The sequence below is a fragment of the Cyprinus carpio genome, unplaced genomic scaffold (genome assembly GCF_018340385.1).
Source record: "Cyprinus carpio isolate SPL01 unplaced genomic scaffold, ASM1834038v1 S000006530, whole genome shotgun sequence".
Taxonomy (NCBI): Eukaryota; Metazoa; Chordata; class Actinopteri; order Cypriniformes; family Cyprinidae; genus Cyprinus; species Cyprinus carpio.
Window position 1 is genome coordinate 124,624 of NW_024879195.1, and position 72,089 is coordinate 196,712.

The window sequence follows — 72,089 nt, forward strand, 5'->3', positions numbered from 1 at the left end:
TGTTATACTGTAAGCATATTGTACGATAACATGTCAGAAATCCTATGCACTGCCCTAAAAACAAAATAAATGTGAATTGTGTGTTACATCAGTCAGAATTAAAAAAAAAAAAAAAAAAACATCTCAGTTCCAGTGTTGCCAGAGTTAACTTGTTTTTCAGAATATATGCAAATGTTATGATTTAGTAGGGAGGGTCAATGTTACTTAAACTTTTAAAAGACTTTAAAAGTCTCAGTCAGTGTTTGTGTCGAGCTGCAGTGAAGCTAAATATTTTACTCAATAGTTCACAGTTTCGGGGTGATGATGGAAGTGTTACTGCATTTAGTTCCACTGTTGATCATTTCATGTAAGAAACTCTTATTTTCAACACATTAGTAATATGATCTACATTCTTCTAAATCATCTAACATGATTTGTTTCATGTTTTTCAGCTGTTAGTGGTCAGTCTTTGACCTCCTCAGATTCTGTGGTGAAAAAAAGCCTGGAGAATCAGTGACTCTGTCCTGCACTGTGTCTGGATTCTCAGTGAGCAGCTACTGGATGCACTGGATCCATCAGAAACCAGGGAAAGCACTGGAGTGGATTGGATATATAGACACGGCTCAAGTGCATATTATGCTCAGTCTCTACAGGGACAGTTCTCCATCACCAAAGACACCAGCAAAAACATGCTGTATTTAGAGGTGAAAAGCCTGAAGACTGAAGACACAGCTGTTTATTACTGTGCACGAGAGTCACTGTTACACAAAAGACTGCAGGACTGAACAAAAACTATTCATGCATCAGGTCACGATAGCAATTCTACATTTACATTTATGCATTTAGCAGACGCTTTTATTCAAAGCAACTTACTCATTCAGAACTTATTCATAATTATGCTAAAATTATAAAGAATTGGCAGTTTATTACTAACCACATTATTAACATGTGAGACACAAGCAATTTTCTGTTTTACTGTTAACATGGCCATTAAAATAAATAAATATACAAATTATCACAAATGCATAAAATAACGTGACAGTAATAATATAATAATAATTCTTTGTACTAAATATAAGATAAGCGTGATAAGGCCATGCTTGGGGTTTTATTTTTATTTTTGGACTGACTTTCTTTGTACTAATGTAAAATCAGCTGGGGGATGGACAATGCAAATTAATTGTACCTTCTGTCTTATAAACTCTCCATATTTAACTTCTCAGTAATTTGTCAGTGAGATTTTTGAACAAAATCTGCTGCAAAAATGGTCCTCAGAATTACGTTTAATAAGCATAATAGTATTTATGAGCGGTAAGTATGATTTAGAAATCATTTTTTTATATTACTTTATTACTGACTGCTAGAGAGGAGTGACAATGTTTTCCCTAAAGCTCTTTGTGCTGTTGGTAGCTGTACAGTAAGTGTTAGTTATTTATTTTTTAAAGATTTACAATGCAACACCCCAATACTAATACATATTTTGATTATTTAGATATATAAATAAATATTTTTTTTTTTTTTTTATATTATTATTTATTTCATTATTTTGTCTCTTTGTTTAGGTGTTTACTCTCAGGTTGTGCTCACACAGTCTGAACAGTCAGTAGTTGTGTCTCCAGGTGCTTCCTACAAACTGACCTGTGCCTGCAGTGGGTTTACTGTTAGTAGCTATAGGATGCACTGGATCCGTCAGGCACCTGGAAAAGGACTGGAATGGATCTTATACTATTATACAGAGTCTGAGAAAGGCTCAGCTCAGTCAGTGCAGGGCAGATTCATGGCATCCACAGACAGCTCTAATCTCTATCTGCATATGAGTCAGTTAAAGACTGAAGACACAGTGTATTACTGTGCAACATATACACTTTGTTTGTTTTCATACAGCCACCCTTACAAAAACCCAGGAGGGGGAGAAATTGAGATAATGGATGTTTTTAATAAAATGTATTTTATGTTGATTTGTTTTTGAAGTGGTTTATTCATTTACACATTTATTTTCAAATTACTCTAATGCATTTTTTTGCTCTTTCTTATCTTTAAACGTGTTTTAAGTTATAAAGTCAGGTTAAAAGGAGCAACATATCAGCTTTTGTCTTACTGATTGAATTCTAATGAGATGAGCACTAATAATATCTATAAGACACATTCGAAGCAGTTCATTTCATATTAAAGACAGAATTCACCCCAAAATGACCATAAAGCAAACCACTGTCTCTTTCCAAACCTGTATGTTGTCCTTTCTTAGAAAACAAAAGAAGAAGTACACAAGTCATAATGACATTAATATTACATTTAATGCAATTTATTTAATACTTTTGGGGTATGACAGAAAAAGACCACTTTCATTTTCTTTAAAAGACCAGCCACAATATTCACATTTTCTGTAGGCAAAAAAAAAAAAAACTCTCATTCAGGTTTGAAATGAGTAAATGATGACATAATGTGTATTTCTCGGAGATCCATCCTTCAGTATTTACCCTGTACACACACACACACATTATTAATACTCACATGCAAATTCTCCAGTATTTATATATCCATCACCCACACTTGCTGTGTATATTCTCTTGTGTTGTTACGAAGCTGAGAAGAACCACTCATCAAATCATGTTTTATCTGTTTGTGCTTCTATTGATGTCTGTCACACCTTGTGAGTACAAATCTTTAAGTTTTTTTTTTCTTTTTCTTCTTTTAGCAGTATTTAACATCATTAGAAACCACAAAAAAAAAAAAACTTTTTTTTTCTTTTTTTTCTTTTTCTTTTTTATTTGGTGTTTTATTTGCAGATGTGTACAGCAGCGTGGAACACATCCAGCCAAGCTCCCTTTTGGTAAAACCTGGAGAATCTTTTACCATTTCCTGTAAAATATCTGGATATGCTCTCAGTGATTCCTCTAAGGCACCTTCCTGGATTAGACTCACTCAGGGGAAGATCCTTGAGTTCATTGGCATGATCCACGCTGGAGGTGGAATAGACTACAAGGATTCATTAAAAAATAAGTTCATCATCTCTAGAGAAACATCTACAAGCACAGTATACCTTAAGGGACAAAAATTTGCAAACTGAGGACACGGCTGTGTATTATTGTGTTCGGTACACAGGCACTATGATGAATAGCAGTTTTTAATGCCTGTGCAAAAACCACATGCACAAAAACTTTGGTCTAATTTTAACATGCATGACTTAGTTTGGATCTTGAATGCCATAATAAGACCTAAATCAATATACAACAGAGTCTGTAGGCTACATTTATTGTTGAAAACAAAATGTGGCAATAATTAAAAGTTCATTAAAATGTTAAATTAAATTAGTTAAATATAAATTATATTAAAAATATACTTAATATGGTTTATTCATTTACCAAATAGGAAAATGAATAAAGGCATGGCAAGTTTGTAAATATATATAGCACCTTTCATACACAATGGTACATAAAAGGAATTAAAATAATCATAAAAAAATAGTCACAACAATAAAACAAGGAAAATAAAAACATTTAAATTAATCTAAAATTGATTTAAAATGAATTAAAACAGTTAAGAATAGAAAAAGATTATACATAAATCTTTAAACAAATTCATTGAGTAAATGAATAAATAGGTAAATGAATAAGAATGTAAAGATAAAACAATAAAATAAAAACATGACAAAAAATTCATTTATAAATTATTAGTTAATGATGAACTAATCATTTACAAACATGACTATACATTCATAAATGGATGATAATAAGTCATAAGTTAACATTTTAGTAATGTTTTATTAATTCAGTTATAAGTCACTTATAAGTTATTAGTTAATGATGAATGAATCATTTACAAAACATGCCGTACTGTATGTCATAAATGATTAATGAGTGGTATGCTAACGATTTACAAAATGTGTTTTAGTAAATTTATCTTAAAAAAACTTCAAATCATGAAATAAATTAAACTGATCATTAGTTTGGTTTAAAAGTTATTAGTTGATACATTAATTATCACTTATAAATTCATTGAAGTTATTTATGTCAAAATTGTTTTTTTGTATAATTATCTCAATAAACAATTGTTAATCATGAACAAATGATGAACAAAACCATTAGTAAATGAAATCAGTATATGATTTTTATTGGTGAATTGGTTAGCTGCTCTATGTTCCATAAGCACAAACATGCAGGTATGCTTTAAAGCACTGTTTTTAAGAAGAGTAATTATTTATGTTGTTTGAAGTGGATAAAAATTTATAAATGCCTTAGTCAGTGATTTTCCCAGTGGCTTGTGTTAAAATCCTTTCACTCATTCCAAGCACCAGACTTATACGTCTGTGTGGAGTGTGTGGATCTAGTGATGAAGTGACCCTCTCAACCGCTTTTACCTTACCCACTGAAGCGCACATCAGGTGCACAAAGACTCCATGTGTGTCAGAAAAGACAGCTGTCTATACCCCTCACCACAGTCAGTACTTAGTACACATTACAAAGTGTTCAACACCTGTTATAGATGATGTGGAAACGCATGAATAAATCATTTACAAAGCTTTCTGCATCCCCTAATCTAAAGTGAAAACTATTCAGCACTTGTAAATGTATATATATATATATATATATACATTGTGTTCATTCATTACACACAGACTGATATATTTCAAACGTTTATTTCTTTTAATTTTTACGATTATAACTGACAACTAAGGAAAATCCCAAATTCAGCATCTGAACAGTATCTATATTCAACATAAAAAGGGAAAAGACAAAAAAAAAAAAAAAAAAAAAAAAAAAACATAGCTTACCTAATGCAGAAAAGCCGCTTCTTTTTCCGAATTTGCGTAGATGCCAGGTGCCGCCTGCAGGATTTCTTCCGAGGGTATACGCACATATAATAAATGTAGGGTGTACAATTTTTTTTTTTTTTTTTTTTTTTTTTTTTTTTTTATGGGGACCAAATGATCAGCGAGAGTAGAATGAATGTGTCACACATTTTAAACTCAACAAAATGGTAAAATACACATATCAAGAGCATGCTCACAGAATGCCCCCCCCCCCCCCAAAAAAAAAAAAAAAAAAAAACCCTTATAGCCTACTACTGTTTCAGCTATTAAAAATAGTTCAGTTTTTTTTATGTAATGGAAAAGTGATTATATATATTTTTTTTTTTTTTTTTTTTTTTTTTTTTTTTTGGATATAAAGTTAATTTAGAAAAACGTTTTGGGTAGCGCATTTTTGTTCATTAAATATAGTGTTAGGGTTTAGCCATCTCAAATCATCACGACTTGCCTAAAATAAAATCTATATATAAAACAGTTCAAGCATATATCTCAATGTTTGTTTAAATGTTTAACCTATTGTATATAAATGTCCGCTGTAGAACCGCACGCATAGCCAATCAATCAAAGGTAGGAGTATTACATCATTCTAAACTGTAAAGGGTCTAGTGTTATGCACTCACAACGACAAAAAAAAAAAAAAAATATCGTTGTGCTTTTATAAAAAAGAAAACAAACGATTTCTGCCATCTCGGTCTTCAAGCGATTCACAATGATGAACCTTTACTACTTTAAAATGAAATACTTCAAATCGAAAATAGAAACTCCTTCATCCGTGCATTTCTCTCTAAAGACAACATCCAATGAGGACATGGCGAGTCATTTTTTTTTTTTTTTTTTTTTTTTGTCTAAAATATAAAAATAAGGAGAAGCCTAAAACAGACTATTATAATTAGCGTTTTATTTCATAATTATGGGGGGTACAATTAAAAAATAAAAACAAATTATAATAGCTGCTTATATTTTCTGATTTTTATTCTGAATACCTTAAAAATTTTAAAGGATTTGCTGCAACGCACTTGTGTTAATTATTTATTAGCCTTTAAAAAAGCTTTTTTAAATTACTTTATTGCATTCCAGACGGTTTTAAAGTACTTTTCACTATAAATTTTACGGGTAGCTTGAATGTAAAACATTGACATGAATTTGTTGCATTCCCATTTGTAAAACAGCCTACAAATTAATTGTTGTAGACTAACCTGAATCTCATGAAAGTGCTTATAGCACGATTTTCTGCTTCTATTTGGTGTAATATTTATATGCAGAAATTGACTTCAGCATGCAAAAGACTGATAGATGACCTCTGGTGTCTTTCTATCACTATCTCTTCTCTCTAGATAGTTTTTCAGTCAAATCATTCTCTATGTGCAGTAAAGAAAGATCTGAGAATCTGTCCCGTGCCACTGAAGATTAGAGCCAGATTCTCCTCATAACTGAGAAACTTTCTGATGTAGCAGAACCATGGGCAGCTCGAGTACAAACTGCAGTAGTCTGAAAAAGTCTGGATATTTGTCCTTCTGTATAGCCTATACTTCATCTTTAAATTTCTCAAGAGTAAGTATTGTTTATTTGTTGGTCCATTCTCATACACATTCTATATCTCTTACCAAAGTAATTTTATTAGCAAGACTAATAAAAACATTAAAAAACTATACTATCACTGAAGCAACATACATATATAGGAGACCAAAGGGAGTGTCTACAAAAAAAGAGACCGAGAGAGAGAGAGACATATTTACTGGGATGTGTGACCCTCAGGAAACACCTGCGTTTCGTTATTGCCTCTCAACACAATAAGTGAATGTTTAGTTTCATAAGACTTATTTACATTCTGTAACTACAAAGCATATAGAAAACCGTTGCCACTAAAATACATTTCTGTTAAAGCTAATAACATGTTCATTCAAACATAAATAGAAGACAATACAATCAAGAAATTGCTATATTCTTATGTCTTCTCAGCAATTCAATTCAATTCAAGTTTATTTGTATAGCGCTTTTTACGATACAAATCATTGCAAAGCAACTTTACAGAAAATTAAGTTTCTAAAATATTAAGTAGTAGCTTGTACTCAGTGGTGATTGTCAGTTTATGTGTTTATACGGCAGAAATGTTCAGAAAAATCAATAAAAGACGTAAACAAAAACAGACGATTAACACTATTAACAGCAATTATGCAATCAAACTATTATAGCATATAGCAAAATGTGGTAGTTTCTGTAGTGTTGTCTCTGGGGTTAGCATCATCTGAGGTCCTCTGAGGGGTTGGCATCATCTCTTCTCAGGTGTTCTGGATCCAGACTGGAGCTTGTTGTAAATCCTAGTTACCACGGGATGTAATCCTGTGGCAAAACAGAGAAAACAAATAGAGACATAATTAGCGTAGCTGCCTGTTGTCCAGCCAAGTAAAATTAATTAGTTTAACCCAAGCTGAAAGAATAATAATGCACATTTGATCAGATATAACTGCAGTCCAAAATTATGAGATGCATTATTTGAATGCTTGGCCAAAGAGGTGTGTTTTTTTAATCTAGATTCAAACAGAGAAAGTATGTCTGAACCCCGACCACATTATCAGGAAGGCTATTCCAGAGTTTGGGAGCCAAATGCGAAAAAAAAGCTCTACCCTCCTTTAGTGGGACTTTGCTATCCTAGGTACTATCAAAAGTTCCAGCGTTTTGTGACCTTAGGGAGCGTGATTGGTGGTGTAGCGTGGTAGAAGACTCTAGTTAGGTACGCAGGAGCTAAGCGATTTTAGGGCCTTATAAGTAAGTATAACACATCTATGTGTTGATGTTCATGTTCACAGCAAAAAAATTAATCAGCAAGGAGTCATTCATACGCTGCTGCTGGGCTGTTTGTTGTGTGTGTTACTGCATGTTTCTGTTTTTCTTTTATTGATTCCTGAATGTGTGCTGTCCATTTTTTCATTAACTCATCCTTTGTGGTGTGAAAACCTGTGTGAACTACTACTTTCATTGCCCTTTTATTAACTGCAGCCACAAAGCCATACAAAAGTAGGGCTGGTAGTTATATATGATTACATACACAAGGTTAGATTAAATATTTAAATTAGATATTGAAACACAAGGTTTATTCCACAAACTGACCTATTTGTGTGGTTGGTTTTCCACTGAGGGAACCAACAAAGGTCTACCTAATGATGAAAAAAAAAAAAACTGAAATGATAGGTGATAAATGATAGATGTTAAAAAAATATATAAATTATAACTCAATGTGATTAATTTAAGCGATATCTAATAAGCAAGCTGTTGTTTGGGATAATTATTTGCTGCACAATGACGTGCTGATATTCAGACCAACAGCACTTTTTGCAAGTGTGAACAACAGTTCAGTAAACACACGGTTAGGTTACTTACACTTCAGAGGCCAGTTACTTTGTCTGTTTTTGTACAGCCAACCAAAGTAGGTGCGTTGAAATCCCTGTGTCCCCCCCCCCCCCTCTGAGCAACACACACATGGAGATTTGTTTCTGAATGAATCAGTGTTTTCAGCCTTGAACATTTTACTCTTTGATTTGATTCAAATAGATGGTTGTGTCTTTCGGCCCTCAGTGAATTGAACGAATCAATCAAAGAATTGTTTTCCCAATCTAATGAACATAACAATGAAAATCCCCCATCAGTTAAATGAGAAAAGAATTTGTTGTTTGTCGTGCAATAATTCTTGTTGTGTCTGTATGTAAATTTAATCTTCCCTTTGTAACAAAACTGGAATCTGAGGGTCAGTAGGAAAAATAAAATTAATTCACTTTCAGCTAACCAATCAATGGAATCTTCTCATCACTCCGACTTCTGCTGCAGCAGCTGCTTCCTGTGACTTCACTGAGGCTTTATTTAAACTAGAAAGCAATGAAACGGATAACAGAAGTTTTGAACATCACTAATAATAACACCTTCTCATTGTTATTTTCAGTGTGTTTTCTGTGGTGAGCTCACTCACCTCCATCTATATTTGTGAACAGGTCTGAGAAAAAAAGCAGCAAGAACAAAGTTCTCGCTGCAGTATTTCCAGAAAATCAAGCTATGGCATTCACTGAGTCCATCAACCCACTGAAAAGCACTGGAATGTCTTGGAGATCTTTGCTATTGATGGGTGGCACTAACATTAAAGACTCAGTAAAAACCAATAATAAATAAATAAATAAATAAAACACTACTAAATTTATCAAGAGCAGTTTTCACCCAGGTACACAACCGATAACAGTGTCTCTATAGGGAAATTATTTTCAGACTGAAAATTATTGTTAGATCATGTGCAAGAGAGAGGCACGCTGACCACACAAGCCACAGCTCTGTACAAAAACCGACCACATGAGTATATACTACGACAACTTCACATATCCATTCCATTAATCCATACCCAAAAAATGCTTTGACTATAATCTGAGTATATGATATATCGAATATATATAGATATTATTATATACTCACTTATATATATATATATAAATACCTATATAAGAAAATACAACATTCCTTTAATTAAGGGAGGCCCATATGTTTTTTTATAACTACATCCATTTTTTTCTGCCATAGGTTAGAAAAACAGAAATGACAGATTGGAGGCGGATTTCATGGCATAAACTGATATTGAATAATTCCCATCTAGTTGCATGTGTGCCATCAGCCGTGTGCACCTGACTATTGTTCTATAGCTTTAAGAGCATAAATCATCAATGACAACATCCGATCAATATACAACTCCTGTTTATTATTCAGTTTCTGTATGGCTGTAACTCATTCTTAAATAATATTAATGATGATATCATTGTATACAAATTAGCAAGCTCACTTTTGGGTTTACGTCTTTATAGGCTTTTACATTTTGGCTGACTTCTCAGCTTATTGTATTTCTCTCATTTTCCACAGAGATGCATCTTCACTGTCAGACTGCTTCACTCAGTCTGAAAGATGTGGTAAAAAAGACCAGGTGAATCTTTTCGGCTGATCTGTACCTGCTACGGCCCTGGATTTACATTTGGTGGTACCCTGCCAGCTGCAGTGAGACAGGCATCTGGGTAAGACTGGGAAATGGTTTCCAACTATCAGCACATCCAATGGCACCATACTCTTCCCAGTCAGTTCAGAAATTGCCCCAGAAGTACTGGCTTCACTTCCAAGAGGTGGCGCTATGTCAGCAGTCTTAGTCTTCAATTTTCGGAAGCCATCGCTCACCTGTGAATGAATGTTTTTTTTTTTTGACCAGAGAAACAGCACAGTCCGAGATTTAGAAATTATACCAAAAAAAAAAAAAACCAAAAAAACAGCCTTAGAGTATGCTTCACTCGCAAAAAAACATTATATTCTTGTGTGTTTGCATGCTTGTAAAAATAAGGGAAATTTGAACAGAATGACCAGTGCTTTCTTTTCCACTCTTAATACCAACTGAGGTGCCCTTTAGGCAAGGCACTTACTTCCCAACTGTCTCCTAGGTGCTGCTGCTGCAAGAGGTTCCACTACCCACCGCTGGGTGTGTGTGGTTCACTACCCTCTGCATCGTGTGTGCACATTGGATGAAATAAATACAAAGCACAAATTCTGCTATACCATACTTGCTACACATCACCTCACTTACTTACCTTTAATATGTGTCCCAGTATATTGGTTACATTTAAGTCATTCAATTTTAGGAAGGTAAAAACATGTGAGAGCAATATACCAAGGGAAGCGCCTGGTGAATCTGTGAACTGCTCATGTGTCAGATTTCTGTGATAACACATGTTTCAACCTTTCATTCTTAACAAAAGTAGATAGGATTTCCAAAGAAAGAAACACAACAGTATATATTTAATGTAGGTTTTAATACATTCTGTTTTAGTTATACTAAGCAAAAAACTTTCATTTTTTGTATCCATTTTAATTTAGGGATATGTGTTTCATTTTGTATAGTTGTATCATGTTGACATTGAAACCGTGCTGTTCACCATTAAAAAGTACTGAGATGGCAAATCTTCTTCCTTATATAAACAGGTGCATCACCTACAACACATCGCAGCCTTCAATCGTGAGCGCGTTAAGTCCTGCAGTGGAGAGAGTCCACAGGTCAAACCGCAAAGTTCAGAGAGCACAGATAACTCACTGTAACTTTATACTTTAGAATTGCTTAGTTGGATGTTTATCTTGTTTTATTTACCGGGCTGTATTTAGTAGTTGGATCTTATAACTGCGTACTCCTTTAAAATAATATCAGTCCACAATAATTTTCAGAGGTTTTTGACAAGTATTCAATCTGGTTGGCTCTCACTCAGTTCATTTCATGACAATGTATTTTGGTTTAATGTAGTTTACCTAGGTTTATATTGTATTGAGTGAAATCAGCCTGGCTTTTGTCACACTACTCTGTGTTGGCAGCAGGACGACTTTATGGTGACATGTCTGAGCTAAGTATTCTTTGACGCACACATCTTTTATGTGTTCTCAAGACCTTTAAAAGGCTCAAGACAGTGCCGAACCATGGTTCTTCAGCGTCTCTGGACTCTAAGTCTCTACCTTCTCCTGCTCGTTCGCTATAAATCTGACGTGCTGTCCATGTGGAGAGTCTAGTATGGCCGGTTGCGGCAAATTTCATTCGGTCAAAAAGCGTAAATAAATCTTCAGGAACCAAAACACTAGTTTGTCGAGGCCTCGATCTGTTCGTATCGATTGCTTTTTGACATAGACAGGAGAAAAACCAGTACATGGCTTCTGACAAATTAAAGTAGCAGTTATTCCTATTAGCTTGTTTATTAAACTTCTTGTGTAACAGTAAAATCCAGCGTTTTTCCCAATATCCCATTCCACTGTGATTACACATCTGTGGCCGCGTAGGAAGCAACAGTATTTCTTGCCTTAAATGTGCATTTTAATACATTAAATACCGGACATATTACACTATAATTTGTTTGTTTAATATGTTTCATAAAAATTAGTTGTGCTCATAGCTGTTTTCATTACCAAGTAGTGTCTGTTGTTGTGACAATTTTGATATATGGATTTATTTAAGCACATTTTTCTTTTTTTTTTAATCTTTCACTCATATAATTTTGAGTTGCATAAACATCAAATTAGAAAACCTACATTACACAATAGATATATAAAGAGGTTTATTTTAATTTATTATTTTACAAATTGCTATTGCAGTGTTTACACAAACACAAAATATTATTGATTAGAAATAATATAATAATTGAAAATTAAGCTACAAAATAAAAAACATGCATGCATCTTGAACTCCCAACAATAAGATCTCTAAATAAGACCTTCATATCAAAACATCAAAATGTCAGGGTCCTGCCCTGACAATCATTAACGTATGCGGGCACATGGCTTTGTCCTTTGTTTGTTGGCCATGTGCTCCTCTTGTCTAGTCCTCATTTACTTGCTCTAGTGCCTTTTATATTGCGCTCCTTACCCTTATTTCTCTGCTGGTTTGTTGTGTGTATCTTTTGTGTGTGAGCATTGCTTCGTTGGGCCTATACCATGATGGTAGATGAAACAAAATTCAGAGTTACAGGATTAGTTTTTGATTTGGACAATTTCGAAAACCTAATCACTCCAATCTGAGCTTTGTTGGTACCGTGGATGCTGGTCATCAACTTTCTGTCAAAACTCAGAGACTTTGATTCTGTGGAGCAAATGCACATGAATGTGTGTGACATCACTGGCGGAACAGCCCATCACGAGCCTTGGTTAAAGGTTTTCTAAAGGTTAAGAGATTGAAGAATATGATCATTTTTTAAATGCCTTTACAGTGAAAAATAAAAAAATCAAATACTTGTGAAACTTGTGAAAAAGTGAACTTGTTATATACAGCGATAGGAGACTCAACCATGTAAGAGAGTCAGACTTTGCAATTACAAGGGTTGTGAGTTCGAGTCTCGGGGCCGGCAGGAATTGTAGGTGGGGGGAGTGCAATGTACAGCGCTCTCTTCCACCCTTCAATACCACGAACTGAGGTGCCCTTGAGCAAGGCATCAACCCCCAACTGCTCCCCGGGCACCGCAGCATAAAAGGGCTGCCCACTGCTCTGGGTGTTGTTCACTGCTGTGTGGGTGTGTAACTTTGGATGGGTTAAAAGCAGAGCACGAATTCGAAAGTATGAGTCCCTCATACTGGACTTTATGTCAACAGTCACTTGCAATTTTAATTCTTCTGAAAGCATTTATTTAGTGATTATACAGCTTATGTATATTACAAACGATCTGTATATATTATCATTCATATTAAAATAAATTATTACTAAAAATTAAAACTAAAAGTGCTTGTGTGTAATGGATTAATAATAATATAAATCATATAATTATATAAATCACATAAAATAACTCTGTAAATATCAATAAAGTCAGAATTTTTTTTTTACTAGTGACCTTTAATTTGGAGCAAGATAAACTGGGGGAGTGACTTTTTTTGTGTCAGACATGTGTCACTTTGCTCACATCTGATTGCTCCAATTTCAGTTTGAGATCTCTAACTCAGAACATAACCTGCCTCGGACCAGGTTAGCCATGGAGTGTAAGTTACTATGGCAATGAACACAGCTAAAAGTCAAGCCACTTTCATGGTACCTAAAATCCAGGATTGCGTAAACTAAACTGAAACCTACCTGGCAAGTTGTGCTACATCCGCTTCATTGTACAGGCCCCTGGTCTTCGGAGTCTTGCCTGTGATGGCTTGTTTAATAGCTTTACTGTGCCTTCTAACCCTACTTCTGATCTGTGTTATATTTAAGTTGGTCTTGCAGATTAGTCTTGTGTTAAGTCTTTTGATTTTGCTAGTTTTCACCTCTTTACTCTATCAGTTTAGCTTTTGTTCTAGGTTTCCCACGCCTTATTTTTTTGGGTTTCTGGATTTTGCCTTGTCTGTAATCTAAAGCTATTATTTTTTATTTTCTTCAGATAAATTAGATCTTTTATTTTTTGTCTAGTCATAGATCTTTTTATTTTGGTTTCACTTCTTTCTGTTGCCTCTTGTTGTCTTCTTGTGTCTTGTGTGTTAGTCTTTGTCACATCCCGTTCCTCCCTGGCCACCGTTCTAAGAAGTGTGAGCAGTTCGACTGGTGCAGCTTCCAGTTGCAGCTCTTACTATCAAGCTTCTGGTTCTTCAAGTTGCTACTGGATCTCCTGTGTTGTCATTGTCTGGTGCTGCTCCATCTCCTCCACTCTACAGCCTGACTTTGCCCAGGGCTGATCTCAGCTGTCGTCTTGTTCTCCTATTGACTGCCCTGTCCTACTGTTAAGATTATCCTCAATCACCACCATCATGATTGTGCCTTGTCTTGTCAATAAAGATCAATCCCGTAATCGTTCTGAATCTGGGTCTTTCTCTAGTAAACTGCTGTGACAAAATCATGACGTCAAAGTTTTATCTGTATATTAAGAATATATTTATTGGACATCTATCATATTTATGTGACATCTGCAGAAAGAAAATGATGTCCTCTCATTTATTTATTTATTTATTTTTTTAATTTGTGTGTACAACTGATGTTTGTCCCTTTCTTTAGAAAGCACATTGCTTCAGGAAACGAAATTAAATAAAGATTAAAGGCACTAAGTACTGAAGTATATAGTACAACAAAATGTCTAAATGCAAAATTCTCTCTTTGCCTCCATGTACTAAAGTGAAGTGTGTCTGGGCACGGAAAGGTAGAAATTCATATTTTTAATCATGATCTTCTCATCTTTCTTCTACTAAACTGCTGTGGCAGCAGCGGCATCTTGTGAAGCTTCACTGATGCTTTTTTTTAACTCTAAACACATTGAAAATAACTTCATAACTGTTAACAAAAAGTTTAAGGCACTAAGCTTATAACAAATTCTTTCATTGCAATTTTTCAGTGGTGTTTTCTCTGTGTTGAGCTCACTCAACCTTCATCTAATGGTTTGTGAACCTCAAGAATCATCATTCTCCATCTCCTGCCAGGATGTCTTTTCAGAATCAAACCTATTTGCTATGCACTAAATGAAGTGGATCACGTCAACCTACTGGGAAAAGCAATGGAATGGCTCGGATATCTTTGTAGTGATGGTAGCACTGAAACTACAGACTCAGTAAAAAACAAGATCAGTTTCACTCAGGACACATCCAAAAACACAGTGTTTCTACAGGGGAAGAATTTTAGACTGAGGACTGCAGTAATTAACTGTCAGCAAATGACAAACAGTGACTAACAAACCACCGCTCTGTACAAAAAAAACACATTAAACAAATGAACATCAGCTTAACTGTTTTTATTCAACTCAAAATATATGACTATACCCAACAAAAGTTATTTTTTGTGGTCAAGATCAGGTATAAATAATTAGTTAAGGTAACAACTGCACATATTCACTCATTACAGGGTATTATACAATTCCACTTATAAACCAGTATCTTATCTGTGTGAGTGCAGTGCAGTGAGATTGTGAGTACAGTAATTTTTTTTTTTTTTGTTTTTAGTCTTTTTATTATTTTTGAGCATTATTTAAACAGTTTTCCACTGAAACATGATGCAAACCATTAGAACCACAAAATGACCAGACTTTCAAGACTTATTTTATAAATCAAGTATACAAAATCAAAAATTTTGCATTACCATTAATAATTACTATAAGAACTAATATCAGAAGTTTACATCAATGAAAAAATCTCCACCTTTAACAGGAGTACACAGACAGAATAAAAGCTCTTTGTGTTTTAAAAGAGCCACAGCACAGTGAAAATACAAGCAGCATCATGTACTTTACATCAGCACTGCTAAAAACAGAATGCAGTGATGTGGAAGTTTCAAATTTCAATATTTTTATTCAGAATACAACGTATATGACATATCAAATGTTTAAACTGAAAAATGGTATCATTTTAAAGGGAAAAAATTGTCATGACACGCACACAAATAGGTAATAGATTCAATTGCAGTGTTTTATTGGGGTAATCAGAATCATCAGGAAATCAGCCAGGCAAGGTCAAAATCAGGTAAGCAGTCCATAGAAACATAAAACTAGGGCAAGGAAACACGAACTGGCAATTCAACTGGACTCGTAACAATGACAGAACAACCAGGGTATTTGCAGACAGGTGCAAACAATGTAGTGGGGACAGCTGAATACAATGAACAGTGATGAATACAGACAAGACTAGTGGGAAATGTAGCGTTCCTAAGGTGGGGTGATGATATGGGGAAGTGAGACCTCTAGCGGACACCCAGGGATACACAAACCAGACACTGTGACATTACCCCCCCTCTAAGGAGCAGCTTCCAGATGCTCCTCAAAAAAAACCAAAACAACAAAACCCAAAACAATAAGACCAGGAGGGAGGTGGACTGGTGGAGGTAGAACAGGGGGAGGGATGGAGGGCCAGGCCCGTGTAGGGGAACAGGAACAGGCAGCGATGGCTCCACCGGCAGCCAAGGTGGATCAGTCAGTTTCAGGGGCCAGGGTGGACCCGGGAAGTTCAGAGGGGACCACGAGGGACCAGGCAGTTCAGGTGGCCACGGAGGATCCGTCAGTTCTGGTTGTGCCGATGGCCAGGGAGGAACCCGCCACTTGAGCGACACCAGAGCGGAACCTGCCCTTCCGGAGGCCCTGCGAAGACATGAAGGTGTTCTGGAAGGCCTGTGGAGACGTGAAGGCGCTCTGGAAGGCCTGTGGAGACGTTGAGCTACCTGCCTCGGCCTGCCACCTCTGGAACGGCCTCGGGCACCACGGCTTCGGGCACCGCCTCGGCCTCCGGAACCTCAGGGAACGCCTCGGCAGGGCACCAGCCCTCGGCCTCTGGAACGGCCTGGCCTCCGGAACAGCATCGGGCACCACCTCGGCCTCCGAACTGGCTCCGGGCATCGAGCCTGCCTCGGCTCGGAACCTTTCTCGGGGACACCCCACAGCGGGCTGCTTTCCGGGAACCTTCCTCCGGGATGGCAGCGGGCTGCTCGGGGAACCTCCTCCTCCTGGCCTTGAGGGAACGGTAGGCAGCCCATCTCCTCCTCCTCCGCCCTCTATGTATGGCGGAGTCGGTGGGACCTTGTCTGGGGACACAGGTATAGATTCAGCCATCTTGTGCAATGGTGCTGGGCTGGCGGCCATCTTGTGCTGTGGTGCTGTGCTGGCGGCCATCTTGTGCAGTGGCTCTGGGCTGGCGGCCATCTTGTACTGTGGCTGGCTGGCTCAGCAGATGTGGCTCAGCACGACGGAACAGTCTCTGGATCAGCAGACGTGACGTGAACACTCTTGGGAATCTCTAGGATTTTGGACAGCATAGAAAAAAATCAATCCAAAAATGTTTCAGCGGCCGTCTTGTCCGAAGACAACGGCTCGGCAGACGTGACGTGAACTGTCTCTGGATCGACAGACGTGTGCTTCCTCCCCCCACTACGTCAGTTCATGATGTAGAGACGGGCGCTCCGATCCGTCCCTCATGAGCCCAGGGTCAAGGGGGGGCCATGGTGGAGAGCGATGCCGACCTCCTCGACCACTCACTCCTCTGCGGGCTCCGGGTCCACGAAAAAGCGACGTGGGTTCCCTCAAACCCAATCACTCTCTCACGGCTCAGTGGGTGGGGGAATCAAAAAAACATGCAGCTGGATCTAGGTGCCGTGGCGGAGTCCTTTCTGTCACGCATGCGCGCACACAAATAGGTAGATCCAATTGCAGTGTTGTTTTTATTGGGATAATCCAAAACCTCAGTAATCAGCCAGGCAAAAGGTCAAAATCCAGGTAAGCAGTCCAAAAACAAGAAACATAGAACACTCGGCCAGGAAACCACGGAGGAGCAGCAGGTGTGACACAACACCAAGGACTCCGTGAATGAACACAGAACAACCAGAATTATTTATAAGACAGGTGCAAACAATGTAAAAAGTGGGGGAGCAGCTGAATACAAATGAACAGTGATGAATACAGACAAGGCTAGTGGAAATGTAGTTCCTAAGGTAGGGGTGTGAAAGCGATATGGGGAAGTGAGACCTCTAGTGGACACCCAGGATACACAAACCAGACACTGTGACAAAAAATAAGTTGATTTTAAATTCTATGCAGATCAGCACATCCTAAAAAAGCTGGGATTACATGTTTACCACTGTGGCATCCCCCTCTCTTTTTAATAGTCTGCAAACGCTCAAGACTGAGGAGACAAGTTGCTCAAGTTTAGGAATAGGAATGTTGTCCTGCCTTTGTCTAATACAGGCTCTAGTTGCTCAACTGTCTTAGGTATTCTTTGTCCCATCTTCCTCTCTTTATGATGTACTTCAAATGTTTTAGAAGGGGTGAAAGATCCTGGACTGCAGGCTGGCCATTTCAGTACTAGATCCTTCTTCTACACCAGCCATGATGTTGTAATGGTGATGCAGTATGTGGTCTGGCATTTCTGCTTCATATTGGAAAAATGCAAGGTCTTCCCTGAAAGAGAACGACGTCTTTTGGGATGGGAAGCACATGTTGTTCTAGAACTTGGATATACCTTCTGTGCATTAATGGTGCCTCTTCTTAGATGTGGGGGGAAAGTGGGTTTTATGTTGCGGTGTAATTTATATAAAATCTCTACACCTTCAGGGAAGATGCAGGCTCTGAACTGAGCCTCCTGATAACAACTTCATTGTTGTCCTTGTCCAGCTTTTCTACTAAGCTACCTGCTATAGCTCAATAAACTCCCCACTGGAAGGGTTTCAGGGACAAGCACCTGGCGCGATACAACTCGAGCCACTTTTTGAGCATTTATTTTAGTAGCCTACACATACACAGCTAGTTATATGTGCCCCTTTAGCTCGTGCCATTAATCCAGGTCAGTTAGAGATCGCTCTAGAGTTTTAAACCTGCAATGCAGAAACAAAAACGAACATCAGAATGAACTAATGAAATTACACAATCGATGAGATATTAATTTTGCAAATCTGAATTACTAGCAATGCCAGCTTAAGCACAGAACAACTCACCGGCAAGCCTTAACTCAGTCCTGAATCAACGACAGAATGAAATCTTAAGGCGGCGTCCTGTGCACCTCACTAACGCATATACATTTTACACAATCTGGTGACTAGGAAACAACAACAAAACATTCAAGCGAACCTAGTAAGATAGCACAACATAATTGAAATATAACTAATAAACTCTGTTTCTCATTTAGAGAATAACTATGATAAAATCAAACACAATTAATTTCTTCAAATAACCAAGAATATATATAACATCCATCAGCATGTAAATAATAACATACGACAAAACAGTAGTGACACCTGCTGGAAAGTTCTACAGTCCTTGTCTTCTTTAGTCCCGGATGACATGGCGTCCCAGTCTTTCCAAAAAGAACTTCAAATTGTTATTCGTCGGACCACAGAACAGTTTTCCACTTGCCACAGTTCATTTTTAATAGGCCTTGGCCCAGAAGAGAAAACGCCTTCTGCTTTCTGGATCAATGTTTGCTTCTATGACTTCCTTTTTTGACCTATAGAGGTTTAAAGAGCCGTGCAACGGGCGAATGGGCACCGGTGGATTGGGGTGTTCACTGACAATGTTTTTCCTGGAAGTATTTTCCTGGAGCCCATGTTGTGGATTTCCCATTACAGTAGCATGCCTGTACTGTGATTGCAGTGTCGTCCTAAGGTCCCCGAGATCACGAGGCATCCAGTATGGTTTCTTTCCTGCCTTAACCCCTTTGACAGGAGATCGTCCTCCTCTTAAGCACAATACCCACTACTGTTTGTGCAAGCAGCGTCTAATACTATCTATTATAGCAGCTTCACCAAATCAATGGCCCTCTGGCGGCCTTATTCTTGACAGTCTGCTGGTTTTGTGCGGGTGACATGGTAGTCATCAAATGACTTTTTGACTTTCAAGTACCATCGCTTTCCACTCACAAAAAGGAGAGGACTCCAACAGTTCACCTAACATCGTTGTCCAGGTGTGTAACCATTTTATTTTCTTGGTTTGTTTTTAAGGCATTATTCTGATTCTACTGCAATTTAATGTGGAAGTAAGTGCAGTTTGATTTGCTTTTGCTGGGAAATCTGTTGTGAATGCCAGTGAACGAATGTGTGGTATCGTGAACGCACGTGAAATGCCCAGTGACTACAACACTTACCATATTTTTTTTTGAATATGATAACTGTTTACTGTGGTATTTGTAGCAATTAACCACAATGCCATGCATTTAATACCTTTTGTAAATTGGGAATTGTAATTCCAGTGGGGGGGGGTTCTTTTTTGTTTTACCGGGCATTCTTCATATCATATACATCTCCAGCTCCTACAACAAATACATTTGAGTGTCCAGCAGCCCTTTATGAATCTCTCTCTCCTCTCTCTCTATCTCTCTCTCATCTCCTCTCTCTCTCTCTCTGATATTCTTTCCCTATTTTTCTGTGAACTGTAAATCTATAAGAAAATACAGTCACATTTTCTTTCTTCCTTCCTCTCTCTTGTTCATGATGTCATATTTTCAGATCCAGTTCCCACAGAAAGCTGCTTTTATACTAACAAGGGAACTTGAACTCAGGCTCAGTGCTGAACTTGAAGAAGAAGCTGTCAGAGGAAGCTTAAAGTCCTTCAAAGGTTCAGCTTACTTCACAGGTAACATTGAGAAGACGGTAAGTTATAACTGGATTTACTTTTTAATTAGTTTAAAGCATGTGCTAATAACCTTCCTCATAGTCCTTCCTTTTCTCAAATATTTTGTTCACAGGTCATTTCTAAATATTAATTGTCTCAAAAATGTATGTATTAAAAAACAAATAACATTTTCCTTTTTCTTTATTTCCAGTTGAAAAGGAAGGCCTGTCAAACTCTTGTCAAACCTGTCTCTATTTGTGGAGAGGGATGGAATTTTGACCCATCTCGGTAAAAATTCTACTTCCACCCCATCAGTACGAGCCCTCTGTGCTACGCCACAAAGTAGTAATAATTCATACAATTTCAGCAAATCTACATGATATTGCATGCCGCATTTCCACAGCTTTCTCACTCCTGCTGTCATTGACTATCACTCAACTCATGCAGACTGTGCCCGCTGTAACTAGTCAGAGCTGCTTGTATCCCAGCAGTTTATATTGAGTCCACTGTATTCCACTGTCCACTGTGTATTCTTTATTAGCTCGCCTCTTCCCTGCTCTAACAGTACATAACATTTGTCCACACCTAATTTGGACTAAATTAGATCACTTCTAGCAGCTCACAATTCTGCAGCTGGAAGTGGTGGCCTCATGGTTAGAGAGTTTGACTCCTAAACCTAAGGTTGTGGGTTTGAGTCCTGGCTGGCAATAATTAGATAACTGAGGTGCCTCGGCGCTGCACCGAACCCTCAACTGCTCCCCGGGCGCCGCAGCATAAATGGCTGCCCACTACTTTGGGTGTGTGTTCACTGCTGTGTGTGTGCACTTTGGATGGGTTAAATGCAGAGCATGAATAACAAATTTACGATATTGCTTTTTTTTAATTGATCAGATTTTTTAAGAAATCTTGTCACTTTCATTTGTTGTCAGTGTTTTAATTGTTCATCATGTGATAAATTCTCTTTTTTCCTGTCTTGCAGGATTTCTCACAGATTACTTAAAAATACCCCACCATAACAACACAAAAGCAGCCCTTCCAAAAGCATCCACAGCTCTCTCTCTTGTGTGGCACATCTGCTCTCAGTCCTTAGCATGTCTACTTGTATTATTTATCCTCTAGTCAACACTCCCATCTCTACTGTGAACACTCCTGTCACTATCACTCATACCACCTACTGTATTCCCTATATGCCAACTAATCTAAAATGGTAATGTAAAATTATAATTTTTAAATTTCTTTTTAACATTGTTTCATTATTCTGTAATTAACCTAATGTTATTGAATGTATATTATGTTTATATATATATATATATATATATATATATATATATATATATATATATATATATATATATATATATATATGTATGTATGTATATGTGTACATGTGTATATGTGTATATGTGTGTGTGTGTGTGTGTGTGTGTGTGTGTGTGTGTGTGTGTAAAAGTGCCGCCCATTTCTGTGTGTGTTTGAAAACCTTTAAGGTCATTTAATGATAGAAATGCATTTTCCCAGCCTGAAAAACGCATTTATAAAATTTATAATTGTTATTGGCTGAAGTTTTAGCTGAGTTTCTAGATGGTTCACAAATAGAAGCTTGCCATTGCATTTTAGGAGATTTAGAGCTAATACAATGTGAGCCATTAGTCTCAAATAATATTTCTAAGGAATTAGCTCCTTAAATGGGAAGAAAAATAAGGTGAGTGCTGTGCTGGAGCCTTTGCGGTGCCCTGGATTGTAAAAATATATTTTGGTATCTTATATCTCCCTCTGAAAAAAACAAAATGAAACTATTTTACTTTATTTTTATTATTTTTGAAATGGATAGCCAATGCTGTTTCTAGTGGGCTTTCTTGCTGGCATACTGTCTGTCTTTGCCCTCCTGCCAGCTGGATTATCAACTGGTACCTTTCCAAAGCTGTTAGGCTTCCTCACTATAATCTATTATTTTTATAATAACCATTTTTTTTGTTTTGGATTTCCTCCAGGTGGCACAAACTGAGAGAGAGAGAATGCTGAAAGCAGGTATTATGTTTGTCTGAACTGAAAAGTTTGATATATCAATAAACACTGATACGGGAAAGTACTACACGTTTCTGCAGTTTTTATGCCTGTGTTTTTTAAATTGTATTTATTTTTCTTTTTATCATTATTTCCTTTTATTCCTAATTCATAAATCTCTGTAAAGAATGTCTCAACTTTGTCCTCCTCAGGTGCTAGAGCATCAGTAATGTGCACGAACATCATCTCTACTATAATACAGAATAGGATTTTATGTTGTTCTTTTCCTTGATTCATCACCTCTAGTTATGTATACAAAGTTCCTGCAGCAATATAGTGCATGTAGCTCCCCTTCAATGCAGCTTCTGTCTGCTGCTCTCTCTATCTAACTGAATTCCCCATTAATATGACTAAATGTTCATGTCTTAATTAAAACAACCATGCCGAATATATGTATTGTTTGCAAAATGAAATGGTGTATTTACCAAACACCATCCCTAATACAGAATATTAACCATACTTTATTATCCAACACCGTACGCAATATTTTACTAGGATGCAGCGTAAAGACAGATAAAGCAGCATATTAAGACAAATGATATTCAAGTGAAATAAAAATGGGTTATGTTAAAACCATATTATTTTAATAAGATGAAGAAACCCAGATGCACGCATGGTGAAATGTCTTGAGACCAAAGAATCACATCCAGTTTCCTTCCCATCATCAGAGCTCTCCTGGTTTTCTTCTAAATCCATGTCCCCATTATAATCTTCTTCTAATGTCATAAACAATTTGTAATTACATTGTTATTCAGCACAGCAGTACAACCCAATGAACAAGCTTACATACTAAATCAAATCACTTTATCATAATACTATGAATGCAAGTGTAAGGTGGTGGAAATGCTGTTGTGCAAACTCTGCAGCATGATAAGCACTGAATATATTTTGCAAATAAATATACAGTGTATTAAAACAAATACAGTATACATATACTTGGCCACAGGTAGAAAATAATATATAGTGCAATATTATACTGTACAGAGAGCACAAAATGAAAACATTAATAAACAACAATCACTGTATACTGTACATATACCTTTGCAAGTGCAGTATAGGTACTAATGAATTCAGATGCAAACAGAGCGTCAGGGAGCAGAATAATAGTGAGTCAAAGTCCAGTCAAGTAGTAACTCATAGAATTACGCAGTGTATAAGGAGGCTGCTGGGTGTGTGTGTGTGTGGGTGCTGGACTGGTACGAGTCTGGGGTCTAGTCTGATTGCCTGTGAAGAACTTGTCTGCAGTCTGCTGGTGCTGGTCTCTGTGATAACATCTGCCTGATGGCACGTGTGAGAGTAATCCATGGGCTGTGTGGCTGGAGTCTCTGATGGTCCACTGTGCTTCCTCAGCAAAACAAAACAAACAAAAAATTCTATGTGAGATGTCCTGGGGGCCTGTTTCAGAAAGGAGGTTAAGTAAAAACTCTGAGTATGTTAATCCTGAAATGAGGGAAATTTGGCTCTTCTGTTTCAGAATGGGAGGTTTGTCAACCCCAGAAAGCAGGCAAGCTTCTCGCTTCCATTTCTGAAAGAGAGGTGGGGTGGTCTACTCAGAGTCAGTCACCATGGTAACTTTCTCTATGAACCTAACCTGGTTGGGAGCAGGATTTCTTTGGTAAACCCAGAGTTTCTTACGGTCTCCTCCCCCTTTTTAAAGAGGTGCTGACATTTTAAATACCTCTATCTATTCATTCACACTGCAAATAAGTAAATGCAAATGTCTTATTTCAAGTACAAACATCTAAAAAATTATTGATGCTAAGATGTAATTTCTATAGATAATGATATATGTATTTAGCCTTGGTTTCTGGGGGGAAACATACTTATGGCGCTGCATAAACGCCAAATTAACTTCTATAGGGCAAGAAAAATAATCTTAATGCAAAAGGAAAAAATGCATATTTGTAAATTTCTCACCCCACTGGCAGATAATTGGCAAAATAAGAAAAATGTACCAAACTATTTTTCCTGCAATGGAAATAAGACTAATTACTCCTATGTCTTTTTGTATGTAGAAAATGGTATTGATTTGTGAATATTTATATTTTGACTGGAAACAAGATGACAAAAATTTAAGGAAACATTTTTTGTGAAAGTGTATGTATTTATTCATTGTATACTTTCAATATGCAGCATGGTCAAAGGATAAAAGTGTCATCTCCTCTTATAGGCTAAGCAGGATCCCAGAGGACGAGAGGGCTGCATACATTCATAGTTTTTTTTGCCATTCATTGATTATTTATTTGAGCGTAGCATTTTAAATGGTAGTTTTCAAAACATTGGGGCTGTAGAGAAATATTTAGGTGGCACACTGTATGCGGTAGACTGATAAGGAAAGTGTAGGTTGCTCACGCCTTCTCCTGAGTTTTTTTCCTGGGCACAAATCCACAAAGAGGAGTTTCACTGACTGTAGGTAAAGTAAGCTAGAAATCAGTTTAAATGAAGCTAATCTGATAAATGATGATTACTTGATAACATCTTGCTGCAACTCTGTAAGTAACCCAATAATTAGAATTTTCTTCTGGATTTCCTATGTGGATGGATACTGATGATAATACTAGTTATTCCTAATACCATCGCACCTTCTGAAAATGAATCAGATAACTGTATGGAATGGAAGGATGCTGGCTGAGGGTAGTAATGAGATATATGCTGACTCACTCACCTACAGCTTGCTAAAATAAAATAAAATGATTTGCAATTTATTTTGGTCTTCTTTATTTTCTAGGAAAAAAATAAAGCTTTCTTTGTTGGCCTTTTGGATTTTTTAAAATTCTCACTTGACCATCTCCTCTTCATCCGGCCAGTGGTACTGGTATGGTGGCTCCTTCCCCCATTTTGAGTAAGCCTCTGCCTTCTTTGGGCTTTCGTCAATTGGAGCAGCTCCTGGATTTTGTAAAAAATATTATTTTGGCATTCTGTATAACAATCTCTGAAAAACAATGAACCATTTTTAATATTATTTTTTATTTTTGATTATTAGCCAATGTTGTTTTTAAAAGGGTTTTTCTGTTACCATATTTCTGTCTTCACCTATTGTTATACTTTAGCATCCAGTATATTTTTCACAGTTGTTATATTTCACTATAATCATATTATTTTTATAATACTACTATTTTTGTTTTGTATTTCTTCATCGTGGCACAAACTGGATGAGAGAGAAATGCTGGTTATGGGGCATTACTGTGTGTACTGCACTGAAAAGTTTGACATATCAATAAACAACGTGATATGGAAAGTACTACAAAATGTTTGCAGTTTTTTAGCTCTGTGTTTTAAAATTGTATTCTTTTTCTTTTTTTATCCATTATTTTCCTTTTTATTCCTAATTCCCTAAAATCCTCTGTAAAAGAATTGTCCTCAACTTTGTCCTCCTCAGGTGCTACCGACATCAGTATGTACGTGCACGATCAGATCATTCACCAAACTCTATAAATGAACAGACAACGAGCGTCCAGACTGACAGATATGTTCGTAATTGATAGGCCTTGCTCACTACCATGCCAAAATCATTCCTTCAGTTACCATGGCATAAAGTTCCTGAGGGCCACTGAAAAAGCGTGGGAGTGAGACAATGGCGCAGGAATCTCTTCGAGATGCAAGCTTTCTAGCCCTACTCTTCATCTAAACTGAATTTCATTTAATCAGGACTAAATGTTCATGTCTTACTTGAAAACAAACCATGCCAGATATAATTATGTATTAATTTGCAAAATGAAAAAATGGTGTAATTACCAAACACCATCCCTTAATACAGAATATTAACCATACTTTATTATCCAACACCCCTAACCGCATATATTTTACTAGGATGCAGCGTTAAAAAAGACAGATAAAAGCAGCATATTAAGACAAATGATATTCAATGTGAAATAAAAAATGGTTGAGGTTTTAAACCAATTATTTTTAATAAGATGAAGAAGAAACCCAGATGCACGCTTATAGTGAAATGGCTTGAGCACCAAAGATAATCACATCCGTTTCGTCTCATCATTCAGAGCTCTCCGGTTTTCTTCACATCCAGTCCCTATCATACTCTTCTTCAATGTCCATAAAACAAGTTGCAATTGTTATTCAGCACAGCAGTACAATGTAATGAAACAAGTCTGTTAACCAAATCAAATCACTTTATCATAATACCATGAATGGCAAAGTAGTGTAAGGTGGTGAAAATGCTGTTTGTGCAAACTCTGCAGCATGACAAGCACTGAATATATTTGCAACAAATATACAGTATTAAAAATAAACACAGTATACATAAGGGCTTAATACAGGTAGAAAATAATATATAGTGCAATATTATACGTAGAACAGAGCAGCACAAATGATGCAAACATTCATAAAACAACAATCACTGTTCTACTGTACCATATACCTTTGCAGTGCAGTAGGTATGAAAAATTAGTTGCAAAACAGAAGAACGTCAGGGAGCAGAAGAATAGTGAGTCAAAGTCCCAGTCAGCGTAATGATAGTAGTGCAGTGCATATGAGGCTGCTGGGTGTGTGTGTGTGGTGCTCTGTACTGGTACCCAGAGTTCAGTTCAGTCTGATACGCCTGAGTGGAAGCGAACTTACAGTCTGGTGCAGTCTGCGACTTGGTGCTGGTTCTTGTGATAGAGCATCGGTGCCTGATGGTACGGTGCCAGGTCAATCCACCGGCGTTGTGTGGCATAGGTGAGTCTACCCTGACATGCGGTCCAATGTGAGTTTCCGCAACAAAACAAAACCAAAACAAAAAATTTTGCGTAGATGTCCTGGGGCCCGTTTCAGAAAAGGAGTTAAAGTGAAAACTCGTTAGTATGTTAACCGCTGAAAAAAAAATGAGGGGAAATTGTCTGGTTTTTCCGTTTCAGAATGGGAGGTTTGTCAACCCCGAGAAAGCAGGGTAAGCTCAAGCCCATTCTGAAAGAGAGGTACTATACTCAGAGTCAGTCACCCTGGACCTTTTCTCTAGGAACCAACCTGGTGGGCTAGCCGATTTCTTTGGTAAGAAACCCAGAGTTTTTACGGTCCTCCTCCCCCTTTTTAAAGAGTAAGACGGCCGTTTTATAAGTACGAAAAGATCATTCATCATGATCATTCACACTGCAAAATGCTAAAAATGCAACTGTCTATTTTCAAATACAAATATCTAAAACATTATACGTTAAGATGCAATTATCTATAGATAAAACATTATATAAGGTATTTAGCCTTGTTTCTTGGGGACCAAAAAAAAAACAAGGGCAGTTAATGTGCGTTTTTGCATAAAAACGTCAAATATGTCCCCCATAGGGCAAGAAAAATAATCTTAATTGCAAAGGAAAAAAACTGTCATATTTGGTAAATTTTTCTCACCCCACTGCAGAATAAAAAAAAAATTGGCAAATACGAAAAATGCACTTAAATTTATTTTCCCGCCAATGGAAATTAAGACTAAGTACCCTCATGCTCTTTTTTATGTAGAAAATGCATATTGATTTAAAGAATATTTAAGATATTTTGACTGGAAACAAGATGACAAAACATTCTAAGGGAAAACATTTTTTTGCAGTGCCATGTATTTATTCATTGTGCCTATTTTCATTATGCAGCATGGTAAAGTGACAAAAAGTGTCATCTGGCCTCTTATAGGTGCTACATGTGATCCCGTAGACGAGGAGGGTTGCATACATTCATAGTTTTTTTTTGCCATATTCACATGATTATTTATTTGAGCGGTAGCATTTTAAATGGTAGTCTTGTTTTTCTTTAAAAAAGTTGGGTTGCAGAAGAACATTAGAAGGCCACTGTATGCAGACTGATAAGGAAAGTGTAGGTTGCTCTCACGCTCTTCCTGAGTTTTTTTCCTGGGCACAAATCCGTCACAGAGGAGTTTTCACTGGACTGGAGGTAAGTGTTGTAGTTTGTAGAAATCAGTTTTAAATGAAAGCTAATCTGATAAATGATGATTACTTGATAACATCTCGCTGCAACCTCTGTAAGTAACCCAATAATTAGAATTTTTCTTCCTGGATTTCCAGTGGGGATGGAATGCCTTGATGACACACATATTCCCATCACATCGCACCTTTTGAAAATGAATCAGCATACTCACTGTATGGAATGGAAGGACTGCCAGATGGAGGGGTTAGTACGAGCTATATGCCGGTACCCACCACCACAGCTGTTAAATAAAACACAAATGATTTGCAATTTAGTTTGGTCTTCTTTATTTTCTAGAAAAAAAATAAAAGCTTTAGTTATTCTTTTGGATTTTAAAATTCTTCTACTTGACCATTCTCCCTCTTCATCCGTCAGTGGTAACTGGTACAGGTTCTCCCCCTATTTTGCAAGCCTCTGCCTTCTTGTGCCGTCGACTGAGTACAAGTCAGTTGTTAATTTCATATTACTGTATTTAAGAAATGTAACAGGTTTTATTAGAGAATATTAATAAGCCTATGTGAAAACGACGCATTAAACAATGTGGAAAAACCTGCTGCGCATTGAAATAGACACTGAATGATATTTAATATGTCAAATGTATGTACACTCATGTAGCGTACACCCATGAAACTTATACTTACAGCTTTACATTGAATTGTGTTTTTATAATTCATTTTTAGATGCTGCTACGTTCTTATTTTGTTTTTTTTGCCGTGGGATACCATGGAAATGAAATTTAGTTAAATAATTTACAGTTTTTACCTCTGATATTATAACAGTGATTAATAATTAAAGTTATTGATTGACTCAGAAGTATGCAGACGTCTTTTTGTCGGTGCTGTTGCCATGGTGAATCATAATTTCGGAGCTCCACTGATCATGACTTCTCATAGTCATGGTGCACGCTCTAAACTCAGAGTCAACCTACTCAGAGTCGACTGAACTAACAATTTAGCTGTTCTAAAACCGAAAACTCAGAGTTTCCCATCTCAGGGTAAGTCAACTAAGAGTTTGAGTTTCAACTCAGAGTTGGTTGAACCTCCTTATTGAAACGGGCCCCTGGAGAGACAAAATCATTTTGGGTGTTGTAAATCAATAAACAATATATAATATTATTATTTAGAATTGTTGTAATGGAAATACCATTGATTCCTGTTGAAGGTTGTTGGATGTATGGGCTAAAAAAAAATCCCTCCAGAACTAGCTCTCAGTTGTGAAGTTTCTTTCATGGGCCGTAACATCTGTGATGTCACAGAGCTGTTTGGGAATGCAGTCTTCACAGTTTCAGGCTGCAGTGCTGCACTTGGTGGCCACTGAATACACCATCAACAAAGACTCCTCCATCTCTGGCCTCAGACCCGCTTCTCTTTAGTCTGGACCATGTGAGTGAAGACAAATGTTTTCAGCACCAGCTTTCCTTCTACCTCTCGATGCAGTCTTTCTGTACAAGTAGAACATAATACAAGCAGTCATAACAAATCAGTAATGTATTGAAAACTCGTAGTACATATGAAGACTTCAGATGCAAAGGCCTCTAAGTTCCGTCTGAAATTTTCTTCAAAAATTCTTCTTAGAAGAACATTTCAGACAGAAGATAAAATCACATCACAACTCAACACATAAAACACAACATCCTTGTTCTTCATTTCTCCATCAACTGACTTCATCCTCCTTCAAAAAATCAAAAACTTTAAGTCCATAACAAAAATAGTTTTGGTGTATACAGGTGCGGGTGTCAGTACTCACCATATTCAGTCATTTTCTGCCCAAATTCCAGAAATGATGCACTGATGATTTGCTCATTCTATGAGCTATAAAAAGATGTATATGTGAAAAATGATAATTGCTGACTTGAATAGAGATCAACATCAAATGCTGTACTAATGCATTGCTTGAATACAAGACATACAATGGGAAATGATGACACCTTTTCAGTCTTTTCTGTTTGAGCGACAATAGAGCCATGTTCATTCCTCATCCCCAACAGGACTGATGTTCTTTGTATTTTTGCTCTTCAGCTGTAAAACAAAAATATGTCTATTAACCCCATGTTTAATTACTATTGCTGGTTAAACATATGAACTAAGACAGATATAATTAAGTTAATTCACCAAAAGATTCAGGTTAGAGGATTAAATGAATATTGGTTACAATTTTCTACAAACCTTACTTGGAGAGGGCTGATCATGACAAGAACTTGCTGAGCCTCACTAGTAGACGTTCAGATGACAAAACTGAAAAAGCCCATCATGCAACCATCCGTTGTGTTTGTGACTTTACAACAGAACAAAAGAGAATGTGTGAGTGAGTGGAGGGAGTAAACGACTAAGATGAAGAGAAACAGGCAGAAAAAGGCAGAATCTTGTGTTTAAGTTTAACAAAATGAGAGGAAAGAAAGCTGTATCTTCAAGCTATATTATTCTGAATTATTTTATACATGATGACATGCTAGCAGGATTGTTGTAAGCAGTTTAAAGACCTCTTCACACCAAGGATGAGTCCATACCACAACTATTTAACATTTAATGACACAGAGGAACAACATCATTGGAATATATTTTCCAGCTGATGAACAATAAAAACAGCCAATCAGAATGCACCTGACTTTAAAAAGCTTGAGCATTTAAAGTGGCAGACAACAACATCACTGCAGCTTGTATAATAATAAACATAACTTTATCGTCTGTTGGTGTGGATGCTAAAATAGTTATTGTAGTTACTATTCTTGGTGTGAAGAGCCTTAAATGATGTAATTTGGCCAAATTAACTGAAGATCTGATGTATCACATGACAAGTTAAACTAGCATTTCCAGACTTGCTTTTAGACAGATGTGTTCAATTAAAATCAACGTGGAAATAAAGGCAGACTGTGAGGTGTGGACAGATATCATGTACTGTTAGAACGGGTTAAGACGGTGCTAATAAAGAATACAGTGGACTCAATATAAACTTTAGGATATAACGCTCTGACTACTTAAAATGGACACAGTCTGCATGAGAGCTGAGGCGATGGTCAATGACAGCAGGAGGCAGGAAAGCTGTAGAGTACGCTTGTACAATATCATAGAATTTGCTGAAATTGTAATGAATTATACTACTACTTTGACGCAGCACAGGGCTCGTACTGATGGGGTCGTGGAGTATGTTAAAAAAACAAAACAAAAAAAAACATAAAATTCGGTGCAAAATGTAACTGCAGTAAAGTTCTGTCAAGGTGCTCAGACCAACACAGACGTACCATCGGAAATGTTTGCCTTTGCAGCTTTTGGTCTTCTCCGTAAACACACAAGATGGTCAAATTCATCCCTCTCCACAAACAAGACGGGTTTGACAAGAGTTTGACAGGCCTTCCTTTCCAACTGAAATAAAGAAAAAGGAAAATGTTGTTGTTGTTTTTTAATACATACATGTGACATGTGTTAGAAATGATCTGTGAACAAAATATTTGAAAGGAAGGACTATAAGGAAGGTTATTAACACATAAAGTAAGTACTTTAAATTAATTAAAGTAAATCAGTTATAACTAAATGTCTTCAATATTACCTGTGAAGTGTTGAACCTTTGAAGGACTTCAGCTTCCCTGACAACTTCTTCAAGTTAAGCATTGACAATCTACCTCAAAATACAAGCAGCTTTCTGACAGAACTCATACAAAACAGAAATGAAAATATGCCATGATGAACAAGAGAAAGAAAGAAAAATATGTGTGACTTATTTATGAATTACAGTTCAGAAAAATAGGAAAGGAAAATCAGAGAGAGAGAGAGAGAGAGAGAGAGAGAGAGAGAGAGAGAGAGAGAGGAGATACTGCAAAGCTGCTGGACACTAAATGTTGTTGTAGGAGCTGGAGATGTATGTGATATGAAGAAATTGCAAAACAGAAAAGAAAAAAAAACACTGAATTACAATTGCATTACAAAAAGGTATTAAAGGCATGGCAAATTATGTGTTTACTGTGTTACTTAACTAAAGAGAACACAATAAACAGTTACTGTGGTAAAAAGCATGGTACCGTGTTTACACTACAAATACCAAAGTAAAACTACAGTTACGACGGGAGATACATGATATGTGTTGTGGTTACTGAGGTTTTATTACACATGACATGGTTGAGCAACATGTTACTATGGTAAAAACATGGTAAATGCGTGGACTTTTACATGACCTCTTCACCACAAGCGAATTTCAAACGAATATCACAATGAAAACTAACTTTATAATGCTGGCGGAGTCCGATTGAATGATCTGAACGTCAAACTGGTTGAATAGAACAAACAGCGTCCAGCATCATTTTGAAAAAACTCATAATATTATTCATAAACACGGGACGATCGACTACTTTATGAGACGGGTGGAAACCCTACCTGTACATGTCTCGAAGTCATCTTAAATCCATATATTTTTAGCAAAACATTTTGAACAGCTGGGAGAGTTTAAAACACAAACGGTTCAAAACGAAAATAGCAAGCATATTAAAATAAACCCACAATGCATTTAGGGTAAAGTTTCTGTAGCATACCTCCTTTTGCCAATAGGGGCGCTACTTTAGGCAACGGATAGTGACAAAGGGTTGGAGGACTTGTTGGGGCTCAAAATGTCACATCAAAGCATCAGTCTATCAACAACAGCTGTCCACAGACTTCATATCAGCTAAAAAAAACACAACTAAAAAAACAACAATCATTAAAAACATACAACAATTACTCCACCCACATCAATAATACAATATACAGACTGAAATATCCACTATCATTAGTAATAATGATAAATGCAAAAATTCAGATTCAAAGATAACAAGCGAATATAATATTGTTACAGATAAATAAGGATTTAATCAAAAATATTTTAATACATTTTCCCAGTTCCAGTGTTTCCATACTTACCACACGTTGTGTTTGTAAAACAGATACAGTGTATGCAAATGTGATGATTTAATCAGGAGGATCAGTGTCACTCAAACTCTCAAAGGACTGTGTTATAAACAGGATCCTCTGCAGTCAGTGTTTGTGAAGGGTTACAGATGGCAGTTCTGCAGTGCAGTTTCTCTTCACTTTGACAGGTCTAGATTGATAATGGAAATTAGTTTTTATTACAGTAATTTAAGTATTTGTTTTCTGTTTTAGATTCATGCTGATGATTATTTCAGGTGAGAATGATTTCACTTCTCCAGATTGTTGTCACTTAATTTTTCTATCCCATCTAATAGTATTTGTTCCATGTTTTTCAGCTGTTAGTGGTCAGTCTTTGACCTCCTCGGATTCTGTGGTGAAAAAGCCTGGAGAATCAGTGAACTCTGTCCTGCACTGCGTCTGGATTCTCAGTGAGCGACTACTGGATGCACTGGATCCGTCAGAAACCAGGGAAAGCACTGGAGTGGATTGGGCGAAGATATAGCTCAAATGTATATTATGCTCAGTCTCTACAGGGACAGTTCTCCATCACCACAGACACCAGCAAAAACATGCTGTATTTAGAGGTGAAAAGCCTGAAGACTGAAGACACAGCTGTTTATATACTGTGCACGAGAGTCACTGTTACACAAAAGACTGCAGGACTGAACAAAAACTATTCATGCATCACATCACTGAAGCAATTGCAAACTTCCCCAGATTCAACCCAATTATACTTGTTTAGAAATGTATTTAAAACCATTTAAAAACTTCGTCATAAGCAGATTCTCAAATAAACGAGTGATTAAAGGTCTGGATTAATTAAGGTTAACCATAAGTCAGATTATAGGTCTGCAGGGTTGATCAATCTGCAAAGATACAAAACCTGTACAGTTGTCATACATACATTATGAAACAAAAGTATATGGGGAATAAAGCATATAAAATATAGCAGAAAATAATACTAAAATGTTTTAAATATCACATTTGTTTATAGGGCACTGGTGCTTCTATATTTCAATACCCTGCAGTATGCACCATATATGACTATATACTGATACATAATACATCGCAATGAAGACAAAAACGGCATCTACATTTTTATATGTGATAGCTTTATGAAAACAATTAATTTATGTATTAAATTCTTCATGAGTTAATGCTTGATAGGGTTTAAGACTGAACGCATTCATAAACTTTTATCAGGCTTTTTTTTCATGTTTAATTACTCAATAGACAGAAAAGACAAAGGACAATATTTGTATGTATATGTACATATAAAAGTTAACATATATAATATAAATCAGTTTAAATATATTTATACATGCACAGTGCTACATTTTATCACTTGTACATCTATATTATTGTGTTGCTGAATATAAAATTACAAAAATTATAATATACAAGTAAACTGTCACATATTTTTCAATATTTGAATTATGTATTTATTTATCCAGGATCAGCATGGTTTCCCAACAAGAACTGCATCAACAACAACAACAACAACCTGATTTTGGAAAAGTGCTGATTGTGTTTGTTTTTTCTACTACAACTCATTTAAGCGCTACAGCTTTATTAAAGACCTTTACCCACTTTCTCATGAACAAAACACAATGTCACATCTGTTTGATGGAACTGATGGGTTTCACACACATGCCTGCTGCAAAATAACACACCCCACACACCCACCTACCCACCACACATTTATTCACTGAAGTACAATATAATTTCCATACCAAGATAGCTGATACTATTGCTCATACAATGAACCTCAATAGTCTCAAGCTCCAGTGATTCCACTATTCAGGGTTTCAATGCAAATGAACTGATGTCTGTTTCATATTTAAACAGCTACACTGTGGAGTGGAGGACTCATCACCAGCTCAACCTTCATATAAAACCATGTTCACTTCATTTCTCTTGTTGTTGCTGGCTGCTGTGTCTTGTAAGTAAATCCCTAGATAAATAAACAGTTTTTAGTGTAAATATTCATATTCATAATTCTAAATGTTGTGTTTATCCACAGGTATTGACTGTCAGATTGTGCTCACACAGTCTGAACAGTCAGTAGTTGTGTCTCCAGGTGCTTCCTACAAACTGACCTGTGCCTGCAGTGGGTTTACTGTTAGTAGTACTTACATGCACTGGATCCGTCAGGCACCTGGAAAAGGACTGGAATGGATTATTTATTATTATTCAGATTCTGATAAGAGCTCAGCTCAGTCAGTGCAGGGCAGATTCACAGCATCTAAGGACAGCTCGAATCTCTATCTGCATATGAATCAGCTGAAGACTGAAGACACTGCAGTGTATTACTGTGCAAGAGACACAGTGGAAACACAAATACAGGCAGCTGTTCAAAAACTCATCATGAGAAATGAGGTGGACATGTTTGAGTTATGCAAGCTCTAAAGTAACATAATGCCCATCTGATGTGTTTTAAATGTACTAAACGCAAAAAAAACAAACAAAAAAAAGGGGGGTAATAATACCTTAATAATTATAAAACTTGTATTATTTATTTCACACTTGGTTCCCAGTAAATCTATACTAACTAGTCTGTTTTCTAGAGTAACCTATTTTTTAGTATGACTCGTAATATTCAGTAATTTTAATTTCTCTTATAGTAATAATGGACTGGGCGTTTTTTCTAATAGCATTTCTATACATAACTGCATTAACTCTACATGGGTACTGTCACAATGGAGGCCATTAAAAAAAAAAAGTACTGCTATGATTTATAGATTAATTAAAACTATTAATCGTGACCACACTATGATGCAACAAGCAGCCTACCAGGCAGAAACATGTGACATCACAACCAGATCATAGTTTAAGTCATTTCACCCCAAAAATTAGACCAATACCAGTCAATGGCATTCATCAGGGAAAGAGAAAATGCAGTAAACTAATAATAATAATAATAGTGAAAATAATTAAAAACAAACAACCAGACAAACACTTACCTACTGAGCTAGAAACTGATTGCTGAAAATGACTGAGCAATGCTGGTGAATGTCCATCAATAACTAATGTTTTAACCAACCTCAGGCCCCACTTGGCCACATTGGGGTCAATATTAAATAAACACACTTTAAAAGACATTACAGAACAAACACAGGGACGTAAAGAGAGTTCCTCGGGAGCAGGGGCTCAAATGAAAAAAAAAAAAAGTGGCATCAATTGTTATAGTAAAACAGTATATGCATATAAATGTAAAAAAAAATATTCTTGACACAAAGTGTTTGTGTCCAGCTGCACAGTTTTGGTGTGATGATGGAAGTGTTACTGCATTTAGTTCTGCTTTTGATCATTTCATCTTACAAACTCTTATTTTTTTCTGAATTGTTGAGGACATCCCACTCTTCTAAATCATCTAACATTATTTGTTTCATGTTTTTCAGCTGTTAGTGGTCAGTCTTTGACCTCCTCAGATTCTGTGGTGAAAAAGCCTGGAGAATCAGTGACTCTGTCCTGCACAGCGTCTGGATTCTCTGTGAGCGGCAATTACATGCACTGGATCCGTCAGAAACCAGGGAAAGCACTGGAGTGGATTGGATATATAGACACTGGCTCAACTGCATATTATGCTCAGTCTCTACAGGGCCAGTTCTCCATCACCACAGACACCAGCAAAAACATGCTGTATTTAGAGGTGAAAAAAGTAAGAAGTAAGGCAAAAGACTGCAGGACTGAACAAAAACTAGTTATGTGATCTCTGAGGGTCCAAGAACAATGATTCAGCACACTTCACTTTTAGTTAATTCTTATTAATAAAACATGCACAAATTACAATTAATTTGAGCTCTATAACATTCCACTGTGTAAACCCTAAAGGTTTTCAGTCTAATCAGTGCAGAATCAAAGATGATAGTAGTAAAGAAGCATCTACATTCTACATGGTTGTGTTTATATTATCTTTTATGTTTTCCTGTGTCTTTTAAAGAGTGTTATTAAAGACTGTTAGTTTAATTATCTTCTTTGTCCAGCACATCATTACAGCCAATATGAGACACTACTATGTCTCTGAACTCTGAAAATGTAAATGTACCTTTAGAGGGCACCCTATGCAAACCAACTTCTCCCCATCCTCTTTAAAAAGCCTCCACTCCGTTGTTTGTGACTGATGCATCAGCTTGCTCTTTTCATAACATGACAATGGATATTGTGTCTAAACTGGGTTTTATCTTCATGTTTGCTCTCACAGAATGTAAGAGACTCCTGAAAACCTGTTAATAATCAGACTTATTCATGTGTACTGTTGTAAATGTTAATGTTGAACTGTTTGTTTTTCAGTCTGTTGGTGTCAAACACTGACTGAGTCTGAGTCAGTGGTCATTAAACCTGGAGGATCTCACAAACTCACCTGTACATTCTCTGGATTTAGTAGTGACCCACACTTAGCTTGGATCAGACAGACTGCAGGAGGAGGTCTGGAGTGGCTGGCATACATCTCATCTGATGGTAGTAGTTATATATACTACTCTCAGTCTGTTAAGGGACGCTTCACCATCTCCAGAGACAACAGCAAGAAACAGATGTATCTGCAGATGAATAATATGAAGAATGAAGACACTGCTGTATATTATTGTGCAAGAGAGACACAGTGATGAATACAGCTACAACACTGCACAAAATCTGAAAACAACCATATAAACAGCTCAGTGAGCTCACAATATAAAACCTCGGTGAATAAATTAATAAAACATTAAAATATTTTTTTTTCTTATACAACGCTATCAAATGTCTTCAGGAGAATTTGGATGGAGGCACAAGTCATACAGTGTGGACTAATTTTTTGATGTCTTTAGTGAAGCTCTCATTATTTACTTTTGTTAAGAATGTTCCATACAACAGCAAGGTGATTATTATTAAGCTTAGCTGAATTTTTCTATTTGACAATACAGCATGTAGTTTGAACCTAAGTCCCTTAGACAAATACTGAGTCTCTGGTTTATCCCGGCTTACAGTTTTACAAAGGACTACTAAGTAAATTTTTTGTTGTTGTTGTTGTTTTTGTTTTTTCCTCAGACCATGTTGTTTACGTGGACAGATGCTAATGGCGTCTCACGGACTGAAAACACACAACACCTGGTTTTTACAACAGTCCATATGTAGAATTAAAATAAATGAATAAATAAATTGTTTCCATACACACAAGCTGTCATTCCACATTTATAATTTGAGAACCTGAATAGCAACACAATCACTTGTGAATTAAAAAAAAAAAAATTTATAAAAAATTAATAAATGTTGAATAGTACATTACTGCAATTATTGATTATATTTAATTATATATACAAGCACTGCTTCCACAAGGAGTCCCAAACTTACAGTGAAAACCTGACTTTTTGTCTGAAAATATAAATTGGTGAGACATATATTATATATGTCTCAATAATTGTAAGGTCACATACTCATTTTGAAAGCATTATTTATTGATTCTACTGCTTATGTATATTACAAACGATCTGTATATATTAACATTCATATAAAATCGAGTATTACTAAAATTAAACTAAAATTGATTGTGTGTAATGGATTAATAATATAAATCATATACTTATATAAATCACATAAAATAACTCTGTAATTATCAATAAAGTCAGACATGGAGTCATGGAGTGTAAGTTACTATGGCAATGAACACAGCTAAAAGTCAAGCCACTTTCATGGTACCTAAAACCCAGGATTGGTGCAAACTACACTGAAACCTACCTGGCAAGCCAGCTAATCCGGCTTCATTGTACAGGCCCCTGGTCTTCGGAGCCTTGCCTGTGATTTAAGTTTGTTTAATAGCTTTACTGTGCCTTCTAACCCTACTTGATCTGTGTTATATTTAAGTTGGTCTTGCAGATTAGTCTTAAGTCTTTTTGAGTTTGCTAGTTTTCACTTTTACTCTAGTCAAGTTTAGCTTTTGTTCTAGGTTTCCCACACCTTATTTTTGGGTTTCTGGATTTTGCCTTTTGTCTGTAATTCCAGTTTTTTGTGTGTGTGTGTTTTTTTTTTTTTTTTAGATAAATTAGATCTTTATTTTGTTTTGTCTAGTCATAGCTCTTTTATTTTGGTTTCATCTTTACTTGTTGCTCTCTCTTGTTGTCTTTGTGTCTTGTGTTAGTCTTTGTCACATCCTGTTCCTCCCTGGCCACTGTTCTAAGAAGTGTGAGCAGTCCGACTGGTGCAGCTTCAGTTGCAGCTCTTACTATCAAGCTTCTGGTTCTTCAAGTTGCTACTGGATCTCCTGTGTTGTCATTGTCTGGTGCTGCTCCATCTCCTCCACTCTACAGCCTGACTTTGCCCAGGGCTGATCTCAGCTGTCGTCTTGTTCTCCTATTGACTGCCCTGTCCTACCCACCGGGGCAACCGTGGCATAATTGTCAATGATTGTGCCTTGTCTTGTCAATAAAGATCAATCCTGTAATAGTTCCACATCTGGGGGTTTCTCTACTAAACTGCTGTGACAAAATCTTGACTTCAAAGTTTTATCTGTATATTAAGAATATATTTATTGGACATCTATCATAATTTGACATCTTAAAGAAAAGTGATGTCCTCTCATTATTTATTTATTTATTTATTTTAATTGTGTGTACAGACTGATGTTGTCCCTTTTCTTTAGAAAGCAATTGTTCCAGACACTAAATTAAATAAAGATTAAATGGCAAAAGCACTGAAGTTTCACATCTTGGACAACAAAATGTCTATATGCAAATTCTCTATTTGCTCCGTGTACTAAAGTGAAGTGTGTCTGGGGCATGGAAGGAGAAATTCATATTTTTAATCATGATCTTCTCATCAGCTCTACTTCTGCTGGCAGCAGCTGCATCCTGTGAGCTTCACTGATGCTTTATTTAAACTATAAAGCATTGAAATTAACTTCATAACTGTTAACAGAAGTTTTAAGGCATAACTTATAACAAATTCTTTCATTGCAATTTCAGGTGGTGTTTTCTGTGTTGAGCTCACTCAACCTCCATCTATGGTTGTGAAACCTCAAGAATCATTCTCCATCTCCTGCAGGATTTCAGTATCAAGCCTATTGCATTCACTGGATCCGTCAACCCACTGAAAAAGCACTGGAATGGCTCAAACATTAAAGACTACAAAAAACAAGTGGAACGACAGACTCAGTAAAAAACAAGATCAGTTTCACTCAGGACACATCCAAAAACACAGTGTTTCTACAGGGGAAGAATTTTGAAAACACGCAGTAATTAACTGTCACAGTAATTAACTGTCAACAGTGACTAAACAAACCACCGCTCTGTACAAAAAAAGTTTAAACACATTAAACAAATGAACATCAGCTTAACTGGTTTTATTCAACTCAAAATATATGACTATACCAACAAAAGTTATTTTTGTGGTCAAGATCAGGTATAAATAATTATTTAAGGTAACAACTGCACATATTCACTCATTACAGTGTATTATACAATTCCACTTATAAACCATATCTTATCTGTGTGAGTGCAGTGAGATTGTGAGTACAGTATAATTTTTTTTTTTTTTAGTTTTTATTATTTTTGAGCATTATTAAACAGTTTTCCACTGAAACATGATGCAACCATTAGAACCACAAAATGACCAGACTTTCAAGACTTATTTTATAAATCAAGTATACAAAATCAGACAAATAATTTTACATTATCATTAACAATTACTTTAAGAACTAATATCAGATGTTTACATCAATGCAAATCTCCACCCTTAACAGGAGCACACAGACATAATAAAAGCTCTTTGTGTTTTCCCAACTTTTTTGGAATCGGGTTTGTATATGTATTTATTGATATGTCAAACTTTTCAGTTCAGACAAACATAATGCCCATAACAGCATTCTCTCTCTCCAAGTATGGTGACCCATACTCAGAATTCATGCTCTGCATTTAACCCATCCAAAGTGCGCACACACACACAGGGTATATACAGGAATCATGGAGTAAAATTTAATACCTTTTAAGACCTTTTTTAAGACTCTTTCCATACATTTTAAGACCTCATCGTCACTCCAAGTTTTAACCCGGTTACAACGGCGACACTTTAACTTACATTTACTATTGGCCTATATTGATTGTAAGATAGCACAACTAAACAGACCGACTTTGTGATAACTCCTTATCAATACAACATAATTCAGAAGGGCGGGAACAAAGCACAAGATAATTAACTGAGTGACTAACCAATGCAACCCAAGAAACAAGAATTAGACCAATAAACAAAACTTATTGAAAAGAGAAAATAAAGCTCTCCAAGCTGACGGGACAATGAGTTCATACAGTATATTCAAAAGATGTATTTGTAACATCAGCTCTTATAACTGTCTGCAAACCATAGCTGTTTTGTGGAACACTTCTCATGACAAAGATCTGACTGATCAGACAGTTTATCTGTGATTATGGAGTGCTTGATTTGATAGTTTCAGTACTGCACCTGATCAAGTGTGAATGATCATGGTAAAATAATGATCACAACAACAACATCCTTTTAATTGTGCATCCCAAGCCCAATGCGGAAAAAAAAAAGTAGCGCAATTACCATGTCCCAAAAATAAAAAGGTCATTTCCATCCCTAAAATACATATTTTACAGTCACTATTATACACATTTATCATAAACACAGCTCAAATGCTTCCTACTAGTGTGGCCCAAAACATTTAGCACAGTTTTATTACAGGTAAAATGCAAAATGTTTCAGTGCAAGCATTTCAACTAAATGTAATTTATGCAATATTTCAAACCTTTAACCCACTGGGGAAAAATCAACCCATTGCAACAGTTTAAAAGCAGTCCAATTTCGTATAAAAAAAACAACAACAACCCTGCATCCAACATCAGCTGCAGAACTCAGATTGACTGATCACAGGTCAAAAGTAAGAGAGATGACTGACAAGATGTTGGAGGATTTTCTCCTCAACAGATTGCGAGCTTATTGACAAATATAGATGTGCTCCCTTTACACAGTGCACGCGCAATCGTGAAATCGAAAGAGAATTGCCCGCGCTTAATTCAAAAGGGATTTACCCCACAGATTGATAGCAGCGCCATGATGCGCTAAAATTATATACAATATTAGAATGTTTGCGGGAGCGGATTCAAAAATCGCGGGAGCGGATGGGACTGGGAGCATGCGGTAATGGTCAGAAATTCAGCAAGAACGGGATCAACAAGCCTCGTGCTATCACGCAGCAGTGCATTCAGTAAGTGAGCGCCCTAACAGATGACGTCAAATCTTGCGGGATTCCATAAATAAACTTCACAGAACCCCACTATTCGGACAAATATACTTAATGAAAAGATGATCCAAAATTGAATACTTTGGTAAATGGCATTTAAGACTTTTTAATACTTTTTAAGGCCCTTAATTTTCTCTAAATTGATTTATCAACTTTTAATACTTTTTAAGACCCCGCGGACACCCTGCACACAGCAGTGAACACACACCCAGATCAGTGGGCAGCCATTTATGCTGCAGCGCCCGGGGAGCAATTGGGGGTTTGGTGCCTTGCTCAAGGGCACCTCAGTTGTGGTATTGCCAGCCCGAGACTCAAACCCACAACCTTAGGTTTAGGAGTCAAACTCTCTAACCATGAGGCCACCACTTCAACTGCAGGGTGTAAACACCTTTAAGTGATCTAATTTGGTCAAATTAATTAAAGACCTGGGGCCGGTTGCATAAACTGCTTAGACAAGTCTTAAAAAGTTAGCCATCTAATTTTTTTTTCCTCTACACTGGTCATAACTATTAAAAGCCAGTTACAAAAACATAGATTGGCCCAATTTTAACAACTTTAATAAGTTGGTCAACTAGTTCTTAAGACACAGTCTTAACATAATAGCTATGTTTACGCAACCGGCCCCTGATGTGTCACATGACAAGTTAAACTAGCATTTCCAGACTTGCTTTTTAGACAGATGTGTTCAATTAAAATCAACGTGGAAATAAAGGCAGACTGTGAGGTGTGGACAGATATTATGTACCGTTAGAACGGGAAGAGACGGCGCTAATAAAGAATACAGTGGACTCAATATAAACTCTAGGATACAAACACTCTGACTAGTTACAACGGGCACAGTCTGCATGAGAGTTGAGGCAATGGTCAATGACAGCAGGAGTGAAAGCTGTAGAGTACGCTTGTACAATATCATATGAATTTGCTGAAATTATATGAACTATTACTACTTTGACGTAGCACAGGGCTCGTACTGATGGGGTCGTGGAGTATGTTAAAAAAACAAAACAAAAAAAAACATAAAATTCGGTGCAAAATTAAAGAGCTATATTAACTTAATAAAATCATTCGAAAAAGTTAAAATGAACACACTGTAAAAAATAATCCAGTGGCTTAGTAAATTTGACAAAAATAAAGAGCTATATTAACTTAATAAAATCTTTCGAAATTTTTTAAGTGATATTTTGAGTGGGTCAGGTTAAAAAAAATAATTAAAAATCCAACAGGTAATTTCTCTAAAATTTACATATATTATTTAAGTTTATTTAATGAAAATAAATGAGTATTTAACTAACTAATTATATTTTTAATATACCCTCAATATTTCTGGTGAATTCTAATAGAAATATTTAATAATTAATTACTTGTACTGATCTGTTTTAGAAACTAAAATTATTAAGTATTTCCTACCGATTTTCCTAAATAAAATAAACGACAGTTTAAATAAATTGAGTAAATTTCGCGGCTAAAGTGATCACGTGTGCAGCTCCGCAGAAAACAAAGACAATCTGCTTTCCTCAGCAACGACGTCGACTAGCCATACTCCTCGCAACTCCTGGTAAGTAACGTTAGTCAGCTAATCCTACTTACGTTTGTAACACTTTATTAAAAAGTTAATAATTATTAAGCATTTCCTAACAATTTTCTTTGTATTTTACATCATCTTAAACAAGTTTCGCGGCTTAATTGAAGCCACCTGAAGGATGGCTTTCCTCAGCAACGGCAAGGCCCGCACTCCTCGCATATCCTGGTACGTTATGTAATTTAGCCAGCTAATACTACTTATGTTTGTAATACTTAATTCAGAAGTTAATTATTAAGTATTTCCTAACCATTGTGTTTGTATTTTGCGTCATCTTAAAAAGTTTAACAAGTTTCGCGGCTCAAGCAAGAGGCACCTGTCACTGAAGGACTGCTTTCCTCAGCAACGACGTGAACAGCATTACTCGAATATCCTGTAAGTAATCATTTTATAACTATGTATATTTGCAATACTTTATTCAAAAGTTGATTAAACGTTGACCGTGTGTACGTGTACACAACAGTGTAGTTTTCTAAGTAAGTTACTGGCACAGCCATATGTATGTTAGCTAGTAACGTTAAGTTACCAGTGGTTTTTTTTTTTTTTTTTTTTTTTTTGGAGTGGGTTAACGTTAGTACGTATCACCGTTTATTTCAACCGCCATTTGAAAGTCTAACGATTAGTGTAACCGTGGTCCAGCAACTATAACTATACATACCCAATGGAGAACGATTTTGTACAAATCCCGGTTCCCCTTGTCAAAAGAGAACACATCTTTGTAAAACATCATAATTACTACATAAACTCAAGTATGAGCTCCTAAATCAACACTACAAATACATCATGCAAAAGCATTTAAAATGGTGTGGGCATAACGTAGGCTGGTGCGTTTTAATCAGCTCCCACTATAGCGAGTCGGCCAGTTTAAGGCCTGCTCCGTTGTAAAATCATTCTAGTGCACTGAAACCTAGATCACATACAATACCGGTCAAAAGTTTGAAAACAGTAAACTTTTTAATGTTTCTAAAATAAGTTTCTTAAGCTCATTAAGCCTGCATTTATTTAATAAAAAAATGCAGAAAAAACAACCGTCTATCCCTCTACCTTCTATCTCCATTTGGCTAGTAAAATTTTTAGGGTTACTCGCCATACTGAGATAATATTTTTAAATAATTAACCTGTCCTCTTGTTAAGAAGAATTCTATTAAATTTTGCAACTCCTCCCCCAGTAAACTTTGTTTGAGATTTTACCTGTCATATGGTCCAACAGGATGTTTCTTTCTTCAGGTGCTTTTTGTTTTGTGTGTTTGTCACTTTCTTGTAACATTCAGGTTTGAAATGTTAGATCTAACCAGTTATCTTTACAATTTGCCTGTAGGATTCAGCTGATCTACCCGTCTTTGTACAAGCGGAGTTGGCAGAGGAGGTCATAAAAATCTACATCCTTCGGGACAATGATGGGGCAGTTGGTGATGTAGGAGTTGTGATTGAGGGCATCACTGTCCTTAGCAATCTTGGGAATCTCAGCAGAGCCTGCTGCTTTCTTTTGGGACTCACGTACGCATTGGATTTGAGATATCCCAAGACCCACAAATACTCACTTGAGGTGTTCCAAAAACTGTTTCTTGAGCTGGATCCTTCAAGACTCTCTGTTAAGGTTCAGAGGTTAAAAAATTATCTTCTTGCATAGTTGCTGTTCAAGATCATCCCACAGAATGGGAATTCCTGATGGAAATGTTTCTGTTATCTGATTAATTCTGTTGAAGGGATAGTTCACCCAAAAATGAAAATGTTGTCATAATGTACTCGCCCTCAAGTTGTCCCAAACCTGTAAGAGTTTCTTTCTTCTGTTGAACACAAAAGATATTTTAAAGAATGTGTTGGTTAACAGACAGTTGAAGGTTGCCATTGACTTTTCATAGTATATTTTTTTTTCCTACCATGGACGTCAATGGCAGCCTTCAACTGTCTGTTAACCAACATTCTTTAAAATATCTTTTGTGTTTAACAGAAGAAAAACTCGTACAGGTTTGGGACAACTTGAGGGCGAAGTGTTGCTTTTATGGTTTAATGTTGAGTGTGACTGCAAATGGCTGGTATGCACCAGCAACAAAGTAAGATGTAATTTCTCTTACGGCTATCGTATTTTATGTGCAATCTACTTGAATAAAAATATATAAAAAATTTCACAAAATTTATACACATTTCTTATGGCTACTTTACATTTTTGAAATTTTCAATCAACCTACAATAATAAAAAGAATGAAAAAATTCATAATAAGGTTTAGTCATTTTTCTTATGGCTACTTTACATTTTTGAATTTTGCAATCTACTTGAATATTAAAATGGATGAAATGTTTCATAGATTGATTTTAGACTTTTTAGTCTAATGTTTAATTGACAAATAAATGTTCAATTAAAAATGTGTTTCTTTCTTTATTTGGTTTTATAATATACATTGGTTTTATTATATTCATTGTAAAGGGTAAATAGTGTAAAAAAAATCACTTTTACATTTAGTAAATATAGCACATTTGTTTGGTTAAATTTCATCTAATATTTCAATTATATCTACTCAATATTTTTAGTTTATTTGACATAGAATTACAGTTGTGGTGTTTTATAATTTTGATTATATTTAATTAATTTTATTTCTCATATAAAGTAATTCAGTTATTCAGATTTACACACTTTTTTTAATGACATTTACTCAATTTATACAGTATATTTCATTGATTTCACGGCTTTAAAATCTACTCAATTTTTTTGAGTGTAAAAATGTTTCACCAAAAAAATTGAGTAGATAATAGTTAAACTTTTTACAGTGCATCGGAAATGTTTGCCTTTGCAGCTTTTGGTCTTCTCTGTAAACACACAAGATGGTCAAATTCATCCCTCTCCACAAACAAGACGGGTTTGACAAGAGTTTGACAGGCCTTCCTTTGGTCTTCCTTTTCAACTGATATATATATATAAAAAAAAGGAAAATGTTGTTGTTGTTGTTTTTTAATACATACAAAATTAAACAATGTGTAAGAAATGATATGTGAACAAAATAATTGAAAGGATGAAATTAAAGGAAGGTTATTAACACATACTTTAAATTAATAAAAAAAAATCAATAACAAAAAAACTTCAACAACACTACTGGTGAAGTGTTGAACCTTTGAAGGACTTCAGCTTCCCTGACAACTTCTTCAAGTTAAGCATTGAGCTTCGAGTTCAAGTTCCCTGTTAATACAAGCAGCTTTCTGACAGAACTGATCTGAAATTATGACATCATGAACAAGAAAGAAAAATATGTGTGACTGAATTATGAATTACAGTTCAGAAAAATAGGAAAGGAAAATCAGAGAGAGAGAGAGAGAGAGAGAGATTCATAAAAAGCTGCTGGACACTAAATGTTGTTGTAGGAGCTGCAGATGTATGTGATATGAAGAAATTGCAAAACAGAAAAGAAAAAAGAACACTGAATTTGCATTACAAAAAGGTATTAAAGGCATGGCAAATTATGTGTTTACTGTGTTACTTAACTAAAGAGAACACAATAAATACAGTTACTGTGGTAAAAAGCATGGTGCAGTGTTTATACTACAAATGCAAAGTAAAACTACAGTTACGACGGGAGATACATGATTGTGGTTACTGAGGTTTTATCACACATGACATGGTTGAGCGACATGTTACTATGGTAAAAACATGGTAAATGCGTGGACTTTTACATGACCTCTTCACCACAAGCGAATTTCAAACGAATATCACAATGAAAATTAACTTTATAATGCTGGCGGAGTCTGATTGAATAATCTGAACGTCAAACAGGTTGAATAGGACAAACAGCATCCAGTATCGATTTGAAACAACTCATAATATTATTCAGAAACACTGGATGATTGACTACTTTATGAGACGGGTGGAAACCCTACCTGTACATGTCTCGAAGTCATCTTAAATCCATATCTTTTTAGCAAAACATTTCGAACAGCTGGGAGAGTTTAAAACACAAACAGTTCAAAACGCAAATAGCAAGCATATTAAAATAAACCCACAATGCATTTAGGGGAAAGTTTATGTAGCATATCTCCTGTTGCCAATAGGGGCACTACTTTAGGGAACGCTCATATGGGTCGTATTTGAGGATAGTGACAAAGGGTTGGAGGACTTGTTGACTCCCTCTGCCAATGTATTGATGAAATTAATAGTTGGATGTGCAAGAACTTTCTTCAGTTAAACAAGGAAAAAACTGAACTTATTGCATTTGGAAACAAAGATGAAGTTTTCAAGGTGAATGCATACCTTGACTCTAGGGGACAAACAACTAAAACAACTAAAAATCAAGTCAGGAATCTTGTTGTGATTCTGGAGACAGACCTTAGTTTCAGTAGCAATGTCAAAGCAGTAACTAAATCAGCATACTATCATCTAAAAAACATTGCAAGAATTAGATGTTTTGTTTCCAGTAAAGACTTATGAGAAACTTGTTCATGCCTTTATCCCCAGCAGGGTGGACTATTGTAATGGTCTCCTCACCGGCCTTCACAAGAAGACCATTAGACAGCTGCAGCTCATCCAGAACACTGCTGCCAGGATTCTGACTAGAACCAGAAAATCTGAGCATATCACACCAGTCCTCAGGTCCTTACACTGGCTTCCAGTTAAATTTAGGATTGATTTTAAAATACTTTTAATCGTTTATAAATCACTCGATGACCTAGGACCAAAAATATATTGCAGATATGTTCACTGAATATAAACCTAACAGACCACTCAGATCATTAGGATAGATTCAGTTAGAAATACCAAGGGTTCACACAAAACAAAGGGAGTCCGCTTTTAGTTACTATACCGCCCGCAGCTGGAATCAGCTTCCAGAAGAGATCAGATGTGCTAAAACATTAGTCACATTTAAATCTAGACTCAAAACTCATCTGTTTAGCTGTGCATTTGTTGAATGAGCACTGTGCGATGTCCGAATTTATTGCACTGTATTTTACATATTCACTGTATTCTATGTAAAATCATTTTCTATTTTTAACTGTTTTAAATTCATTTTAAATAAGTCAATTTTTAAATCATTTCCAATGTTTAAAATGGCTTGTTTTATGTTTTTAAAATTGCTTGTTTTATTTTTGTTATTATTTTTCTTCATGATTATTTTACCTTCTTTTATGTAAAGCACTTTGAATTACCATTGTGTACGAAATGTGCTATATAAATAAACTTGCCTTGCCTTGCCTTGCCTTGCCTTTAGAAGGGGCTCAAAATGTCACATCAAAGCATCAGTCTATCAACAACAGCTGTCCACAGACTTCATATCAGCTATCACAACTAAAAAACAACAATCATAAAAACATACAACACTTACTCCACCCACATCAATAATACAATATACAGACTGAAATATCCACTATCATTAGTAATATTGATTATATATATATATATATATATATATATATATATATATATATATATATATATATATATATATATTGCTGAGAAATGCAAAAATTCAGATTCAAAGATAACAAGCAAATATTTTTACAGATAAATCAGGATTTAATCAAAAATATTTTAACACATTTTCCCAGTTCCAGTGTTTCCATACTTACCACATGTTGTGTTTGTAAAACAGATACAGTGTATGCAAATGCCATGATTTAATCAGGAGGATAAGTGTCACTCAAACTCTCAAAGGACTGTGTTATAAACGGGATCCTCAGTCAGTGTTTGTGTTCTGCTGCAGTGCAGTTTATCTTCACGTGACAGGTTTAGGCTGATAATGGAAATGTTACAGTATGGAGTTCTGCTGATAATTATTTCAGGTGAGAATGATTTCACTTCTCCAGATTCTGTGGTGAAAAAGCCTGGAGAATCAGTGACTCTGTCCTGCACTGTGTCTGGATTCTGGTCAGTCTTTGACCTCCTCAGATTCTGTGGTGAAAAAGCCTGGAGAATCAGTGACTCTGTCCTGCACTGTGTCTGGATTCTCAATGAGCAGCTACTGGATGGGCTGGATCCGTCAGAAACCAGGGAAAGCACTGGAGTGGATTGGATAGATTTCTGGCACAACTGTATATTATGCTCAGTCTCTACAGGGACAGTTCTCCATCACCACAGACACCAGCAAAAACATGCTGTATTTAGAGGTGAAAAGCCTGAAGACTGAAGACACAGCTGTTTATTACTGTGCTAGAGACTCACAGTTACACAAAAGACTGCAGGACTGAACAAAAACTATTCATGCATCACATCACTGAAGCAATTGCAAACTTCCCCACAATTCAACAAATTATACTTGTTTAGAAATGCATTTGAAACATTTAAAAACTTCCTCATAAGCAGATTCTCAAATAAACGAGTGATTAAAGGTCTGGATTAATTAAGGTACATCATAAAGATCATAGATTCAAAGTCTGCAGGGTTGATCAATCTGCAAAGATACAAAACCTGTACAGTTGTCATACATGACATTATGAAACAAAAGTATATGGGAATATAGCAGAAAATATAATGCAGTGTATTTTAAATAACACATTTGTTTATAGGGCACTGGTGCTTCTATATTTCAATACCCTGCAGTATGCACCATATATGACTATATACTGATACATAATACATCGCAATGAAGACAAAAACTGCACTACATTTTTATATGTGATAGCTTTATTGAAACAATTAATTTATGTATTAATTCTTCATGAGTTAATGCTTGATAGGGTTTAAAGCTGAACGCATTCATAAACTTTTATAAGGCTTTTTTTCATGTTTAAATACTCAATAGACAGAAACGACAAAGGACAATATTTGTATGTATATTTACATATAAAAGTGAACATATATAATATAAATCAGTTTAAATATATTTATACATGCACAGTGCTACATTTTATCACTTGTACATCTATATTATTGTGTTGCTGAATATAAAATTACAAAAATTATAATATACAAGTAAACTTTTTAAAAATATTTTTCAATATTTGAATTATGTATTTATTTATCCAGGATCAGCATGGTTTCCCAACAAGAACTGCATCAACAACAACAACAACAACCTGATTTTGGAAAAGTGCTGATTTGTGTTTGTTGTTCTACTACAACTCATTTAAGCGCTACAGCTTTATTAAAGACCTTTACCCACTTTCTCATGAACAAAACACAATGTCACATCTGTTTGATGGAACTGATGGGTTGCACACACATGCCTGCCACAAAAAAATCACATTTATTCACTGAAGTACAATATTATTTCCATACCAAGATAGCAGATACTATAGCCCATACAATGAACCTCAATAGTCTCAAGCTCCAGTGATTCCACTATTCAGGGTTTCAATGCAAATGATCTGATGTCTGTTTCATATTTAACAGCTACACTGTGGAGTGGAGGACTCATCACCAGTTCAACCTTCATATGAACCATGTTCACTTCATTTCTCTTGCTGTGGCTGGCTGCTGTGTCTTGTAAGTAAATTCCCTGGATAAATCAAACTGTTTTTAGTATAAAATATTCATATTCATAATTCTAAATGTTGTGTTTATCCACAGGTATTGACTGTCAGGTTGTGCTCACACAGTCTGAACAGTCAGTAGTTGTGTCTCCGGGTGCTTCCTACAAACTGACCTGTGCATGTAGTGGGTTTACTGTTAGTAGCTATAACATGCACTGGATCCGTCAGGCACCTGGAAAAGGACTGGAATGGATTATTTATTATTATTCAGATTCTGATAAGAGCTCAGCTCAGTCGGTGCAGGGCAGATTCACAGCATCTAAAGACAGCTCTAATCTCTATCTGCATATGAATCAGCTGAAGACTGAAGACACTGCAGTATATTACTGTGCAAGAGACACAGTGGAAACACAAATACTGGCAGCTGTTCAAAAACTCATCACGAGAAATGAGGTGGACATGTTTGAGTTATGCAAGCTCTAAAGTAACATAATGCCCATCTGATGAGTTTTTAAATGTACTAAACGCAAAAAAAAAAAAGGGGGGGGGGGGGTAATAAAAATTTAATAATTATAAAACTTGTATTACTTATTTCACACTTGGTTCCCAGTAAATCTATACTGACTAGTCTTTTTTCTAGAGTAACCTATGTTTATTCAGTAATTTTAATTTCTCTTATAGTAATAATAGACTGGGCGTTTTTTCTAATAGCATTTCTATACATAACTGCATTAACTCTACATGGGCAGAGGTGGAAAGTAACGAATTACATTTACTCGCGTTACTTCTACTTTTTAAAGTAATTTTTAAAATCTGAAATTTTACTTTTACTTAAGTATATTTTGTTTGAAGTATTGTACTTCGCTACATTTTAAAACACATTAATTACTTAGTAAAAAAAAAAAAAAATCGCTCCCTGGGAACGACGGCAGTAAATAATGGGCAGGAGGGCAAACTGGCGCTAAAATCACAAGAAAGATGCAGACCGTCAAAACAGGCGTTAGTGGTGCAGACACCGCTGAAAACGAAACCCCGTCATATTCTGAAGTTGAACTCCAAGGAAATGAAATGAACCCCTGGCCATATTTATGCTCTGTTATACAGTGTAAGCTGTGCTTACCTAGGGAGACCAAACTAGCAGCTTATAAAATCTCGACAAGACATCAACCCTTCGCAAGCATGCAGAGGTAAGCTAAATAATTGCATCGTTGCATTGGTGGTTAAAATGAAGCTTTGACATTTTAGCAAGAGGTTTTGCACAAAGTATATGACACATACTGCCAATTTTAATTTCACATTTAAAGTATCTTTTGATTTTTTTTTTTAATAATGAATTTTTTATAATTTCAAATGAGTATTCAACATTTTATGTCTTGTATAATCAAAACATGTATATCAAAACATTATTCATGCATTTGTAACTGCAGGTTAAATGCATTCTTGTCCTGCATTAAAACAGTGTGTAAATACATCTAAATGCCACTTCCGATGAAGCTTCTGCATTTCCTCTGCATTGAAAAGATGAGTTTGTTGATACTGATTTGCCTGGTAACAGCCCAAATGTCTTATTATTCTAAATAACTGATTCCTTTAATTAAAAACAACTAGTTTGAGATTAATAGGCCTATCCCAGGGGTGTCAAACTCAGTTCCTGGAGGGCTGTAGCCCTGCAGAGTTAAGTTCTAACCCTGCTCCAGCACAGTATCATGTAGTTTTCAAATAAGCCTAAATTATTAGATTAGCTGGATCAGGTGTGTTTAATTAGGGTTATATCTAAACTGTGCAGGACTGTGGCCCTCCAGGAACTGAGTTTGACACACATTTTTGCCTCCCTCCCACTGTTTAAAATGTAACTAAGTAATTTTTTCACTCTGAGTAAATTTTAATGAGCTACTTTTTTACTTTTACTTGAGTAGATTTTTAGACTGGTACTTTTACTTGTACTTAAAGGCAGGGTAGGTAAAAAATTTATAAACAACTTTCTTCCAAATTTGTTTAAACTTTCTATATATATCAATGCATAATTAAAATGTAAGTACTCTGATAAAAAGAGTATAAAAAAATCGAGTGACTCTAGGCCGTTTAAATCTGTATTAAACACAGCTCATTATTTCCATTCGGGACGAAACATGTGGATTGGCTTAGGCGACTGTCACTCTCTCGCAACCATGGCAACCACCATTTTGCCACACATGACCTGCCCACTTGCGCGCGTGCACGTTTGATTTTGAGGAATTCAGGCACGGATCCTAGGAATACCAAAACAATGGCAGAGAAACAGCAAGCAAAATTCACAGTACCGGCCTATGCAGTTACTGAAGGCAAACCAGGCAAAAAAAAAAGGAAGACAGTAACAGTACAAGAAAAGGCAATGAACAAAAAGTCTTTGGATAAACAAAGAAATAAAACGCGAGTTAATATCGGCATGGCTTTCCAGCGATGGCGAGAACTTAGGGAACTCAAGGGGCTGAAAAGTGACTCCTTGATGGCTTTATTTCTGCTGGACAGGTAAAATCTTTCTTTTTGTATTTTGATCATACATATTTTTTTGTTTATTTTTTCATGAAGCATGTGTCATTAGCACACGTAGCTGCGTAATATAGCTAACATAACATTACTTAGCGAGCCGTAGTAGAGACAATAAATAATCTATAGGAAAGGAGCCCAGAAGGGAGGGGGTGGAGTGAATGGAAATAATGAGTGTCTTTAAAACAGTCGTGAGACGTCTACAGACACTCGATTTTTATACTTTCTTTTTCAGAGTACTTACATTTTAATTATGTATTGATATATATATAAAAGTTTAAACAAATTTGGAAAAAAAGTTTTTTATACATTTTTTACCTACCCTGCCTTTAAGTAAAATTTCATTTATGTAATGGTACTTTTACTTGAGTAGAATATTTTTGTACTCTTTCCACCTCTGTACATGGGTACTGTCACAATGGAGGCCATTTAAAAAAAAAGTACTGCTATGATTTATAGATTAATTAAACTATTAATCGTGACCACACTATGATGCAACAAGCAGCCTACCAGGCAGAAACATGTGACATCACACCCACCAGATCATAGTTAACTCATTTCACCCCAAAAAAATTAGACCAATACCATGTCAATGGCATTCATCAGGGAAAGAGAAAATGCAGCAGTAAACTAATAATAATAATAATAGTAAAAAAAATAATTAAAAAACAAACAACCAGACAAACACTTCCCTGCTGAGCTAGAAACTGATTGCTGAAAATGACTGAGCAATGCTGGTGAATGTCCATCAATAACTAATGTTTTAACCAACCTCAGGCCCCACTTGGCCACATTGGGTCAATATTAAATAACACACTTTAAAAGACATTACAGAACAAACACAGGGACGTAAAGAGAGTTCCTCGGGAGCAGGGGCTCAAATGAAAAAAAAAAAGTGGGGTCAATTGTTATAGTAAAATAGTATATGCATATAAATATAAAAATAAATATTCTTGACACAAAGTGTTTGTGTCCAGCTGCACAGTTTTGGTGTGATGATGGAGTGTTACTTACTGCATTTAGTTCTGCTTTTGATCATTTCATCTTACAAACTCTTATTTTTTTCTGAATTGATGAGGACATCCTACTCTTCTAAATCATCTAACATGATTTGTTGCATGTTTTTCAGCTGTTAGTGGTCAGTCTTTGACCTCCTCAGATTCTGTGGTGAAAAAGCCTGGAGAATCAGTGACTCTGTCCTGCACTGTGTCTGGATTCTCAGTGAGCAGCTACTGGATGCACTGGATCCGTCAGAAACCAGGGAAAGCACTGGAGTGGATTGGATATATAGACGGTGGTTCAAGTGCATATTTTGCTCAGTCTCTACAGGGACAGTTCTCCATCACCACAGACACCAGCAAAAACATGCTGTATTTAGAGGTGAAAAGCCTAAAGACTGAGGACACAGCTGTTTATAACTGTGCACGAGAGTCATAGTTACACAGAAGACTGCAGGACTGAACAAAAACTATTCATGCATCAGGTCTAGGGTGACCAGACGTCCCATTTTTTCCAGGACAGTCTCGTATTTCAGCTCTATATTTAGTGTCCCGGTTAATTTTGAAAAAAAAAAATCATGTTTTGTCCCTTATTTCCAAAGTTCTTTACGACTTATTGATCAGAGCAAGTAGAATTGTTCTGTCACGCAAGAACAGTCTAATTAAAGGTAACTAAGCTTCTTGTGGAACAAATTAACCATTCAATCACAATTTGTTATCTATTGCAGTAAGTGGTTCTTTGATCAGTTTTCCTTGCACCCTATTGTCAAATACACACACACATCTCAAAAAACATCCATCTTATCAATTATCCCAAAAACACAAACATCAAACAAAAACACAACCGTCAAAAAGTATATCATGTGGAGTATCTCACATTAATACAGTTGGTTATGGCTTAAGTGAACGTAAACAGGTGGGTGAAAACTGGATATATGTGTCAGTATATTACATTCATTTGGTCTTAAAGGAACAGCAGCCTAACTAAATATCTTTCTGTCTCATTAATGTTAATCAACCAACAAAAGATGTTAAATGGGTCATATGATGCGATTTCAATTGTTCCTTTCTCTTTGGAGTGTTACAAGCTCTTGGTGCATAAAGAAGATCTGTAAAGTCTCAAATCCAAAGAGATATTCTTTATAAAAGTTAAGACTCTTTCTAACACACCCCCACATCTCTACGTCACTATGTGGGAAGATTTGCATAACGCCGCCCAGATGTTCACGCAAAGAAAGAAGGCGTACCTTTTATTCTCGTTGTAGTATTGTTGTTGCTGAGGAAATATTTTAACTTTGCACTGTGGATCGCCGGATCGACTTTCGCCGTGGACAAGAGGAGTCCAAGCCCGGGGGTCGTCACATGTGGTTGCCGCACAAAAAGGTCACTCCTTCGTAGAATCTGCTGGCCCATTCTCAAGCCGCCCATCTCTGCTCATTCAAGCCGGCCAAGGCTCACTCTAGGATCAGACTGGCCTTCCAAAAGAGGACACAACTAGAAATTATGTTTATATAATGTTTATAATGGGTTTTATGTTTATAATTCGTCACTCCGGCTGGACAGGGCATCACAACATGTTAAGAGGCGTAACATTTCCATCACATGCTTGAGGTATGAGGATGAGATTTGTAAAAATCGACGCGTTTCAGAAGGCGATGCATAGAGGAGAAACAATAATGTACAGTATGAGGAAAATAATGTGTTTTTTTAACCTTAAACTGCATAAACACATTTCATTACACCGAACAATGTTATATTTAGCAACATCATATGACCCCCTTTAAATAAATGTATACATGTTAAACTGTATTAGAAAAATCAATTAATTTAATATTTAATTTGTATCTATTGTCTTATGGTTTGTAATTTGCTTCTTTATTTTTATATTATATTTATATTTTATATTATATATATATAATTTAGATATCATAAAAACTATTTCTCATATCATGGTCAGGTCCCCCTAATCAGGTCACAATAGCAGTTATATTGCAAACATCCCAAAAATATAAAATATTACTTGTTTTTAGATGTTATTCAACACACTTAAGCAATTCTTTGATAGCATTTTAAAAGTATGGTCCATCATAAACAAGTAACTATGCAGGAAGAAGTACAGGACAAATGAGATTAAACTCATTAAGAACATTAACTAATCTGGAAACAAGAATAACTAATCATTAAGTAATAACGAATTTAGGCTTTAGACTGAGTTGATATCTTATTAGATAATCAATAATTACTGAATGAGATTAAACTCATTAAGAACTAATTCATAACTACGACAAATTATAAAGAATTACCAGTTAATTAATAACCACATCATTAACGTGAGACACAAGCAATTTAAAATAATACAAAAAACAAACAAAAAAAATAAAAAAAAAAAAAATATACTTATTAAATTATATTTATTAGATTATTTATATATATAAATATATATAAAAATATAAATATAATATAACAAATATATATATTTTTTTTTTTTAAGCAAGATAAATGCTTGGGGGTTTATTTTTATTTTTGGTCTGACTTTCTTTGTATTATAAACCCTCCATATTTAACTCCTCAGTATTTTGTCAGTGAGATTTTTTTACAAAAACTGCTGCAAAATGGTCCTCAGAATTACATGTTTAATAAGCATAATCGTATTTATGCATGGTAAGTATAGGAATACATCTTTATGTCACGGAAACACCAAGCTCTCCCACTCAGTAACGATCCCAATCACCGGAGTTCTGATCACTCGCACCTGACCGTCATTCACTAAAAACCATCAACTCAACACAAACACGCACAAGAACTCAAACACATGGTCTCCATTGTGGAAAGGACTCATTGCTCATGCAAAGTAACTTGCCAGAACTATTATTCAGGTCTTCCGATCTCCTTTGTCTCCTAGTGTTCCTGTGTTTGTGGGTTCCGATCATTATCTACCGGCTTCTCAATCCCCACCACCAGCTCCTCTGCAAGCTTTACATCATCCCATGCACTACAAGACCCCATGGGGCCTGTGTGGTGTGTTGTGTCATTTGTGTTTCGTAGATTTCAAAGTTTTGGCGTAAGCACATAAGGCAGAATTGCTACGCACAAAAGTTTTCCAGACGATTAAAACAGCCGATGCGTACTGCAGAACCTGCGCAAAAAATCCCTTTATACACTCCCACGCTCAGGGGAACGATTGTGCGTACGTACATCTCCATCTCCACCCCGACTCCTCCCCGAAATCACCGTATATGGAGCTTACAACGCCTTTGTTAATTACTATGCATAACCTCATTGCATGTCATGTCCATGCATATTCCCATGCAGTGGACACGATGTTTACACTGACCCATTGAAGAAATATGATAGGGGACTATACTGCCCATTTGTGTCCATACACATTAATTTTTATTGCTAAAAATTATCCAGTTATCTTGTTATGTTTTAATAATATATATGACAACTATCCATAAACACAAGATGGTTTAAAGTTGTTTTTCAGATATATTTTAGAATAGATTGATCTCATTATTTTCCCACTGGCCAAATAGTATTTTCAATTACTTTAAAAAAACACAAATTAAATGTATGCATTTTTGCTGACTGAACATCTTTTAGGGCTTTTTTTAGTGGAAACAGATAATCCATATTTATTGCAGTGTAAACACAATTGTCTGATTCGGCTTGTCACTGACAAAGTATTTTAAAAAGGAAGGTGCAATCCTTCACCGTTTTCCTCCTAGTAAATCCTTCAAACATAGTGTATTTTTCATTATGTCAGTGGAGATCCCTTCACACGATAAAAAAAAAAAAAAAAGCATCAACACCTCCGTGCAGATGCTGCGGTTTTACAGTAAGCTATGATCATTGGGTCCTATACCGGACAATGGACTGTTCGACACTGAATCCACCAGTGTCCATCATAATATCGAAGTAAGTGGGCATCATTGATCATTGTTTTCTCACTAAAATATTTCTCCATGTGATCTGTAGTTTAGTTTAAAGATGAATTATTACTACTCCTCTGCTGTCATTAAAACAACATACCACAGGAATTTTTTTAGGCCTATTGTTAAAAAAAATATGTAATAAGTTTTTTTTGTGTAAAATTATGTAATTTTAGTGTTTATATCCATAAGCGAGTGGAAGTATTAATGCCGCTAAAGCCCCGTTATTATCGCATGAACCACAGAGTTTCCTCTCTCTCCGGGGATCCCTGTACCATCTTTTCTCAATCAGAAAAAAGCTGTGGCGTAACACACGGTCACATCCTTACGGGTCAGAGCATTTACGGCCAGATTTTATTCAAGTAGGGGGGAATCCCGATCGTGAAAATGCGTACGCATATTTCTATGCCCATTTTGTGCGTACGCAAGCTTTATAAATGAGGCCCCTGGTGACTGGACAGTTCATCCATCAATATCCTTGCCTCTGCCACACACATGTGTACAATAAACCCGTCTGTTTGATTCTAACTTGTCTGTGTTCGGAGTATATCTACTCATTGCACTTTATACTACTTTATTATTGACTGCTATAGACAATGGTCTGACTTTTATTTTAACAGAGTGCAAAGGTCAAACACTGACTGAGTCTGAGTCAGTCGTCATCAAACCAGGGAACAATCATAAACTGACCTGTACCTTCTCTGGTGATTGATGTTGGAGATGCAGATATTCATGGATAAGACAAGCTGAAGGGAAAGCACTCGAGTGGATCTCACATAATTTCTGCTCCAAGTGGCAGCAACAAATATTACGTTAAAACTGTTGAAGGATGATTTACCATCTCCAGAGACAACAGTAAAATACAGGTGTATCTGCACATGACAAATCTGCAGGCTGAAGACACTGCCGTTTATTACTGTGCCCGCGAAAACACAGTAACACAAGAGGCGTCTGTGCAGTACATAAACTTAATGTGCTTTGGAGAAACTATAGACTGTTTATGCCAGACATTATCAAAAACAGTTCAGATGGTAATCTAAAAATCTGCCCATCTTTCATTCTTCAATATCAACATTAATAAATGTAGAAATAGTCAGCCATCTCATCAGTTCAAACCCAAAACATGTTACTCCAACTATGAATAAAGGAACTTATGTTTACCTTTTGTGTGTGAAACCGTGTAAATACTACAAATTTTGAGGAAGAATTTCTATGTTTTGTATGATTTGAGAAAACTGGATTTGGATTAAATAAAAACATATGCAATTAATTGGTAATGTCTATCATAGACTAGTGAATAAGTAACAAACAATACATTTAAAGGCAGACATGGTTACAGAGGTTAATAAGGGCACAGAAATGCAAATGTACCTTTAGAGGGCACCCTATGCAAACTTACTTCTATTTCTCTTCCTCAAAAGTCTCCACGCTATTCATCTCCAGACACAAAACTTGTGTTTGCTCTCACAGAATGTAAGATTGTCTTGAAAAACATGACAATGGATATTGTGCCTAAACTGGGTTTTATCTTCATGTTCGCTTTCACAGAATGTAAGATTGTTTTGAAAACCTGTTGATAATCAGACTTATTCATGTGTACTGTTGTAAATTTTAATGTTGAACTGTTTGTTTTTCAGTCTGTTGGGAGTCAGACACTGACTGAGTCTGAGTCAGTGGTCATTAAACCTGGAGGATCTCACAAACTCACCTGTACATTCTCTGGATTTAGTAGTGACCCAGACTTAGCTTGGATCAGACAGACTGCAGGAGGAGGTCTGGAGTGGCTGGCATACATCTCATCTGGTAGTGGTACTATATACTACTCTCAGTCTGTTCAGGGACGCTTCACCATCTCCAGAGACAACAGCAAGAAACAGATGTATCTGCAGATGAATAATATGAAGAATGAAGACACTGCTGTATATTATTGTGCAAGAGAGACACAGTAATGAATACAGTTACAGTTCTGTACAAAATCTGAGAACAAACAACTCTTTATTCTATTTCTCATTCCTTAAAAATTGAGGGGAAAGATTGATGTAACCCTTTACAATAAAGGTGCAATGCAGAACATTCCAGCAGCACTCTTCCAACAACCATCCATAAACATATGGACCTATCAGCTAACAGAACTTAAAAGCAAAATATTAACCAACACCAATATCATGCACAACTAGAAATGACAGATTTAAAGTAAGATCTAGCAGAAAGATTGTAATGAATGTCATACATTGATAATTATTAACTTAAACAGAGAAGTCCACTGGCTTGACACTTGGAGTGTATAAGTACTGAACTTTTTCTTTTACGATCACAGTTTAGATGCTGGCGTGCCCCTCCATCCTCCCCAGCACCACCAGGTCAGTCCCTGTCCATCCGTCAGAGGCTAGGCTCTGTCCCTGCCTTCATCTTCAGACCAGTGTTAATTTTGGCAGGCATTTTTGATTTATTCTTAGTCTTAGTCTTGAGACGAAAATGCTTAATAGTCTTAGTCACATTTTAGTCATTTGAGTCTTTCAATAGTTTTAGTAGTCTAGTTTTAGTCGACGTAAGTCATTGAATTTTTAGTCAACTTTTAGGCACTAACTTAGTCAATAGTTTTTAGCCAACTGTAGTTTACCAGAATTATTTTGCGGTAGCGATTTTATAGTGTCGTTTTCAAATTAAAATAATCATTAATTCTTCTCTCTTTAGACCATCAATCAATTACGCTTATGAGAAATTTGATCACAAGGACCGGAATGTGGAAAATCTTGAATTAAAGTAAGACATTTTCATTTTTTGGTGAACTTCTTTCTCTTTAAGGGAAAAAGGAGCAACTTATCAAAATAGTATATAGTATATAATATATAATGAGATAATACCTATAATATATATATTATATATATTATATGATATTGTAAAGCAGCACAATAAGACAAATACAATAGGAGATACAAATTAAATTCGTTCTTTTTTCAGATACAGTGGGTTTTACTTAAACGTATACATTTATTTAACATCTTTTGTTGTTTAACATTAATGACAGATAGGTATTTAATTTGGAATGGCTGTCCGTTTAAGACGGAAGGCAATGCATGAAATACTGACACACGTTCAATTTTCACCCACCTGTTTTCACGTTGCACCTTAATCCATAACCTACTGTATTTCGTGAGCTACATCTACACGCGATAAACATTTGGACTGCTTTGTGTGTATTTGAGCGTTGAGAAACTGAGTCGCCTGTATATTAGAACTGAGAGAAGTGAAGCGTGCGCGCGAGAGAGAGCACTTCTATCAGCAATATTCCGCCTATCCCGCCTTCACTACCTTAAATTAATTCGACAACGAATTGTGACTAACTTGTCAATAGTTTTTAGCCAACGTGTTACCAGAATTTATTTTGGTAGCGATTTTATATGTAGTTTTCAAATTAAAATAATCATTAATTTCTCCTTTAGACCAAATCATTAAGTTATGAGAAAATTGAATAAGAGTTACAGAAGTATTTTGGGGAGCGATTTTATATGTAGTGCAAACTAAAATAATCATTAATTCTTCTCTCTTTATACCAAATCAATTAAGATTATGACAAATTGAATCAAGGACTTAATTTGGAAAATCTTGATAAATTAAATGACAATTGTCATTTTCATTGTGTGAACTTTCTCTTTAAGTGAAAAACGGAGCAACTTATAAAAATAGTTATAGTATATATTATATTATATATATATATAATATATCTATATATATATATATGATATATCATATTTAAAGAAGCACAATAAGAACAAATACAATAGAGATACAAATAACTCTTTTTTAGAGATACAGTGGGTTTTACTTAACATGTATACATTTATTACACATATTTTGTTGGTTAACATTAATGACAGATAGGTATTTAATTGGAATGTCTGTCCTTTGAAGACGGAAGGCCTTGCATGAAATACTGACACACGTTCAGTTTTCACCCACCTGTTCAGCGTTCACTAATCCATAACCATAACTGGTATTACGTGAGATACTATACACGATAAACATTTGGACTGCGCTTGGTGTGTATTTGAGCGTTGAGAACTGATTGCTGCGCGCTGTATATGAGAACTGGGAAGTGGAGCGTGCTCGCGCGAGAGAGGCACTTCTATCAGCACTATTTTCCGCCCGATTCCCCCTATCCCGCCTCACTAACCTTTAAATTAATCGACAAAACGAATTGTGACTCCCGGGAAAAAACGGGACGTCTTCCCCCTTCCCCTATACCCCCTTCGGGTGCTGAGGACCATTGTTTCAGATCGCTAGTTCGCGTTTTTGTAGTCTATCTATCCCGCTGTGCGGCATGCTACGGACTAGATATGCAAACGCCCTTATTTCCGATCGCAATCCAATGACAGGGACGCAACATTTTGAAAGACAAAAGCCTATAGGATGCATTTTGAATTTGTCTGGTAGTCCTCAAATACATTATAGTCCAGTCTCGTCTAGTTAACGAAAAATCGTAAATTTCGTCACAATTTCGTCATCAGATATTATTTTTAGCTCGTGCAACGTCTCGTCTTCGTCACAGAAAAAATGTTCGTTAACGAATATTTTTCGTCGTCGTCTTCGTTAACGAAATTAACACTGCTTCAGACAGGACCAGCCATATCTGCATCCACAGGATTTGGACTAAGCTCAAGACCCCGGCCTATGCCAAATAAACTTTCCATACAACATGAATCACTGTAGCTCACTACCATCCTTGATAGAATATACCATGTAAACGTTCACCTGTCTTTTGAGTCTTTCTGGCAGAATGATAACGCTGAGCTCTGAGAAACTGCTGCTGTTGTACATTTGTACTAAAGAATTGTTTCCAATCCTGGTCCTGAAGAATCCCCAAGACCCCAACACTACATGTTTTTGATTTCTCTTTTATCTGACACACATTTAAGGTCTTTGAATCTCTACAATGAGCGGATGAGTTGAATCAGGTGTGTTTGTATATAAAAGTCATAAAAATTGACATTCTTCACCTTTTTATGTGCTTATAGGCTTATGTTGTATCTTTTCTGTAGAAATCTAATTTTCCTGATATCAAATAAAATAAAGATTAAATGGCAAAAGCATTGAAGTTTCACATCTTTTCACTCTTTACAGTGTATTATACAATCATGATCTTGGCACATATGTGCAACAGATACAGTTTATAAAATACATAAAATATATGGTCACTTGCTTACTGTCGTGTCATTAACATATTCTCATGAGTCTTTTTAAAAAGTAACTTTTTCTTACATGACCATGACTTTGCATGACAAAGACCTCCACCTTAATTGTTTAATTAATGTTTTTATGCATAAACACTGTCTATTGTTGAAATCAATAAACGTTTAAGCAAATATTTTTTTTCTTTGGATTAACTTAGTAGAAGATATTTACACTAAATGTGAATAACTTCAAGACTTTTTTTATATAAATCAAGAATATAAAATTGAGCAACTAATTTCGCGTTATTGTTAATAATTATTCATTAAGGACGGTAGAAGGAAGATGTTTACGTCAATGCAAATCTCCGCCCTTCTCTCATGTAAACAGAAGCTCACAGACACAATAAAAGCTTTTTATTTTACAGAGTCATAGCAGAGTGAAAATACAACCAGCTTCATGTACTGCATTTCACTACTACTGATTTTGGCAGCTGCACACTGAGAGTATCTTCAGGCCATCAATAAACATTTCTAGAAAATTAATTGTGGATCATAATTTCTGCATTAAGCTGGATCAGCCTCCTTTAAGGTAGTAAAACCAGGAGAAACATTTATCATCTTCTGTAAGATCACTGGATATTGAGCTTAAGATGGAGGCTACACAAACTGGATCAGATATTCGAGTGGAAAACCCATGGAAAGGATTGAATATTTCTATAGTTCCAGTAGCAATGATGTCAAAGATTCTCTGAAAAATAAGATCAGTTTCTCTTCTGAATCCTCCAACAACACAGTTATTTTAACAGGAAACAATTTCAACTCTGAAGACACAGCTGTGTATTACTGTGCTCGTGATGCACTGTGCCACAAACTGCCACATAACCTGTAAAAAAATCATACACCCTGATAAAGGGGGAAAATAGAAATTAATAAATGAAAACAGGGACTCGTGCTGTTGTCTCTGCGTCAGTCTGTATGGGCTGTGACGCACAGCACACATCGCGTCAGCCACAACCTGCAACGTTCGATCTCCCCCAGTGGACACTCCCAAAGTACACTTAAATCATATTGATTTTAAACCTGTTTTTTCTTCTCTTTTTTTTACAATTGAATCACATTGATTCCATTCATTTATATGATCATTTTGATCTTTAATCTTTTTAACCTCTACACACAACCCCCCCTCAAAATTTAGATGTCGTCCCGACATCTTGTAAAATGCATTTTTTTTTTTTTTATTTTCCTTCAACATGAGCTATTCTGCTCTTACTATATCAGTGTTTTCTTAGCCTGCATTATGCCACTGACTATATTTGATATCCATACATAAGATTGGTAGGGATTATAAAATGGCACTGAACTTGGCCATGGTGGAAGTGCTTGCTGTCCCAATGTAAGACATATTCTGATACTGCTGAACTTCACCACTACAGCTTGGTATTATAGCAGGTGGGGGTTCCGAGGTGATCATAAGTGAACAGGCGAGGGGCTCGTCTTTCTCTCTGTGGGTCTTGGATGTCTCCCATCTACTGTAGAATCATTGCATGGCTCAAGTGATACTGTTGTGCTCAACGTCAATCTGTTCCTCTACATGTGCCCTGTCACTAATGGGTCCTCTACTTGAATCAGCTCTTCATCCCGTCTTCACCTGGGCATTCTTCATGTGAAAGCTCAACAGTGTCCACTCTTTCTCCTAAATCCTCACCATCCTTGGTCTGCCCGGCCAGTCCACTTGTCTCCCTTTCTAACTCATTTAGATCTCCCTCACTCCCTTCTCCACAGTATTGCTGCGGTTGGTGAGTAATAAAGACAGAACTCGTCCTCCTATACATCCTCTTCTTCATCGTTCATAGGTTTTACAAACATAATTTCTCTTCTGCTTTGTCAATCTTTTTTGTTAATAAGCAGCTGTGTCAGATTGCCCTTCCATTGGCAGGAGATCACATGACAGCAAGAGGTTACGATGCAGGATCCTAGACCTTCCCTTTCCTACCTCTGGCTTCACTTAATAAATCGGGAGATCTTCTTTCATTCGCTTCACAACAGAATGGATGGTCTCCTCCCAGTGGTTGCGCAATTTGCCCTTGCCTCCTCTTGGTGTCAGGTTTCTAACAAGTACACGGTAGCCCGGATACAAGGTTGTACTTCTCAATGTTCTATCGTAGTTTTTTTTACTTCGCACTGCAGCTTTTCCCCTCGCATTCTCCGTCTTGCTATTTTGTGTGCTCTCTTGCATCTGTTCTCCTCCATCTCTGCAGGTATTCCTGGTGGCTCACTGTTCCAGTGCTTTCTTCCAACCCAAAGAGAAGATCCACTGGTAGTTCTGGATGCCGGCCATATAGAAGATAAAAAGGTGAGAATCCTGTTACCTCACATTTGGTCCTATTATATGCAAAGATCAGTTTATTCAGGGATTCCTTCCAGTTCGTCTTCTGCTTGTCTGTCAGTGTTTTGAGCATTTGAAGCAAGGTCCTGTTGAATCGTTCCGTCTGACCGTTCCCTTGCGGGTGGTACGGTGTTGTTCTGGAACTGAGGACACCACAATTCTTTGACAGCTGGGCTAGAAGCTGGTTTTCAAATTCACCACCTTGATCGTGGTGTATTCATCTAGGAAATCCAAATCGCAGGGCATAGTCATTAAACAGGCGATCAGCTACTGTTTTAGCAGACTTTGATGTTTGTGGGATACTCCTGCGCAAACCGTGTAAAATGGTCAACTATGACTAATATGTATTCGTATCCCCCCTTGCATTTATCTAAATGCAGAAAGTCAACAGATACAAGCTCAAAACGCTGGGTTGTAATGATATTAATGAGAGGAGCCCTTGTCTCCCTACAAGGCTTCTTTTGCTTCAAACAATGACAGCTTTTTGCAACATAATGTTCAATCTCTTGTTGCATATGGGGCCAAAAGAAATGGTCTCTGATCAGTGATGTCGTGCGATCAACTCCTTGGTTTCCCATCTCATTGTGCAACTTCTTCATTACCACTGCCTTGTATCTTTCAGGTAGGACCAGCTGGTGTCTATTAGCAGTTTTCTGCTTTAGGAAGCCGTTCTCATCCAAATGAAGCTTCTCCCATTCACGAAGAAGACATCGGCTCTGAGGGGTAAGAGACTTCATTTGTTTGGGGCAAGGTCTCATACCAGTTAATTTATATTTTATTACAGGCCCGATGTGTGGATCCTCCCTTTGACTCTGTTGTATTTCAGCCACAAGAAGAGGTTCATTGTCACCCATGTCAGGTGAACATGGAGACGAGTCAGATACTACCCAAGGTGAGGTATCTTCCTGGACTTCTACAGCTTGTGCGTGGCTGCAATGCAGTCTGATGACATTTCCTCCGTACACTGTTCTATCATCCCTTCAATGTCTAGAGGCAATCTTGATAAACTGTCAGCATCTGCATTCTCTCGGCCAGGGCGGGGTACTTTATTGAAAAATGGAAGTCGGCTAACGCTCCACTACCCACCTACAGCCGGTGGCATTGAGTTTTCACGCTGGATAGTACAATACGTGAGAGGGTTTATTATCGCTAAAGACTGTGAATGTAAGTGCATAGTATAAATAGTCTCTAAATTTCTCCGTTATTGACCACTTGAGGGCGAGAAACTCTAATTTACCTGAATGGAGGTGGTAATTTCGTTCAACGGCTGTAAGGGTATGAGATCCATACGCTATTACATGGAGCTTACCCCCCTGCTTTTGGTACAATACTGCCCCCAGGCCTTGGTTTGAGGCGTCTGTATGAAGAAATAAAAAGGCAGTGAAAAGTCTGGAAATCCAAGGAATAGGTGGTTTGACCAATGGTTTATCAATTTTCCAAGATCTCTTGGTGCTCATCCTTCCAAACTATTGGTTGGTTTGAAGGCACTCCTCTATTCTGTCTTCTTCACTTTACTTTGTCTGGAATTTTGGCAAGTGTTTTCCACTCCTGGGGTTCTCTTGAGTAAATCATACAGTGGTCCAGCAAATCTTTGAAAAACTCCTTAATATATTGTCGGTGGTAACTTAAGAGGCCCATCACAGTTCGCAGCTGCCCGACAGTACTTGGTCTCTTTTCCTTCCAAGCTCCCACAGCCTTGTGTCAGCTGGATCCACATTTCCTACTACCTTCAGCCGACACAATTCTTCCAAGGTAATGGATTTCCCTCTTGAACATTCCACATTTGCTTGACTTCAATTTTATTCCGTACCGTCTAAGCTGCTGCAATACCTCCTGCACATGGTGGACATGGTCTTCAAAGGACTTGCTGTAGACTAAGATATCATCAAGGTATGGCACACATATGCGGTCTCTCAAACTCTCCAAGCATTCCTCCATACACCTCTGAAAGGCAGATGGAGGATTCATCAAGCCAAAAGGGATTCGTATCCACTCATACAACCCCCATGGGGTTACAAATGCGGTCAGGGGCCTACTCTCCTTTGCCATAAAGCCTTGATGATATGCTTTGCCCTGATCTAATAGTGAAAACCATGAATTCCCATCCAGGTTGTCAAGGATATCTTGGACTCTGGGAATTGGCTGACGATCAGGATTGATCTTCTTATTCAGCTCCCTGTAATCCACACAAAGACGGAGGCTTCCATCCCTTTTTATCCTAACACAGACAACAGGTGATGCATAAGATGCTGTTGATTTTGATATCCAACCCTGAGCAATCAGGTCATGAAGGTAATCTTTTACTTCCCTATAGAGTGGTTTTGGCACAGAGATGTATGAACGTGCAACAGGAACTGTGTTTTTAAGGGATATCTTCAGGGTTAGATTTTCTATGCATCCGATGTCATCATCTGACTTCGAGAATGACGCACATTCCTCTCGTAACATCTTGCGTACTATTTTCCTTTTCAGGTTGACTCAGATGACCCAAATCGACTGGAGGGTCCCAGGTATCACTGGCAAGCTCAGCGCTGCTTGTTTGGATGGGACTCACTGATGCAGGTATGGACTGAATTGACTGATCTAATGACATGGACGGATAAACAGCTTGTACCCTATGTGCTGTTCCTATGAATGTTTTTCCATACAGGACAATGTCATGGTCCGTAGGATTCCGAGCATCAAGTACGATGTAGGGTGGAACCCCCTTCTTAACCTTTAAAAGTGTCTCCTGGAACTCTAGCCCTTCCGCCCATTTGGGAACAAGATCGGGTTCAAACATCAAAGTAGTGTCCTCCTTCAGTGAGTTCATCTTTATTCGGCACTCAACCTGCAAAGAGGTACGCTTGGGAATTAATATTTTTTCTCTGGGAGTTCTCACCACATACTCATGTGACTTTTTTGCCTTTAGAAGTGCTATAAAAGCTTGAATGTGATTTATCTCTAAGCTTGGGAGTGCCACATTAACTAATCTCTTTAACTGTTCATCACATGCTGAATCTGCACTTTCACCTTTATTGTCTGTCACTATGAACTCAATAGCATTGTAACAATGATGGGATGGGAGAGATGGTTTCCCCCTTTGTTACCAGCATGGGAATGACAGGATCTACTCGGTCATAGTTTCCTCTTTGCAGCTGAAATGTGACTTCTATCCACCCAACATAAGGAATACCTTGTCCGTTTGCTGCTACTATTTGAAGTGTGTCCGGTGCATCAATTATTTCTGAAAGAAGCCTTAACCTCACATCAGGTAATATTTCATTTTTCCACCACTCATCGATGATACAAACTTGAGATCCAGTATCCCACTGTAAGGGAAACAGGTCAATTTAGCTCAAAGGGAATCATTTAAGATTTTAAAGGGAATTTGAACAGAATCACTGTTTCACGGCTGATCACTGAGACGGCCAGGGATTCACTGAACGAGCCGTTTAACATCAAATCTGCGCTGGATATTAATATCCAAAGTATAGTGAAAACACTATTAATTAGCACAGTAACAAGATCGGCAGTTTAAGACATTAACTTGTGAGCACAAAACACAAGATACTTTCTCTTTTCAATATGAATAAGGCTTTATTAGATAAATCTAAGACATATAAACTAATCTAACACATAAGCACACGCACTCACACATTCACACAAGTTGCAGGAAGATAGAAAGTTAGGAAAGAATGAGTTTAAGAGGATGAGAATGTGAAATCCCAAGTTTACAGCAATACGTGAAATTGCATAGACATGAACAACCATTAATCACTTAATTAACCCTCGCACTGAGTTCCTCAATGAGGTTAAAATTATATTAGATAACACCAGTACAGATGTGAGTCTGGAGGTTACTTGTGTGCCTGTTTAACGGGGTTCCCTTTGTTGTCGCTGAAAAGGGGGTTTCCCGAAGTTGCTGATTGGCTGGAAGTTCAGTAGTCGTTGAAAGTGACGTCTTGGGAAGCCCGTGGTTGGGCGTTGGCTGACGATGCAGAGTTGTGGGCTGGCTGAAGTTTCAGACGGGCACTCGAGGTCAGACTCGGAGACATGGCGTTACAAAACTTAACTCAGAACACGAAACTCTCAAACGGAAAAGAAAAGAAACTAAAGTAAAAGGACAGAAGTAAAGTTTGACGAGACTAGGTGGTGTTTCTTCTCATCGTGAAGAAAGCACGCTGGAACGGCGCTCGAAGAACGCTAAAAGTGATGACAAAGCATGACTAAAAGCAGGCTAAAAGCCAGCATGACTGATAGCAAAAGCTAAATGCAAGCTCAAAGCTAAAAACAAAATTTGATGGTGTCCTGAGTATTTAAACTGGCCTTTTGGCCACACCTCTGTAGCAACAATCACTTTCTGGGGAATAATTAACTCAAATGAAGTGAATATTCATGAGTCTATGAATATGATGTGCTTATTGCTTACAAATATTAAATTACCCAAAGAGGGAATATTTAATCATTTAAAGGTAATCTTTACTAGAATTAATGTAAGTTATCTAGACAATCTGTTCGTCCCGCGCACTGGATGCTAGACTCCCTTATCAAATATCAATAAAAAATACCCTTCTTACAAACTCCAAGAAATATTAATCTTCTGATCAGGAAGAACAATATTTTCTGTGTCTGTAGTATTTAGATTACTGAATAGTAATTTCTAGAAAACAAAGCTTTTAGCTTAGATCACACGATTCAGGGACTTCGATCTTGATGAGCAATAAAACGGTTCAATTCAAGCAAATTATTGTATTTAATAAAAGCAGACTAAAGAGTACATAACTACAATTCACACAGAGTAAATATGAGTATATAGCAAAACAACAATACAATTTAAACAAGATAATCAAACGAAAATAGTAATGAGATAGAGAGAAAGAGAAAGAGAGAAAGAGAGAGAGAAAGAGGGAAGGCAGATCTCAGAGTGACAATTTTCAAACAGTTAACTTTGTGAGAGACTCCAAGTCATTGGATAATTTCACAAAAGTGGAATAGGCTAGACAACCTTAAACAGCAATTTTTAAGTTGGGATATAAGAAAATACTTGCTTTGATCTGGCTCTTGTGTGTAGCTGAGCTCAAATTGTCCGTTGTTGTAGCTTCTGCGTTGTCCGTTCCGGAGCTGATGATGCGCTGAGTTCGTGGTTAACGCGAATGTAAACTTTGCCAAAAGATGATTAGACTTAAGTTCGTTTGGCTCGTGAGGACAATTGAACGAAGTCAAATATCAGAAGACAATAAAGAAAAACTAAGATAAAACGAAAAAGTAAAGAAGAACAAACGGAGGGACTTCTTGAGAAGTCCGATCGCGAACTGGGAAACCCCCCTCTTTCTCTGGCGGAATGCCACGAGCAAGGGTTTTCCTTTGTTTTTTTTATTGAAAGGTTGGTTCACACCTATGTCACCTTATGAACCAATGAGGTGTGAGAAACTGAGGCGGGAAAAATCTTCTTTGTCTGCTGATTTCCGCCCACTGGTACTAATTTATGGCGATGACAAAATTACACATTTTTCCTCAGAAAGATTGTACTTCTGAAACAATGCATCTTTTTGTAATTTGCCATTGAGATTCGTCACAGTCGGGTTTCTACGATCATACAGACACCATAAACTATAACTTTGCGAGTCAGGGATACAGAGATACAGAGTTGTTCCTAACTACAGGCATATAAAGTTTGATTAAACACACAGTAAACATTATATCTATTCCACTATATCACGTGAAGAC

The 72,089-nt window shown here is 36.6% G+C and overlaps 2 long non-coding RNA genes, 1 pseudogene and 3 gene segments (V, D, J or C); 5 read left to right on the forward strand and 1 right to left on the reverse strand.

Moving 5' to 3' along the window:
• Positions 1-165: 165 nt before the first annotated feature.
• On the forward strand, positions 166-992 carry LOC109088400 (annotated as a pseudogene).
• A 27,790-nt stretch (positions 993-28,782) lies between these two features.
• LOC122143906 lies at positions 28,783-30,087 on the reverse strand. Its single transcript, XR_006159426.1, has 3 exons — positions 30,019-30,087; positions 29,416-29,713; positions 28,783-29,331 (listed from the first exon to the last, which is right to left on the reverse strand). It is a non-coding gene; the product is annotated as an uncharacterized LOC122143906 (long non-coding RNA).
• Positions 30,088-35,063: 4,976 nt separating this feature from the next.
• Positions 35,064-35,588, forward strand: LOC122143883. The segment is given in 2 exon segments: positions 35,064-35,106; positions 35,188-35,588. Coding segments are annotated over 2 exon segments (429 nt in total).
• An 8,006-nt stretch (positions 35,589-43,594) lies between these two features.
• LOC122143904 lies at positions 43,595-45,768 on the forward strand. Of its 2 annotated transcripts, XR_006159424.1 has the most exons (4): positions 43,595-43,951; positions 44,067-44,143; positions 44,259-44,350; positions 45,294-45,768. It is a non-coding gene; the product is annotated as an uncharacterized LOC122143904 (long non-coding RNA). The 2 variants fall into 2 exon arrangements; XR_006159423.1 differs by having other exon boundaries at positions 43,598-44,143.
• Positions 45,769-49,616: 3,848 nt separating this feature from the next.
• LOC109090921 lies at positions 49,617-55,345 on the forward strand. The segment is given in 2 exon segments: positions 49,617-49,738; positions 55,023-55,345. Coding segments are annotated over 2 exon segments (351 nt in total).
• A 4,356-nt stretch (positions 55,346-59,701) lies between these two features.
• Positions 59,702-60,772, forward strand: LOC109067919. The segment is given in 2 exon segments: positions 59,702-59,758; positions 60,461-60,772. Coding segments are annotated over 2 exon segments (369 nt in total).
• The last annotated feature ends 11,317 nt before the right edge of the window (positions 60,773-72,089 follow it).